Source organism: Lissotriton vulgaris, chromosome 11 (genome assembly GCF_964263255.1).
Source record: "Lissotriton vulgaris chromosome 11, aLisVul1.2, whole genome shotgun sequence".
Taxonomy (NCBI): domain Eukaryota; kingdom Metazoa; phylum Chordata; class Amphibia; order Caudata; family Salamandridae; genus Lissotriton; species Lissotriton vulgaris.
Window position 1 is genome coordinate 1094033238 of NC_141699.1, and position 72089 is coordinate 1094105326.

Here is a 72089-nt window from a genome sequence, read left to right on the forward strand (position 1 = left end):
CTTCAAATGCTGGAAAACGAATTGATTATGCTGGCTATGTCATCTTTCTTAAAAGCTGTAATTAGACATAGGAACACCATCCATTAATTTTTTATAATTACTGAATGAGTCCAATATTTTTATGTAAACAATATAAGCCGCTTTTATCATATTAATGCGTTTGGTGCAAAATGCATAATGATGAACTATATTAATGTATATGCGATTGTGTTTGTCACTTTTTAATCTTTTTTATTGTGCTTTTATGGTTTTTAAACAAAATCGAATAAAGCAGTTTTTGATTTGATTTGATTTGTATCACGTGACCTAATTTTTCTTGGTAGTACTGCTGTGTGATGATTGTCCACAGAGAGCCAGAATCTACCATATGCAAAAACAACAGTTGATGGACAGAATGCAGAACAATGTCATACATTCACCCCAGCATAGAGATCTGGGACTAAATCCATCGTTTTTTTGCTCACCATGCCATTCCAGTTTGAACCCAGCCATATGCAAATCAGTCCATGTTCTCATTCCAACAGTCCAGCCCGAATTGCCAAGCCAAGTCCGCCGCTGGACTGGAAACAAGCATCCTAGGACCGGTTTCGGGGTTTCACCCCTCTTCAGCCAGGATAGCTTGATTTCAGTGGCATGGAGAGCACGGGACTCACGTCTGAGCATACCCGTCTCACTCAGGGTGACAAATGCAAAAACAACAGTTGATGGACAGAATGCAGAACAATGTCATACATTCACCCCAGTACAGAGATCTGAGCCTAAATCCATCGTTTTTTTGCTCACCATGCCATTCCAATTTGAACCCAGCCATATGCAAATCAGTCTTGACCCTGTGCCTCATGGGAACAGTCCGACTGGTTTCGGGGTTTCACCTGTCCTTCTGTGAAACGTCTCCTCAATCCATCCAGGCTTTTCATAGGATGTCAACATTTCGAACAGGCAAGGAGGAAAAGGTACAGTAAATGCCTCAACAGTGGGTCTTCTTCAGGACTGGGTAAGTGAGGAAGGAAAGAGCAACCTGGAAAAACCTATCTTCCATGTGTGGATGAACAATCATTGTTTTGAAATGACCACCAAGCCTTGGCATTGGTAAGTACAGCAGATTGATACTTCAACGCCTGGTGGTCCTGAGGAACACAGTAGCTGTCTGAAACTTCATGGAAGGCAGGACTATAGTTTACACAATGCACTAGACCATCAGGATTTGGCCAATCCTTCAGAGGATTCTACAGATCTGGATCTTTGTTTTACCTACAGTTTGCAGGGTACTAGCAACACTAGTCCAGGGAGGTCTGGGGTACTTCAGGCTCTCACAGGGGTCCCTTCGTCTGGGGGAACCAAGAGTTGGTCAGCCAGTTCCGGGAGCATTGTCACAGGTGCAGTGTATCCCCCTTTTGGTTTGTGTAAGTCCTGTTGTCACAGACACGGTTTCTTCATTGTCCTCTTCGATAAAAGTTGATTTAGAACTGAGGTTCTTGTGTCAGAGGTGTCACTTAGATCCTAAATGTAGGAGTTTTAGGGATGTGGGTGCAAGTGGCCAATGGGCTGCTTGCCCCAGCGGCTAATCCACCTCTGAGGTGACCACATCCAGGGTAGTAGGTCACCTTTTGCACCAAGACCCACTATTCTACCACCTTTAAAAATGGCAGAAGTATTCCTTAGCGGTACAGACAAGGTAGCCCACCCTAGAAGTGTGGCTAGCCTTCTGCGGGTGTACACCTCCTGCATACCTAATTTCCTGCCTATCCGGGTGCAAATGTGCTTGTGGCAGGGGATGGCTATTTCCTTTGTTTGGGAGTCAGCCTTGATGCATGTCAGAGGTGCCATGGCCTTTTAAGCTCTTTGCCTTGGTGTGCTGCTTCACTAGCCTTCCTGGGAGGAGGTGTGACCTTCTTTCTGCCTAGGTCTTTGTTCCTGGCTCCTGGGAGTGATCACACTGCCTGGCAGGAGGTTAGAATCCTGTCTTGGCAGCAGCAAGTATGGGCTGCTAGCCAGAGAACAGGGAAGCTAGGGCAATCAAGTTGGCAACCTCTAAGGTAGCCACCTGGGTGCATACCACCACATCACCCTCGACACAAGATTCATGTCAGTAGTGAGAAGGCAAGTTGTTTGATACCAAACTTTACATATTTAGGTGGTACCATAATGGAGGTAGGGACCCCGATTCTGCCCAGGCGCAAGCCTGCATTATCCTTTTGACTGCCTATCACGTATAGTGTACTTTAATGGTAAAGTCCACTATAGGGACATATAAACCTGCACTTTCATGCCCACATCTTTAATAAGGCACCCTGCCTCCTGGACTCAGGAGGCCTTCCTTAGGGGTGATCGACGTATATTAACAGCAGTACATTGCCTTTGACACGCTTGGTAGGGACAAAGACGTAAGGGAGTAGCTTACACTGCTCCTGCAGTCTGCATTGGCAGGCCTGCTGTCAGTAGTGTACCTGGGACACTCAGGGTGGCACAAACAGTGCTGCCAGTCCGGGGGACCCCTTTACTACAGATGCCCTGGGTACCACTGGTATCGTATACTAGGGACCTAAAGTCCTGGTCAATTGAGGTTGGCAATTTACACATAACAGTTTTAAGGTGTTTTTGAGCTGCAGACTCCAGTGCACTATCAGAGTCATAACCATCAGCATTGGAGCAAAAAGTGTGTGGGGGGTGACCATTTAAACAGGGCACTTTCCTACAATATTTAAATGCTGTGAGGTTTAACAATACCACTCAGATTTTAGGAAGTATGCGACACCAGTCACTCAAAGGTGCAGTTTTAGGTCTAGCCTGGGCAGCGCATGCGCTGCTCTGTCAGCCATGCTGTATTGGAGTATGTTCTTGAAGCCCCGCCCACTCTCCGCCCATATTTGTCATTGGCTTGTGTCATTGTCCTTCATAAATGCTGGCTTCTAATTAGTTATTGGGCCCGTTAGTCCCTCCTTAGTACAGCCTTGTCTTCCTTTGTAACCTCCCATGAGGACTCACCCTTTTACTTCGGTTGTTACACGGTACATCTTCTTTAGTCTGTAACCACTATTTTCTTTAATGAGTTTCTCTTACTGCAGGAGGGTCCATTGTGTGCAATTGTGACCTCGTAGCAAACGGGGAGCTCTTCAGGGGCCAGGGGAGACAGAAGGGGGCAACTCAGTGATGCCTTCAAGCATTTGGAATGCAATAGGTCTTGCATTTGCAAGAGTTAAAGCTATTGGCATTGGAAATGACAATGCCTTTTATTTATGTTTTAAAAACCAAAACATAAATAAAAGGCATGTCATTTACAATGCCAATAGCTCAAACTCGCATAAATGAGAGACCTGTTGCATTGCAGATGCTTGTTTAGGGTATGTGAGTGAACAGTCACTCAAAGGGTGCGGTTTTATGGAGAATAGGGTACCAGCCTTACAAAGAGTCACCAAGTTAGACTGTGCCGCATTGCGTCAATCATCTCATATCGAACCAGAAATAACCCAGCATCACATTACAGAGAACCAGGTGAGGTCAAGGATCTCACAGCATGCCATGTGTGGTCAATTACCGCAAACCCTACCACATGTGGTAACACATCATTCATCATGCTGCATTAAGCAGGAAGGTTTGGCGGCCATCTTTGGTGAGGAAGTTCCAATGCACCAAAGCTTAGTGCCGGTGAGGCACCATTGTCAGTCATAGGCTTTCGATTTCCTTTGTGGATGTAACATATTGACACTCACCGTCGATATACGACATTGTACGAAGAGAAGTGCCAGCAAGCATCTGAAAGCTGTGTATTGGAAAATTGGGGGACCCAGCTCTCTAAGCAGGAAGTAAAGCCTGACTCCCTGAACTATTTGCTCCAATTTTGTGCCAAAGTTATTACCCCAGGCAGCCTGATTTACAGAGGCCATTACCACCAAGTAGGGGCTGTATTATAGAAAGTGCCCTGGGGTGCAACAGGTGTATGTTCCCACTTTATGAGCCCCCTGTGCATTTTGTAATGGCAGAAGGGCAAGCAGACCCCTTCTGTAATGCCAATCGCACTGGCACTAAATGTGTGGTGGTGTGACCCCAAGGGGCGTGTCCTCATTTGCACCTAGAAGGCAGCGTGTGTGTGTCATGGCTCATCTATACTAATATAATAAAGAGAGAGCCCAAACTTTTGAGGCGGGCAATCTCAGAAACCACAGCACCAATCACAACACCCAATACAGCGTTGGAAAGGGCAGTTGCAGCAGAAGGACATAGGCTATGCAGACGCTCACCATATACATTTAAAAGGTAAAAGAACCGTGCCAGCAAAGTAGTCCCTTGTGGGCGTGTCTGCGTTGTGCTGTGGGTGTGTGCTGGGGGCGTGACAAACGCTGGGGGAGTGTGGTACGTTCCGCTCTTCATGCCATGTCTCATATCCTGTGCTGTGGGCGTGTGCTGGGGGCGTGGGCGTGTGCGGGGCGCGGGATTACGGAAAAAAAGCTAGTGTTGTGCCAAATATTTCATTGTTTTTTCTTCCCAGGTTCTGTACATTCCAGCTCCGGGTGTCCACCCTGCTCCCTTTAAATACCCCTGCACCCCATAATCATAACCCACCCGTACTCATTAAAATACCCTAACACCCGTAAACACTAATTAATCTTAACCCTATAAATATAACCTGTACCCCAAAACCCAAACCTATCCCTAAACCCTAAAAATACCCCTGTACCCCAGAACCCAAACCTAGCCCTGAATCCTAAAATACCCCTGTACCCCAAAACCCAAACCTAGCCCTGAACCCTTAAAATATCCCTGTACCCTAAAACCCAAACCTACCCCTGAACCCTAAAAATACCCCTGTACCCCAAAACCCAAACCTAGCCCTGAACCATAAAAATAACCATGTACCCCAAAACCCAAACCTACCCCTGAACCCTTAAATACCCCTGTACCGCAAAACCCAAACCTAGCCCTGAACCATAAAAATAACCCTGTACCCCAAAACCCAAATCTACCCATGAACCCTAAAATACCCCTGTACCGCAAAACCCAAACCTAGCCCTGAACCCTAAAAATACCCCTGTACCCCAAAACCCATACCTATCCCTAAACCCTAAAACTACCCCTGTACCCCATAACCCAAAACTATATCTGAACCCTTAAAATACCCAAACACCCCAAAACATATACCTCAGTACCCCAAAACATATACCCCTATACCCATACTTACCTTATCCAAACATTTAAAAAAAAACATGCTTTTACCATTCATGCATTTACAACGAATTTCGTTGTAAATGAATGCGTGGTAAAAGCATATAAAATGTAATGCCATGCGTTATAATGGCCTTGCGGCGTCATGGTACTTTCGTAATGAAAGTATGCGGAGTGATGGTATGCGGAAAGAAAGTTGCGGAATAATGGGTGTTTACCCTCCCCCGGTAAGTACATTGGTGGCACGGCGGCCCACATCTCCAGCAACATACTCATATTTTTTCACCACCGATTTGAAAAATGCACAGGTCTCTGTCATTGATGGCCAGCACCGACATACACTTTTAGACACACCTCCCGCCACAAGATCTAGAATTGCGAACTTTAGAGCTGGGGAGCTACGTTCGAATCTCTGCATCAGCTCAACATCCTGTGATTCCAGGCAAATCGCTTTGTGAACACTCTCATAGGAATACACATACACAAAAATTCAAAAAATATATCCAATATTCATTTAATATGACATCACAAGGTCAAAGTCAAAGGTCCCAAAGTGAATTTAACTGTAGTTTTATGTGTCGACGAGTTTCGGTGGTGTCACATTAATAAAGCCACCTTCCTCAGGATACTGAGAGGCACCCAGGTACTGTTTTAGTGTACATGTTTAAGCCACACCCTTAATTACAATGGCCATGCCCCCTAGAAATGATTCCTACTTACTCTTTTTGGTGCACACCTCTTTTAGAGACCCCCCCTTCTGACTTTTTTCATCCAACTTAAAGCCCTGGTTTGATATTGCTATCTTCACCCTCCCCCGGGGGCAAAAACACAGTTGCATTTCATTCCAGTGTTGTAATGAACTCCCTCTGCGTGCCTGGAGAGTGTAGGCTGACCTGGACTCATGCCAGATACAGGACACCTACTTGTAAAGTTGCTACTCAACAAGATATCATTGATCCAGTTCCTACTGTGGCAGGGTCGGCTGTGGGTCCTGCTGGGTCTCAGACCCGGCATCAATTGAAAAACAACTATGAAACAGGTCCCTATCAGGCTCTATATTCATCTCCTTAACTTTCCTGGCAAAACACTTTTCAATATCTCAGCAATAATGTAGAAACACTTCAGGTATTCTTTGCCCGGTCAAGTTGCAATTTGATCCACCGTCTCTTCCTGCAGAACCAGTTTATGTGGTTCTCCTTTTAAATGTCCTTTCCTGGCTGCTCTCCAAACACAGTGTTTGTGTAGTTATGCGTCTCAGAACACAGTTGCCTCTAAACAGGAGCGACCACAACGGAGGCACAAACAGGAGCGAGGTTTCTGCACTGAAAGTGTGATTGAGAAAGACCGAAGTCTGTTCCTCAGCAAAACGGTCCGCTTCACCTTCAACAACAGAATCTGCATGCCCACCCCTCACCCACGCCATCTAACAAAGGACAGAGCTTCAGGAAGTCTAATCAGCAGCCTCTCGCTAACAAAGTCTTCAATAAATTCCTATAGATGGTCTTGGCACCCTCATATTCACACCAGTGTCGGCATCTTCACCCTCCAGCTACAGAAACAGAGGCAACACACTTCCACAGTCTGAGGGGACCGTCCTTACGCTTCACCTTGTGTCATATCATAACCAGAGCCGTCACAGCAGATCCCCCTTTCCTTTAGTAATTAATGTTGAAAACCACACATGAGGATTGTTAGACCTGATGGTATTCTCCCCAACTTTCTGTCTCCCTCCACTCTTCTGAGCTTGTTGTTGCTGGTATTTGGACTTTGCACACTCAACCACTGCTAACCAGTGAAAAAACTGCAGGTGCTCTCACCTCTAAACAGTAATATTGGCTCATATCCAATGGCATATTTTATTTATTTATACGTCCCAGTAAAGTGCAATACATGTGCCCAGAGCCTGAAAATTAAATGCTACTAGTGGGTCTGCATTGCAAAAAACACAGTTGATGGACAGAATGTAGAACAATGTCATACATTCACCCCAGTACAAGGATCTGGGCCTAAATCCATCGTTTGTTTGCACTCCACACCACCCTGGGTTAGACACTGGCTATATGCAAATCAGCCCTGACCCTGTGCCTCATGGGAACAGTCCAGTCCAAACTACCAAGCCATGTCTTTCCCAGACCGGAATCAAGCATCCAAGGACCGGTTTCTGGCTATCAGCCTTCATCAGCCTGGATAGCTTGACTCCAGTGGTGTGGAGAGCCTGGCACTCACAACTGAGTATACCCAGCACACTCGGGGTGAAAATTGCAAAAAACACAGTTGATGGACAGAATGTAGAACAATGTCATACATTCACCCCAGTACAAGGATCTGGGCCTAAATCCATCGTTTTTTTGCACTCCACACCACCCTGGGTTAGACACTGGCTATATGCAAATCAGTGGGTCTGCAGCACTGCTTGTGCCACTCACTTAAGTAGCCCTTTAACCATGTCTCTAGCCTGCCATTGCAGAGCCTGTGTGTGCAGTTTACCCTGCCATGTCCATCTGGCAAAATAAACCTTTTGCCATGCCTAAACCTATACTTTTTACACATATAAGTTACCCCTAAGGTAGGCCCTTGACAACCCAGAGGGCATAATACAATCTATTTAAAAGCAGGCCTTGTGCTTTTAGATTTTAAATTTCCTGGTAGTAAAAAAAAAACTCTTACATTCGTGCTTCACTACTGCAAGGCCTACATCTCCCATAGGATAACATTGGGATTACCTTATTACATTTTATAAGTGTAATTTCCAAATGGCAAAATATAAATGTTTGATGTTTGATGTCTCTGGAATCCAAATTCAAACTCCTAACTTATGGTGAAGTTGGATTTTAAATAACAATTCTGAAAATGCCACTTTTAGAAAGTTTCTATTTTCTAGATTTAGTTATCTGATGCCTGCAGCCTGTCTAAGGTCACATGACTGGGTGTAGTGGCAGTTGGGCGTTGTGTATTTCTCTTAGACAGCGACAAACATTGAGAACTTAGGTGGATCTCAATGTAATTAAAAAAAGGGGCAGTTGATTCCATAATAATGGGGCCATATAAGAAAAGGCTGTAATGACAGTCTTTTTTGGCTCTCTCCTCCCCCACAACCTCCTTCTCCATGATTTCCCTCATTACCACTCTCCTAAAGTGCACCTCATTTCTCTGTAACGTATCTTTGATGTGCATTTCATTTTTTTTATACTGCTCATAGTTCACTGACACTCAGTTCTGTGATCTGCATGGTATGCTTTCTTTGCAGCAGGCACATTACCCCTCCGGACTACTTTACAATGAGCTGACACTGCAACTAGACAACATTCCGAACTCTCTCTAGTAGGAACATTAATCACCAGAGTTATCCTGACATTTTTATTATTGCCTGAAAACTGCCTGATGCACAAGGAAGTTCATGTGCTTTTAAACCAAAAATGTTTTTAAACACAGCACCCCCTGCCAAGGCAACACCAGGAGCAGCTGCACCGGTTGCTCCGCCCTAATACCAGTTTTGCTTCCAGCAATGGGGCAGGCCAAATATTTCCAGAAATGAGGTCAGAGCTAACCTCAAAGCCATTATATGAGGATTATGGTCTATGGATACCTCAGCCACAGTCATGGGTACCTCTAAAAATTCTCTAAACTATACAATGGTCACCATTTTGCCATTGACACTCCCTATAAAATGAGTACAGGAAATCTTATGAGAAGAGTTACCTCAAATACCAGTTACAACATTTTGCCGTTGATCCACCCCATAGGCTAAGAATTACGTGCATCATGTCAGGGCCTTCTGCAAGGGGTGGCGGCTTGTGTTCTGGGCGCCTGCCGCTGGGTAGTACTGGGTTAGTGGCTTTCTCAGTTAGACAGTTCAAGTACCCGTAGCCAATGATCGTGTCTTCATAGAAGCATGGCGGTGCTGTGAAAACGCACGTTATTATGAAAAATAAACAGGGAGGATAAATACAAAAAGAATTGCATTCTGGTAGAATGAGAGCATTAAAGAGATTGAGGTTCTTATAGAGTATCACCTGTTGGTCATTGTGGAGGGCGGGAACATATACAAATATAAGGGTGAGAGAGTTTCGAACCAGCTTGCTGGAATAATGAAGATGCGTGCTACGGCACGCTTGGAAAATGCAAAAATGGTTATCGTTTTACATGGAGGTGGTCGAATGGGAATGCACTTTTAAGTAATACGACTCGTCTACATGTCATGGTAAGTTTAAGGATTTGAATATGTGATCGCAATAGAGGTGTGATAAATTGGGATTTCTTTTAAGGTAGTTGGGGGTGAATTTAGGGTGCACCAGAATAGCTATTAAACAAAAGTGAATACAGGACGTTTTTTTAATGCTGCTAATATAAAAGTGCAATAAATGTTAATGATTAGTGGCAAATGGATGATAGATAAATGCAACTTGTGATGTTATAGCATATTGGTAATTAATACTGGCATAAAGCGTTTAAAGCAGAAACAACAGTTGAAGGACAGAATGCGGAACATAGTCATACATTCACCCCAGTACAGATATCTGGGCCTAAATCCATCGTTTTTTGGCACTCCACACCACCCCACTTCAGACATAGCCATATGCAAATGAGCCTTGACCCTGTGCCTCATGGGAACAGTCCAGCCCGAACTGCCAAGCCATGTCTTCCCTGGACCGGAATCAAGCATCCTAGGACCGGTTTCTGAGTATCAGCCGTCATCAGCCAGGATAGCTTGACTCCAGTGGTGTGGCGAGCACGGGACTCACGTCTGAGCATACCCGTCCTACTCGGGGTGACAAAAACAACAGTTGATGGACAGAATGCGGAACAAAGTCATACATTCACCCCAGTATAGAGATCTGGGTCTAAATCCATCGTTTTTTTGCACTCCACACCACCCCACTTCAGACTTGGCCATATGTTTAAAGGCATGTATTTGTTTATACTTTTAGATGTCCCTGACGAAGGGAGGGTTTCTCCCGAAATGCATTGGACTATTGACAATAAATCATGACATGGAATGAACCCCAGGCTTCTGAGTGCTTTTTGGAATATGGAAAGTAATACATTGAATAAAATGAATTGAACAAAAGAAAATAGTATGGTGAAAATGAAAGGAGTAAAACGCAAAAGTAAAGGAAAATGAAATAAATTTGATTAATTGGATTTAATCCATTAAATGGCTGTGCAGCTTTGTGGAACCGAAGCAGGGTCCCTCTTGAAGTAGGGCCAGCAGTTTGCCATAGGTAACACCTCCCATCTATATTCTATTAGTGCCCTTGTCCATAAGGCAAGAATAACCTCCAGTATGCCAGACCAGCAGCGCATGTACACACACACATTCTCACTATGGGGCCCATTAGGATGGCGGCGGATTGCCCCCACCAGGCTGGCAGTAGCCACTGCCGGCCTTGCGGGGGCAATCCGCCCACCATACGCACCTAAATTCCCCCCGCCATATTAGGATGGCGGGGGGATTGCGGCGGACGGAAAGACCGACCGCCACTTTTCCACCCTGGTCACCTTGCGGCAGAGGTGGAACTGGTTTAATATGGTGGTGGTGTCTATTAGACACCGCCAGCCATATTAGTATTGTCCAAAACAGATGCCTTCATGGGCCCCCTGTGGCCCCCCAGAGTGACGGACAGGTGGGGGGTGCAAACGGGGGGTACCTGTGGTACCCAACTGCATTTACATTAACATTTACACTAACAAAGCGGCAGGCACCGCGCGGTGTCTGCCGCTTTGTTAATGTAAATGCAAATGTGCATTCTTAGCATTGTGGCGGGTGGTGCTGAGAGCTCCGCCCGCCGCAATGTTAACAATGCAGGATGCGCCCGCCACTGTGGCGGGTGCATCCTAATACCCCCCAAGGGACCCCCGCCCTTATGGCGGGCGGTCCCGAATTCCGATATGATGGCGGGCGGACTAAGTCCGCCCATCATCCTAATGACCCCCTATGTCTCTTGCACTCTTTCATACCTTTGTCTCTCACACACTCAAACACACTTCCACTCACACTTCCATTAGTCAATCTGCTTTATTGTGTTGGAAAAGCTTGCACTGCTGCCTCTGCTATACCTGCCTTGCCTTTTAGTGAAGCTTAATAAAAATATATTCTGCATACGCTATTCAAAGATAATAATATATATCAATGTTTGAGACAAGTATGATGTGAATGAAAAGTGCATTTTCTTAAAATAGCTGTGCAGGGCTGAAATTTGGTTTGACATGTGCATCAAGCATTTACAGTATTGGCAATGAACTAATCTATCTTCTAACTTGTAATATCACAGCATCCAGATGATCTGATAAAATGCTTGACTTCTTCGGCAGCCATGGATTTCATCCAGTAACACTTTTAATTTTGGGGGGTTTGAGACTCAACCTACAATGTAAAAAAAACAATCCATACCCTGGAATAAAGCGTTGTGGGAATGGAAAACCAGGAATGGCTGAAAGTGTCACACGAGCCTCGATCCATCACCATACCCCACAGCCTCAGCCCTAGACTCTCTTCTTGTGCCATCCCACATTCTCAGTCCACTCTCCCCTCTTTTACCAGTCCTGTTGTCAAGGATGGAGTTAAGTAGACATCTAGTACTACGGAAAGAGCAGGTATTCTGTGGATGCTTTTGTAGAAATGTGTGTAGATTCATGAGAGTTGTGCCATTTTTATATGTGCAGAGTAGGAGAAGTGCTCATGCAAGCTCTGGGTGATGGCGAATAGTGTGAGTGAGTGCAGCAGGAGTGGTGCGAGTGTAGGGTAAAAAAGTGGCTGATGTGAGTGTCAGGTGAGCTGCATGAATGCAATGTGAGAGGAGGGCCCATGTGAGTGTCGGGTGAGAGGAGTGTGTGCAGAATGAGAAGAGAGTGCAGGGTGGTCTGAGCGGTATAAATGCAGTGTGAGTGATGTGTTTTGCAGAATGAGTTTAGGTAAACAAAAGGAAACAAAGACAGAAAAGTCACATTACAAATGAATACATACCATTTTATTTACAGCCCAAATTAGTTTCAAGACAAGGCCTTTGCAAACTCTTTAAACAACAACAAATGGCCAGCATTTTCTTTTGGAAATGTTGCATCCCTACTCGTGAGATGCCTTTTCACTAACTGCATTCTCCCACGGCAGACGTAAAAATAAAATACAAATGTGGGGAGAGGAGTTGGCCTTACGGCTAGGGTGATCTCGAACTTAAATCTGGGGAACCGGGTTCAAGTCTCGGCAAGGACATGCAACATCCTGTGGTTGTAAGCAAATCTCCCCGTGCCTCACAAAAATGAATGTGTCCTCATGTAACACAACTGGTGCTCGTGTAAAGTGCTCTGATACCCGACACCTTTGGGCCAAGTTTGTGCTATATAAAACTCTGTAAAATAATAAAATAGAAATGTAAGGAACAGCGAATAGGCAGAGTGGGGACCCAGGGTGTACTGGAACCACTGGGCAAAACAAACAGAGCCTCCGTAACCAGTTCCAAAGGGATGTAAATGGTCTTTTAAACACCTGTGAAAAACACAGAGGTGGCAGGGATAAGACTCCAGACACTGTCCAACCAAGCCCACCGCAGCTCATGCTGCAGCAGCCCGGGCTGAGACACATGACGAGGGGGTGGGTCTAGAGCCGTTTTAGCCCCATGTGCTCACCTGCTTGCAGCAGAGGCCTAGTGGTATCCCAGTAGACCGTCTGCATGATGTTAGTGCATTTCAAAAGTATCTAAAATAACACTATCTTCACATGTTGATAATACTGTTTCAGACCTGCTAACTCACAAGGTGCCATTTGTGTGATATCAGCTCCTATAGCAGGGTCACCCAGTGAGGAGTTGATATCGCACGGGGGCAGGAAAAGCCAGCTAAAAAACACTGTAGGAAGAGGCATGGGGGCAGGGTGAGGGAAAAAGTGTTTCATAGGTACTTCATTGCACAAGGCCCCACTATCTCCTAGGCCCACCCACTCTGCACCCAGTGAGATTTATGTTCAATTAGGCAGGTATGCTGTTTCTTTATACAGTCTTGCATCCTCAAATGGCATGCTATCCTGAAAATCACCCACTTTGTTCCTAAAATATGGCATTAAAATCTGACCTTCAATTAAAACATCACCTTTCTTCTTCTTTTTTCACTTGCCCTCTACATCCCTTGCATCCTTTGCATGCTTCCTCCCTCTGAACACAACCTTCTCTATGTCACTTGCATGTTTGTCTTACTCTCTATGATTGTGTTTCTAACAATGGCCTACAACTTGTATCAAAGATCACAACCTCTTCTTATTTGAAAGTCTAACTCCAGAAACTTGAACTCACTTCCCCTACTAGCAATTACACCAAACTCCTGCACCACCATATCAAACTTCTGCTCGCTCCTACACTAACCCCACCGGCCACCTGCATGAACTCACATACCCTCACTAGTATTCACACCAAACTCCTGCACCGCCATATCAAACCTCTGCTCGCTTCTACACTAACCCTACCAGCCACCTGCATGAACTCACATACCCCCACTAGTATTCTCAACAAACTCCTGCACCGCCATATCAAACCTCTGCTCACTCCTACACTAACCCTACCGGCCACCTGCATGAACTCACATACCCACACTAGTATTCACACCAAACTCCTGCACCGCCATATCAAACCTCTGCTCGCTCCTGCACTAACCCTACCGGCCACCTGCATGAACTCACATACCCTCACTAGTATTCACATCAAACTCCTGCACCGCCATATCAAACCTCTGCTCGCTCCTACACTAACCCTACCGGCCACCTGCATGAACTCACATACCCTCACTAGTATTCACACCAAACTCCTGCACCGCCATATCAAACCTCTGCTCGCTCCTGCACTAACCCCACCAGCCACCTGCATGAACTCACATACCCCCACTAGTATTCACACCAAACTCCTGCACCGCCATATCAAACCTCTGCTCACTCCTGCACTAACCCCACCGGCCACCTGCATGCACTCACATACCCTCACTAGTATTCACAACAAACTCCTGCACCGCGATATCAAACCTCTGCTCGCTCCCGCACTAACCCCACCGGCCACTTGCATGCACTCACATACCCCCACTAGTATTCACACCAAACTCCTGCACCCCCATATCAAACCTCTGCTCACTCCTACACTAACCCCACAGGCCACCTGCATGAACTCACATACCCTCACTAGTATTCACACCAAACTCCTGCACCGCCATATCAAACCTCTGCTCGCTCCTGCACTAACCCCACCGGCCACTTGCATGCACTCACATACCACCACTAGTATTCACACCAAACTCCTGCACCGCCATGTCAAACCTCTGCTCGCTCCTGCACTAACCCCACCGGCCACTTGCATGCACTCACATACCACCACTAGTATTCACACCAATCTCCTGCACCGCCATATCAAACCTCTGCTCGCTCCTACACTAACCCTACTGGCCACCTGCATGAACTCACATACCCCCACTAGTATTCACACCAAACTCCTGCACCGCCATATCAAACCTCTGCTCGCTCCTACACTAACCCCACCGGCCACCTGCATGAACTCACATACCCTCACTAGTATTCACACCAAACTCCTGCACCGCCATATCAAACCTCTGCTCGCTCCTACACTAACCCCACCGGCCACCTGCATGAACTCACATACCCTCACTAGTATTCACACCAAACTCCTGCACCGCCATATCAAACCTCTGCTCGCTCCTACACTAACCCTACCGGCCACCTGCATGAACTCACATACCCCCACTAGTATTCACAACAAACTCCTGCACCGCCATATCAAACCTCTGCTGGCTCCTGCACTAACCCCACCGGCAACCTGCATGAACTCACATACCCTCACTAGTATTCACGCCAAACTCCTGCACCGCCATGTCAAACCTCTGCTTGCTCCTGCACTAACCCCACCGGCCACTTGCATGCACTCACATACCCCCACTAGTATTCACACCAATCTCCTGCACCGCCATATCAAACCTCTGCTCGCTCCTACACTAACCCTACCGGCCACCTGCATGAACTCACATACCCCCACTAGTATTCACAACAAACTCCTGCACCGCCATATCAAACCTCTGCTCGCTCCTACACTAACCCCACCGGCCACCTGCATGAACTCACATACCCCCACTAGTATTCACACCAAACTCCTGCACCGCCATATCAAACCTCTGCTCACTCCTACACTAACCCTACCGGCCACTTGCATGCACTCACATACCCCCACTAGTATTCACACCAAACTCCTGCACTGCCATATCAAACCTCTGCTCGCTCCTGCACTAACCCTACCGGCCAGCTGCATGAACTCACATACCCTCACTAGTATTCACACCAAACTCCTGCACCGCCATATCAAACCTCTGCTCGCTCCTGCACTAACCCCACCGGCCACTTGCATGCACTCACATACCCCAACTAGTATTCACACCAATCTCCTGCACCGCCATATCAAACCTCTGCTCGCTCCTACACTAACCCTACCGGCCACTTGCATGCACTCACATACCCCCACTAGTATTGACACCAAACTTCTGCACCGCCATATCAAACCTCTGCTCGCTCCTGCACTAACCCCACCGGCCACTTGCATGCACTCACATACCCCCACTAGTATTCACACCAATCTCCTGCACCGCCATATCAAACCTCTGCTCGCTCCTGCACTAACCCCACCGGCCACTTGCATGCACTCACATACCCCCACTAGTATTCACACCAATCTCCTGCACCGCCATATCAAACCTCTGCTCGCTCCTACACTAACCCTACCGGCCACTTGCATGCACTCACATACCCCCACTAGTATTGACACCAAACTTCTGCACCGCCATATCAAACCTCTGCTCGCTCCTACACTAACCCTACCGGCCACTTGCATGCACTCACATACCCTCACTAGTATTCACACCAATCTCCTGCACCGCCATATCAAACCTCTGCTCGCTCCTACACTAACCCTACTGGCCACCTGCATGAACTCACATACCCTCACTAGTATTCACACCAAACTCCTGCACCGCCATATCAAACCTCTGCTCGCTCCTGCACTAACCCCACCGGCCACCTGCATGAACTCACATACCCCCACTAGTATTCACACCAATCTCCTGCACCGCCATATCAAACCTCTGCTCGCTCCTACACTAACCCTACCGGCCACTTGCATGCACTCACATACCCCCACTAGTATTGACACCAAACTTCTGCACCGCCATATCAAACCTCTGCTCGCTCCTACACTAACCCTACCGGCCACTTGCATGCACTCACATACCCCCAATAGTATTCACAACAAACTCCTGACCCGCCATATCAAACCTCTGCTCGCTCCTACACTAACCCTACCGGCCACCTGCATGAACTCACATACCCCCACTAGTATTCACACCAAACTCCTGCACCGCCATATCAAACCTCTGCTCGCTCCTACACTAACCCCACCGGCCACCTGCATGAACTCACATACCCCAACTAGTATTCACACCAAACTCCTGCACCGCCATATCAAACCTCTGCTCGCTCCTACACTAACCCTACCGGCCACCTGCATGAACTCACATACCCCCACTAGTATTCACACCAAACTCCTGCACCGCCATATCAAACCTCTGCTCGCTCCTACACTAACCCCACCGGCCACCTGCATGAACTCACATACCCCAACTAGTATTCACACCAAACTCCTGCACCGCCATATCAAACCTCTGCTCGCTCCTACACTAACCCCACCGGCCACCTGCATGAACTCACATACCCCCACTAGTATTCACACCAAACTCCTGCACCGCCATATCAAACCTCTGCTCGCTCCTACACTAACCCTACCGGCCACCTGCATGAACTCACATACCCTCACTAGTATTCACACCAAACTCTTGCACCGCCATATCAAACCTCTGCTCGCTCCTACACTAACCCTACCGGCCACCTGCATGAACTCACATACCCCAACTAGTATTCACAACAAACTCCTGCACCGCCATATCAAACCTCTGCTCGCTCCTACACTAACCCCACCGGCCACCTGCATGAACTCACATACCCCCACTGGTATTCACACCAAACTCTTGCACCGCCATATCAAACCTCTGCTCGCTCCTGCACTAACCCTACCGGCCTCCTGCTTGAACTCGCATCCCTCTACTAGTGATCACAACTAACTCCTGCAACGTCATATCCAGGGCAGGAGTCAGGGGTACACACAGGTACACTCAGGTACACAGGTACACGCAGGTACACTCTTTTCACAGGGTGGATGCCGTACCCCTTGCCAAAAACTAGGGCCGCACAGAAATATGCTGAACTTGTCCCGGTGCCGCCTGCGCGTTGCCTGCTTACCATTCCCAGCAGCAACGTGCAGGCGGGTGGGGGCTTTTTTTCACCTCCAGCCGGGCCGTAGTTATGGGGCCCTCAGGCCTTCTGTTGTTTGAATATTCTGCCTGGGGGCGGCCTGGAACCCCACACTAAAATGTGAACGCCACAGAGGGGAAACAAAGGCACACAGCTTGTTATCTCTTCACAGGTACTTAAGAGAGGCACACTTTTGCATTTGTTCAGCCCTTGTATATAAGAGATACAGGCACTTAAGAATGTCAGATGTGTTGGTCTGTCCCAGTATTTACACAAATAACAGTTTCAATAGCACTATTTTATTTCTTTTAAGGCACTATGCAACCCAATCCAGGGTGTCAGAGCTCTTACGTAACATACACATTATACATTGACAATCAATCATGTACATGGGTAAATCAATGTAAAAGTTGAGTTACATGAGACAGCGACGCTTTCAAGTTTTAGGAGTCACAAGTCCTTCATAGCTCACTGTGCTATATTACACGGATTGCAATTTATGTAAATGTAAATCCGTATTTGTAAAGCGCAAACTACTCACCCTTACAGGTCTCAAGGACCTTGGGATCAAACCATGATTCCTGTGCTCCGAAGTCAGCTGCCCTGGCCGCTGCACCACACCTCTCCATTTATGAACTGTAGGTAACAAAAGTATCTCTATGTTAAAAGCAGTAACCCACTTTACTACCTGCATAAAATGAAAATCTGTCATCTGCATGTTGGGTGATGTTCTTTGCAGGAGACACATTTACCTTCTCTACTACTTTGATTCAAATCTGGGACTTCACAAAACACAGGTCTCTCCAGCAAGCGCATTAACCACCAGAGTTATCTCACCATTATTACTATTCCCTGAGAGTTACTGGGCACCTTCACAGCAGGTACCTTAACCCATGTGCACATCACATCTGACCTCCACTCGCTCCTGCACTAACCCCACCGGCCACCTGCACTCATGTACCCCCACTAGCAATCACAACTAACTTCTATATATTTCATTCTTATCCACCCAAAAGAAACTGGAGTGAAAGCACGAGTTCACAAGACCCGTCACCAACAACACTGAGCTCTAAATACCACCCTTGGTGTCTGGAGCAGTGCGCTTCAACACGTAATTGCCTCGAATCTGTGTAGAGACAGATCGCCCGAGCCTCCATGCAGGAATCAAGGTCGGTTCTACCCCGAGCTCTTAGTTTCGATTCCTGTTCAGACCCTGCTCGGGGAGAGCCGCCTCCTCGGATACACTCAGCCCCAGCTGACGCCCAGCGCTGTCACCATCACATGCACAGGCTGCCACTGGAGCACAGCAGCCAGTCAGACAGAACTACAACCGCAGAGACACTGTGTGCTCCTGGGCAAGTCTCCAGGGTCAGCGAAAACCGCAGGTATGTGATCAGCAAAGGGTCCATTGTGGGGCGACCGACGGCGGGGGGTGTCTCCAGGTGATGTCTCTAAGGGAAGACAAGGTGCAGGGCGACACATATCACCAGCTAAACGCTCGCCGCTGATTTCATCTATTGCATTCTGCTGAAAACCACATTCGGGAGCCGGCATAATATTCACAGCGCTTAGAGGCAGCAGAAGCGCTGTGCACTAAAGTGTGTTATTGTGTCATTTCACGGGGTGCGGTCGGCTCCAGATGGCCCCAAGGGGGCAAGAGTTGAACATGTCAATCTTTATATGTACAAGACGTCTCTGAGACGTCCTTGAATTGCCCCGACAGGCTTCGAGGCACATGGAACAGTGTTTATGTGCATTGCTCCGCTCTGGGGTTCAGTCTCTTTCCATCACTCCCTCTGATCATATGATTGACCCGAGGCACGGTTACACACCCGAGCAAGCCCAGCCCCCCCCCCCCCCCCCCCCAAATATGGCTGCCCCAGGCCAGTGACCACAGGCGCTGGAAGTAGGGATGCTGGGGGTAATGCAGCACGCCTTTAACTTTAGTTTTTATCTGGTAAGACGTGACATCACAGTCAGGCAGTAGCTTCTGCCCCCCCCCCCCCCCAAAAAAAAATGGCCGTTTATTATTTTAACATGGAGATTGGGGTTTACTTTCTCTAACTGCGAAGTGAGACGAGTTTGTAAAGTGAACTATGTGGCGGTCGCGCAGGGATACAGCACACGCCATTTTTCTGACGCACAATGAAATCTTAATACCTGTATACGGATTATGGACTGTACATATCTTTCAGACTAAACCAGCAGCTCGGAACGTACAAATGAAGCACTATTGCTTGTAATTCTGAAGTGTGATGGGAGCAAAGATTTTAATAGGATCACAATAAATCAAGATACAATTATTTCCTGAAGGCGAAATTCCACGCATTGTCTGCACTCTTTTTAGCAGTAAAAAAATCTGTGTGTCTGACCAAATTTAGTGGCCATTTCAACAGAAGAATGTGCTGTTTGTTAATTATACTGCACTACCATATTTTAGTAATATTGCTGTGACAGTGTTGTGCAAATAAGCACCACCAGGTACATACTATATCCTGCTGAACACCTTTGCTACACGGGTTCTTTGAGCGACACTTGGGATTTTTACACTCCCTAAGACTTCTGTGATGTAACATTGATGTCGGCACCCCCGCTCTGTACCACCCTACCCCCACCTCGCTGCCTCCCAGACCAAAACGTGGGGTAAGGTTGCATTTAGCAGGGCAAAGGTTTTTGGCATCCTGTGCCCGTCACAGTACAGACAGTAACACACCCTGAACAATAACGAAGACACTCACAGTCCTGGGACGTCCTCCCGCAGAAGAAGCCAATCAGGGGTGTATGTTTTGGGCGCTACTGCTACACCACCCCCTCCCAAAATAAATGTATTCTCTAGTCTATTGAATAGTTGGGTACAGGTGCTTCCAGTCGGGTATGGTGAGGTGGATGCAGGATTTCACCAATCATTTTTACCTGCACACAGCGACAGAAACTCACGCACACCCACTCCTCTCTGCTCTTAAAACTGTTGGTTATTTTACAACAATTGCAACATTTTACAACACATTCTTCTTGAAGGCGCTGAAAGGGAACAGCTGAACACAAGTGGGCCTGCGGAATTTCAGCATTTTGATGAATATATTCCTTTACTAAGTGTCTTTCCGCTGGATCAGTTTCATGTGGACTCCTCCGGATCTGTGATTTAACAAGGCATTTTGGTATATTTTATCTGTTTTTGTATTTGCATTGCTCTCTTCATTTTCCATCTTGCATTTTGTTGTATGTATGTCTTGACTGTTATATGCACAGCGCTCTGATACCCTGAAGGGTCGTGTTCACGCTTTACAAAACTCCGCAAATAAATGAATGAAATAAATTACATGGTTTATTCTACACAACTGAAATTCTTCCCCTGACAGCAGAGATTGCACATAATTCACACAGCCTTTTGATTGTCTTGGAGACTCAGAGGAAGAAGTGGGTGGCTGTATCTGAGGCTGAGAACAGACCCTTTCAGAACTAAAGTTGATTTTCAGCTAACAACCAGACAGCTGAGAGTGCACCCCTGAATAGCAGTGACTATCCGAGTCATTCTTTTAGGAAGTGCTCTTCTCAGAATAGGGACCGTGTCTACCAGTGCTTAATTTGAGCCAGTGGTTTCTGGTGCTCGGTACCGGCACTTCATCCTCAACACCGGCACCTGTGACAGTCTGCCACAAGGTGGCGCTTTCTAGCTTATTTTGGAGATAACCACAACAACAGGTAATTATTCTTTCAATATAAATTAAAATGACTACTACCTGCCACCCAAGCCATTCTTATAGGTTTTGGGGCCTGAAATAGTCCGAATTGTTACACTTGTAGGAGTGTGATGGTTAGTAGTTATGTTGCTATTATCGTTGGCAGCTTGACAGGGCTAATGTGTGATACAAGCTGCAGTGGGCACCTGACGAGAGCCCTGGCACTTATTTTTTATAACAAATTAAGCTCTGGTGTCTACATGGCAGAGCTGTTGGTTTGTGTAGAGGGCCTTATACGGCACAGATGGGGAAATGTGTTCCCACTTTCCACAGTGTCCGTCATACTTCAAAAACTTTTTGGAGCATTTGCCTTATGTTTAAAAATATTCAGAGTAAAACTGACCTGAAGTGTCATGTGTCCCAAAAAACTAAAATGGTCTGTTTTGAAAACTTTAACAAAGAACTCCTTGACAACAGCTGAGAGTCAACACAAAGTAAGAAAGGATTGCACCAGCCCTTGTCTTCGCAGTGCTTGAGGGTTGTCGTTGCTACTGGTTTGAATGGTGTGAAGCACGTCACGTGGTATCGATAACAAGAACCATCACCACCCCTCTGTGGGAGGTCAAGTTGTGAGAATGAATGCGTGCATTTCAGGCCCTCTCAGTGAGTGACATGGGAAGAGGGCAAAGCCACTGAAGGTAAAAATGCCATATATTCATATACATACTTAAGTGAGATGAAAGTCTGTGTTATGTGTCGAATGCTGATTATGCATGTACGTTTGAATCAGAAAGATCCCAAAATTGTTTTCTCAGACAAAATATAAGGTTGTGCTACTTGGATATGTGTGTGTGTGTAACACATGCACTGAGGACAGGGGCGGGGTTTCGGGAGTGGTGTTTAGGGTGTTACACCTCCCTAATAAATGTATTCTCCAATAAATAGTTGGGTATTTTACCATGATATGCGAATGTGATTGTTGGGAAATATGAAGCTTACACTCCCCCAATATCACTGACCAAGCTAGACCACTGGAGTCAATCTATGGTCCTATGCCTCAAACCCCCTTCCTCTGGTGAGACGGGCATCCACCCTCGGCAGCCTGCCGACCCCCATGGACCACGCCAAGAACCTGGGCATCATACTCGACTCCTGTCTCTCCATGAACCGACAGGTCAACGCCGTCACCTCCTGCTGCTTCCACACCCTCCGCATCCTCCGTAAGACCTTCAAATGGATCCCCCCGAGACAAGTACGTTTTTTCACCCATGCACTCATTACCAGCAGGCTGGACTACGGTAACACCCTTTATGCCGGCATCAACAATTCACTACTCCGCAAGCTCCAGACAATACAGAACACCACCACCAGACTCATCCTCCGGGTCCTCCGACACGAACACATCAGCCAACACCTACGCAAGCTCCACTGGCTCCCCACCGAGAGGAGAGTCACCTTCAAGATACTCACCTAAGCCTACAAATGTCTACACAACACCGGATCCCAATACCTCAACCACAGAATGCCCCTCCACGTACCCAAACAAAAACTCTGCTCTGCCAACCTCCTCCTCGCTGAAACCCAGCGCATCCATAGAGCCAGAGCAGGGGGAAGATCCTACCCCTACATTGCGACCAGGACCTGGGACTAGCTCCCCACCAATATCAGACGTGCCCCCTCCCTGAACACCTTCAGGAAGGACCTCAAGACCTGGCTCTTCAACTGAATCGAAACTCCTGACAACCCCCCCGACCCTCCTGGGCCTTGAGACCCTCATGGGACAGAGGTGCGCTTATAATACCCCTGATTGATTGATTGACTGGTCACATGGTCATCCCCCTCAAAGCCCCGTTTCACTGGTCACATGGTCATCCCCCTCAAAGCCCTGTTTCACTGGTCACATGGTCATCCACCTCAAAGCCCTGTTTCACTGGTCACATGGTCATCCACCTCAAAGCCCTGTTTCACTGGTCACATGGTCATCCACCTCAAAGCCCCGTTTCACTGGTCACATGGTCATCCTCCTCAAAGCCCCGTTTCACTGGTCACATGGTCATCCCCCCTCAAAGCCCCGTTTCACTGGTCACATGGTCATCCGCCTCAAAGCCCCGTCTTACCAGGGTCAGACTGGGACAGAAAATAGGCCCGGGCACCAAAATAAAAGTGTCTCTCATTAGTGAAAAAAATAGCTAAAAAACAGGCCCACATCTGCAAATAGAGCAGTTTTGAACTTGTAAACACAAGTTGCATAGGCGTTTTGCAAGGAACGGGAGAGTGCATGGATGGCTTGCTGCAGGTTATTTTTATGGTAATATCAGAGAAATCAACAGTAAAAAAGTCACACCAAAGTACGAAACAGGCCCAAAATCCCCCATAAAATACTGTCAACACACGGAGCTATTAGGCCAGCTTTTACGCACTGCCCGATTGCCCTATAGGCCAGCCCCACCCTGCCTGTCTCTGATCACATGCAGAAAGGGGGTGGAGCCAGGAGTGGCAGAGTCATGAAAGGTGGAGTCTGACAGTCAATTTATTCAATTACTTTTACCATCTCTGCCACAAACAAACTGGCAACAAGGAGAAACGTGGCAGTAAAGCTGATGAGCCTTATTTAATTGGTCACAAAGAGGCTGCAATTTGAAATATCACATGGGCTTAAGGCACCTACTGCAGAAATCTTTGTGTGCCCAGCATTTTGAAAGGATAATAATAATGGCAAGAGATATGGAGACATCTGTTTTTTGTCTAGTCAAAGTTTTCACTCATAAAGTAGAATACCTTTTTTTGTTTTGTTTTTTTGGGAGTTTTATATAGCGTGAACTAGACACAAAGGTATCAGAGTACTTTACATGAGCACCAGTTGCGTTACAGACGGGCACATTTCTTTGTTTTAGGCACGGGGAGATTATGTTATTTGCCCAGAATCACAGTATTTTGAGCGTTCCTGCCAAAACACGAACCCGGTTCCCAAGCGCCAAGGTCAACTGCTCTAGCCGTTAGGCCACATCCTCTCCCCTTAATGCGCTTGCTGCAAAGCACATTGCGTAACATGCAGATCACATATTTTAAGTAGACAGGTGTGTGGAATAGTGCTTTGGACATACAAATCTTTTTGCTACTTGCAGTTCACAAGTTACAATCCTTCTACTACAGCACAATGAGCCATGAACCGGCATTACAGAATTAGAACCTTATTGTTTTTTTCCTTGATCTGTCATTGTATCGTTGCTATAAATGGTTCCTTTGGGCAGTAGCAAAGTCTTTTTAATACAGACAACTCCAACCACTGCATTATGTTTTAGATCCTGACTTTGATTTCCTTCTGACCATGCACTTTACCATATGATGCTACAGCGATATGTAACGGCTAATGTAATGTAATGTGTGTGTCTTGTAAAGCGCAGTGCTACCCGGAGGCGTCCTGGTGCTATAGACCGCTGGGGAACCGGTCCTGGCTTTCCCTGTGAGATGTTCCCTCCTGGGTATCTCCAAGGTGAAACCAGGCATCCCCGGCGTATGTGGGGGGCCGTTGTGGAGATGAGGCAAGCTAATGCCCAGAGTTGCCGAGTGTGCTCCCTGGTTAGAGTAGGCACAGAGGCGAGAATTATCGAGTCCGCTGACCCTGGTTCACGACCCTGCCTTGTAACCCTCAAGGCCTTATGTAACATTTCCAGTACATTGATTTACACATTTGTATGATATATTGTCTCTGTATTATGTGTCTGTGTATCATGCAAATCGATGAGTAGCGCTATAAAAAAGGTAATAATAAATGTAAGTACTGTTGACAACGTTACATGGGTAATTACTCGTATAGAACACTGCATCTGACATTTTGACTATATGAATTTCTCTTACATACAAAGGTTAAACAAACTCAAAAAACTACCTCCAATACATAGTTTCTCCTAAGCAGGTGTGAAGTGATAAACCTTGTGCCTTTGTTTCCCTCCATGCCACTGGTATGTATGTAGGTGTCCTGATAGTTCCTAGATAGGCTAATACGCCAATAAAAAGAAGGCTGATGGCCCTTTAAAACTGGTCTTTTATTTTTGGCCCTGCAGAAGTGAAAATAAGAAAGCCTCCTCAATGCCTGCAGGATTCTGCTCTCAATGGGAATTAAACAAGTTGCGGACACTACTGAATGGGCCCAGGTGCCACAAAAACACTATGGGCCCGATTCACAGAATGAATTTAAGACTAAATTGTAAACTTACTACTATTTTAGTATTCACAGAATGCACTTACTACTTTTGGCATTCACAGAATTAACTTACTACTTTTGGTATTCACAGAAGTTAGGATTTTGTCTTACGTTTGTCTTAAAACAGACTTAAGACAGACTTAAGTTAGGATTTTGTATTAAGTCTGTCTTAGTTCTGTCTTAAGTCTGTCTTAAGACAGACTTAAGACAGACCTAAGACAGACTTAAGTTAGGATTTTGTTTTAGGTCTGTCTTAGGTCTGTTTTAAGTCTGTCTTAAAACAAACTTAAGACAAAATCCTAACTTCTGTGAATACCAAAAGTAGTAAGTTCATTCTGTGAATGACAAAAGTAGTAAGTGCATTCTGTGAATACCAAAATAGTAGGAAGTTTAGGATTGAGTCTTAAGTTCATTCTGTGAATCGGGCCCTACATTTACACACACATATATATATATATATATATATATATATATATCCACAAACGACCCGGATTACTGAAGTCTGTGGCCCGTTGACAGGTGATGAGTCACGCCGGGCAGGTCTCCCGGCAATATTTAATCCAGACAAGCTGTCTTGATCACAACTTGTCTGTCGAAACGCGTGACCTTCACAAATAAACTCTGGTTCACCTTCTGAGAATTATATATATATATATATATATATATATATATATATATATATATATATATATATATATATATATATATATATATATATATATATATATATATATATATATATATATATATCTACATAGTTAATCCTTTTATGAATTTGGGATACTTGATATTCTGGCTGTGACATTTTTATAGGACATATTTAAACCCAATATTATGGTAGAGTACCGCATGGGGAAACCTGCAAAACAGACTCTGGGACGGTGGTTGGAGATATGGTGACATTTAATGTAGAAATACAAGGCTGACACTTACCACAACATTTGACATATTGTAGAACGTGCCCCTACGACAACAACCAAAATCTGTAACCAGTAGCTTAGCAACAATGCCACAGGCCCTTGGGCAAGCAAGGATTATAACCCCTTTCACTGTTCTAGGGGTGGAAAAATACAGCAATTATCAAGGTTCACTGGGGACCTTTGGGACCCGGTGCCACTGCACCTGCTGCACCTATGCTAGCGAATATATGATCTTACAACGCTAACAAGTACCACGCATGGCATTACTATGCGAACTTTACTTCGCATGTGTCTTTACCACGCAGCATTTTACAACGCATGTTTTTACACCGCAATAATAACGTTACGAAACATCTCACGTCCCATTGAAATTTATATAATGATACTGATAGGCTACATAATTATTCAAAACTGCAGTACGACGGAAAAGATCGATGTTTTAAACAATAAAATACAACAGATTCCCTAACATTTAAAATTTATTTTTTTCATAATGCGCTTAAATAATACCTTTATTAACAAAGTTTAAATTCTTATCTGACCCCTGTACGTCTTTCACCATCAGTCCTTTCTTCCACCTACCACGGAAACAAGCGTCAAAACACGTCTATCAAAATTGATAAAGGACTTCTATTATGACGTTCTTGGTGAGGCTCCTTCCTTGTTCGTTTTGAGGCATTGTAGAGCATTTTTTTAAAGTTTTCTTCTTTGTGTTTTAATATCCGCTTGTTTTTTTGTGGGGGAGAGACCCCCCAGACCCCCCAAGCCCCCTTTTTTTATTGGACCTTTTACTTACATGACACGCAAGATGAAGGAACGAAATCTGGAAGTAATTAAACTTGCGTGGTAATGACGGTCGTGGAATGCACCCGCGTTGAAAAGATGTTTGCGTGGTGTGCCGTAGTAAACGTTACGAGTGGTAATGCCTTCGTAGTAAATGATGTTTCCCATGCTAGCTACACCCCCGTCTGTTTCAGCCACCTCCCCTCTAAGAACAAATAATCCTATTTTTGTTGGTCACACATTCCTCTCCGGGGGTCGTTTCATTCAATCCCTCAGTTATTTGTAAAGCGCAACAAATCACCCGTGAGTGTCTCAAGGCGTTAGAGTTGCTGGCTGCTGCTTGGGGATTAGTTCATTTGAACAACCAGGTCTTGAGCCCTCTCCTGAATTGCTGGAGCGATGGGGCGGTCCCGAGGTGCAGGGGAAGGTTGTTCGAAGCTTTGGCCGCCAAGTGTGATGAGGAACGTCCACCGCTGTTGGCTTGGTGGATACAGGGGTCATCTGCGAGGAAGAGGGAGGTGAAACGTAGGTGCCTGGCTGGTCACACTCTGACCTACCAGGTCCATTTTCATTCCCGATGTCGCAGTTCCCAGTCAGGCCTTACAGACCTGATTTATCCTCAAATGCACAAAATTACTGTGTTCCCCGAAGGACAGAAATGTCCCCGAAGGACAGAAATGACATCCTTGTCTTCATGCCATCCTTCCACTATAAGCAACACAAAATCCCTATGATTTCCTACACCAAAAACTCTCCCAAGGTGGTGTTTCTCTGCCTGCACCACATAAGCCTTCCCCTTTATGGAAACCTCAAAAAAGTCCTCAACTTTACATTGTAGGTTTCCCTTCCCACAAAAGCACCCGAGCCCCATCTTGCCTCAGTGGCCAGGTTCATTGCAGGTTGAGTTATGCTAACACCTTCTGTCTGGATATCTAGGTGGCTAGGGGTTCATGGCCACTGGGCCTGGAATATCTAAGAATGAGTCTGAGGCCAGTAGAGACAACAGTGACCAGTCTAGATGTCTCTCCATATCACGTAGATGCGTTTATGTCAAAAGTCTTTTCCCTGCTAATGCTGGAGCTTCTTCAAATAAAGGCTCCTTTCGTTCTTCTCTGCTCCGCCTGGCAACCGAATGAGGGTGGACTTTGTACCTCAGGACGAACCAGATATGGAACCAGTAACGCACACATTTCAGAAACCGTCGCTGTTCTTTTCAAAGGAGCTGTAAAATCCCACTCTTTCTATTGCATGTCAATGTTGTCCCAAAATGTGTCCGGCTTTAGGATGACCCACACCGAGGCCTTGTACTAACGTGATTCCCCATTGACACGGAATGGGTAAAAGCCTTAGATATATCAGGCACCTATTGAGACTTTGCGTAAAGCGTACTTAGTGGACACATTTCAATCATTTGCCGCTGGTACCAATCGAACAATAGTGGTACTGTTAGAAATGAAAGACATGCCATGTTATTAGATAACATTTGCCAATATTTGTTTGACTTTTTTTATCCAACACATTATCACAAGCAGGAAGGACCTATTGTAGCATGCAAATAGGCACGTCAATGTGGAAATCCCAATAAAAGTGCACATCCACCTGTAGTCCATCTTGGGCGGGATATCCGTCTGCTTTGGTGATATTGGATGAAAACAGAGCTTAATTTGAGCTGGTGTTTCCAGCGCTTGGCACTTGTAAGAAGTGCTTCCATAAGTGTCTGTTAGGTGGTGAAGTGGTGCCCGTTGGTCCCACGCGTACCTTATAAGCATGCTCCCACTGCAGAGAGCTATTTTTGGCACAAAGAGCTGGCAGGCTGCACACAATCTCAGGGGATGCCACCTCAGGCCTGTATGCGGGTATCATTCGGGTCCCCTTGGCAAGCATGGTGGCAAATACTGGCATTTGGCAGCACTCGCAGCTGTCTCCTAAGTGAAACTTTGAGCCCTGCCCTCAAGTTGTTTTAACAAATAAAGCTCAAGCTTCTGGAGGGTCACTCTCCAGGAGATGGGTGAGGGTGAGGGTGACAAGATAAGTCTTCAGCTAATACTTAAGTGCCAGGGCCTGTGACAGGGACAACTGCACCTTACGCCATCCATTGCCCCTATCAGCGCTGGCAAGGGCAGCGTTGTGATTGGTCTGAGCACCGTGGTTCAGCGCTCCGAGAGGCACTGGGGGCAGGGGCACGTTCTCTACCCAGGCTGTGATACAGCCTCAGGCCGGCCAAACATTCATGTGCACTTAAGACAGCGCCACCACTGTTCCTGTGACGTCCAGCCCCGCCCCATATCAGCTGAGACAGAGACAGAAAAATGAAATGATAACGTTTGTTATTACTTTATTTTTCCGTTTTGAACTTCTCACAGACGCTCCTCCGCCTTAGCGCCCCTGTCACGTGCTGTCTCCAACTTTGCTCATTTTCAGGGTCAGGCCAGCTCTGATGACGCACCTCTCTCCCTCTCTCCACCTCCCCCCACCCCTCTGCTTTCTCCTGTGTCCTCCTTTTATCTTACCCTCTTTTTATCTCCCCTCCACCTCATTGTGGCCTTGATACCATGAGGCAGTTCACCTTTCACTTGTGTCCCATGAACTAGTTTACTGCAGGCTGTGATTTGCTTCTATTATTAATTAATGTGCATCACTCTGAGTCACTTTAACTCTAAAGGAAACCTTTAAATATATATGTAAATAGATAAAAGATGAGGTTTAAGGCTCCACTCCCTCTTTCTTCAGCATTTTTGAACAACCCCGACCACCCAGAGATGCTACCTTTAAACACAGGGTAAGGTTGCAACCTTTATTGCACTTTCAGAAAAGTCATGCCATAATCTTTTCCCTCAAAAGAACACTACACAACTCTGCACGAATGGTAAATCTTCACGAAAGCAGCAGTCCTCACAATAAATATTTTGATTATGGAAACCACAAGTTTCCACTAATTTATTTATTTTTAAAAATTCCATGTCATCTGGATCAAAGGTCGTCTGATTTCCCTTTCTGTGACGTGTGCTGGTTCTAAAAGGCACATGATGTAACTGCCCTTGCCATTAGGGCATTGTGGAATTACACTGATTTCAAATTTAGAGTTTTAAGAGCTGTCTTAGATGCTGACTGCAGGGGGAAATGGATTAGGTACTTTTTTTTGGGGGGGGGGGGGCATGAAGGACATCAGAGTAAATGAAGGGAAGGTTCCCACGTCACATGATGTATCATTCCACTACACTGGACACCCCTAAATTCAAGACCTCTCAAGGCTGGTAGCAACCCTTCCCTGGAGCACCTACCACCTTATGGCTCTCCTTGTCGCTCAGCTGAGAACCTAACAATGCGACCCATTAGGAAAGCACCTTTCTTGTGTCTATGCAAGCTCTTCTCACACTCTTCTCATGAGAAAACTGTGCTCCTGTTATTAATCAATGTGCAAGCTTCTCTCACGTGTACTCTCATTCAAAGAATGTTCGAAAAAAAACCTGTGAATGTTATGCAAAAGTGTTGGAGGCAGTGCTTAATTTGAGCCGGAGGTAGCAGGTGGGGTCCACCGGCACATAATTTCAGGGACCAGCCCTTTTTTTCCTCATCTGATATTTCCCAAAAGCAAACGAGGAAAGATCACACCAAGTGGAAAGAAAGTAAAAGAAAGGCGGAAAAACCATCACCAAGGGAGAAAGCGGGACCGCGATGAGTGGGATAAAGATACAGGGATTGTCTGGTAGTGGAGTAAAGAGGCATGAGGTGGATTTAAGTCTACCCCACCTTGGCATTCCACGCAACAACCTTTAATGACACCGACCGCAGGGTCGGAGCAGGGCTTCCGCACCGGCAATCACTCTTTTACAAATAAAGCACTGGTTACAGGGTCCACATGTTTGCTGTGCATAGCAATAGTGCACCTTCCTTGTGCAGACTTCTGTAGGCTTAACAGTGTTTTCACTTATCTCAGACGCTCCTAAAACACACCTATTCGGTATGCTTCGGCTAATGCAATCTACGATTCACTCGGCTTAGTTTTGAACCTCTCCTATATTGTACGAACTACGCCAATCAATCAATCAATCAACCAATCAGTAGATTTGTAGAGCTCTACTTGTCACCTGTGTCCAAGCGCTGTCAACTACATTTTACCCCCTAAACCAAGGTATCCTGATATTACCAATGCTGCCCTAATCCTTTATAAGAGGGCTGCACATCAGACGATCATTACAGAAATATCGTCTACATTAAAATTGTGTTCTAAATATGGTTTACAAAATTATTGTCCTGTGGAAGTGTGTGCCATGCGTACTTAATTTCGTAAAGGCACATTGCAGCTTTGCAATATATGAGTCGGGTTTATTGTAATTTCCTTAATTACCTAACCTTAACTTTCTGTACTGATACTTTTATTTGAATAAACCTACATTGAGAATCGAAAAGCCTTGTGATGCGGCTTCTTCTACTGACCATCACTAAGAGTTATAGTCCAAGATTATACCTTTCCTGCCGATCGACCCCAATAATTAATAGAATTAAGTTATAGGTGGAGTATCTCAGTCCCATTTGCTGTGGACTTTTTACTATGAACTCGAATGATCTATATGTTTGGAAACAACATTTATGACATAATATTTATGTGAGACTATATTCTGACAATGGTATTGTGGTATCATGCCTGTTTTAGCCCTGCTGTTACACCAGCGAAGGGAATTGTGATACATTGACCATCTTATGTTTAGGGGTGGGCGGTAAACTGCTCAACTGGTGGAGTTCGCAGAGCTTTGTCCACTCCATGCTCCACCTGGAGCGCGGAGTTCCAGAAAAACTCTGCGAACGGACACATGGCGGAGGTTTTCTCACGCGCATCTCCCTTTCATTAAGTTAGCAAGCACGAGCGAGAAAAATTGAGTGCTAGGATGAGTCCTGGAGCAATATTTCAAAGCAGGCGGTTGCGGCAGGTCGCTACCATTCATGTTGAGAATGCTTCCGCTTAAGCAGAAAATCCACACGAGCGGCAAAAAGAAGCAGTGGCATATGCTGCTGTTTGCGCCAGTTTTACAGTGCGAACAAGCCCCCAGCGCATAAAATCTGTGGAGTTTTCATGTGATTCTGCAGAATTTCATGGAGTACAGTTCTGCTAGTTCCGCCGACCCCTACGTATGTAGAGAACAATAATCCCACTGGCACAACAGAAAACTGTTAAACGGAAAAATATAAATGTTTTACAGTAAAAGAGAATTGTAATTATTTTGTGTAGAACTCAATTCATTTTATATTCAGATTACAAAAATAAACCTAGTGATAGATTTCTAATTAGGCCTTCATTACTGCAATTCTAGTGGTGACAGCCTTATTCTCACTGCAAACAATTCAAAGTGAAAATATGGCTGCAATAGAAAAGAATGGAATTTTGTGTATCTTGGTGGTAGTCACATGAAAAGTCAGTGGGCCTGATTCACAGAACTAACTTAAGACAAAATCCTAAACTTACTACTTTTGGTATTCACAGAAGTTAGGATTTTGTCTTAAAACAGACTTAAGACAGACTTAAGTTAGGATTCTGTCTTAAGTCTGTCTTAAGTCTGTTTAAGACAAACTTAAGACAAAATCCTAACTTCTGTGAATACCAAAAGTAGTAAATTTAAGATTTTGTCTTAAGTTAGTTCTGTGAATCGGGCCCAGTAAGCGTATTCGTAGAATTTCTGTCAGAGCCACAAGTTTACTGAATATCATTTTGATTGGTTCCTTTTCTTTGAAGGGCATGTCTCGGCAGGAATCAGGAAACGCCTGGATTGACCTGTTCAATGAAATTCAGGAGGAGGAGCTGGAGGAGGGGTATGGAGACACGTGGCGGCTCCAATTCAACTATAGCATAACTAACGAGCTGACGCAAGAGAAGCGGAAGGAAGGGTGGAAGGTGTTTGAGAAGGCATCTTATGGCAGGTAAATATGTTAAACTACAGCTTAATGTGGTGAGCACCGCCAAACCTGTTGGATACCAGAATGAATCCCAGCGAGGCTGACTCCAACACCCATTCACCTGAGGTTGGAAAAATGGGTATCATTAAGCTGGTAAACATTAACTCTTATTGTGGTGATCAGTGTTTAGTTTGTGAAAAATATAAGTGCCAAGGCCCAAAGACGGTCTTAGGAGGTTGCGGTCCACGCGACTGCTGCGAGTTGCGACAGCTGGTGCGGAAACCGTTGTACTGTCCCTTTCTCTGACATAGTTCCTATATCAGTACTATTGCAATGTATTTCAATCCTCAGATTTCCAACTGGATTTGCAGCATCATAGAAACACTAACATATATATTGCATTTGGTCATTTGTTTCAAATAAGCATTGGTCCATGTTAGTGAACAGAAAAGCTTGTACGAGACCCCAGACAAGTGAAACGACAATAAGGTTCTCATTGCAGAAACTGGCAGTGCCCACCGCGCACCAGTGGATGACTCTTCCTCCAGGTGGCATTCCCCACCAATCACACAATGGCATGATATGCTATTTTATGATATGTAGCGCAGTTTTTATGCACCGCAATGTTCGGTAAGGTTAGTAGCAATGTGGCCTGTTGTCTGCTGGTTGTGGCTTCTTTTCCAAATGGTGGTGGCTCTAACAGACTGTCAGATCTTGCGATCTTCACTCTTTGTGGGAGTTTGGTCATTGGGTTTTGGATTTTAATTATGATGTGTGTAAGTCTCACTAGATACTCAATATGCAGACTATTTAATGCCATATCCAAGATGGCTGACATCCAGATCTGTCTCTGCTAACCTGAGATCACATTTTTTTTAAACAGGTGAAAGAATCGGCGAGCCACACTCATGAACCACACGGAGTGCACAGTACAGCGTACCTCACCGTTCTGTGCGAAGGACCAATGTGTGTCCTCCATCAGAGAGCATTGTGCACAGTATGAGGGCAAATGCAGCCTCCTAGAGATACCCACAGCACAGGCTTTCTCTGCTGTATCACTCTGGCAACACATCATTCCTTCTTATATATTGGATTCAGAGGATCCAACCTATTTGTTAATAAATATCTGTACTATCGGAGACGCCAGCTGTATCAGGTTCTCACACTCAGGTGTGCAAGGAAGCCGTGCTCCCCAAAAATGTGTGTCCCCTCACAATACTGTTGACTGCCACTGCCTGGTACCAGGTACTCCGGCCACAAATTTGAACGAACATAAACCCTGTCATGATGGTGGTAATTACTTGCATATTGCAGTCACTCTTGGCATGATGGTGCCCACTCCTGATGCAATACGTTTTGTCTTTTTTGTTTACATAATGTGCACTTTCTTTTTTGTAATAACATTTTTTATTTGCTTTTCCAATACAATAGACCAGAGCACACATGACCAATAACAACATATAGAAATGCACGTATGTATTAATCGAACACACGATCGGCCCCCAGATATGGAGATGCTAGAAGCTTCCAGCTGATCCCACTATAAACGATACACATGATAATCGAAGGCATTATCACTACGGGTCATTGTACTAGGTCCATTTGGACCAGATTGTTGGTATTTAGTTGGACAACCTCTGGATTTGTAAACGGTTTCTTCTACCCAACCAGTAGACGTGCACTGTGGTCGCTTCCCAACCATCCATGATCCCCAACAAAGGAAAGAGCGCTAAACACTGAGACTCACCGGACTCACGGAGCAATACCTTCGGCGACTTTGGCGATTCGGGGATGCGAGCCTATCCACCCCAAGGCACAGCTACAGCCGACAGCAACAGCAAGGGTGGAGCCGCGGTGACAATCGCGATTCGAGGCATCCTGACGACGTACTCCGGGCTCTGAGCGGCCGCATCAGGAGCAAGCAGGGACTGCAGGAAGGCGATCAGAAGGATCCCCTTCCTGTTCCGGGGCAGGAGCGGCAGCGTGAGCGCAGCAGATACCGCCGCAAGCACTGCGGTCCCAGTCTCAACTAATTTGCAGTTCTGGGTTTGACTGGGGAGCGCTGTCAGAGCGAATTCGGTGGGACGACCAGGACAGGCAAAATCGGCAGAATCAGCAGATACGGGCGAATCCGAAGAATGTACCACAACGGAGGAGAGGAGTGAGAAGCTGACAGAGGAGACGTCCCATATACGCCCCCCCCACCAGAGGCGAGGCATTTCCACTTCAGAAATCGGCAGAATCTACCCAGGCCTGAACAGAGGACGGACTGCATACACGCCCATGAGCAAGGTACAAGGAGGGAGAGGATGGGAGGGTGTTGCCACGCTGGACTTGCTTGCTGGCTGTAGAGGGAACAGGCAAGTGAGTGGTAATAAGGGGACAGGAGCAGAGGGAGTAGAGGGAGGAATAGAGGCAGAACACGCAATCCCACACGCAAGTTTGGAAACCAGGGGAGAAGGGTAGACTCAACCCCCCCTTGTAGGGGAAACCCTTGGTGACCCGCCAGCAGAGCTTGAATGTGGGAACAGGACAAGATCTAGCGATTGCCTCAGAAATAGGCAGTTCACCAAACAGAGCTTCCCCCCCCCAACAAAACATAGCGTCCTCCCCAGAAGCACAAAAGGAAGCCAAGAGGGGTTCCTAACCCAGATCACCAAGCGCAAAAAACAAAAAGCAAAACAGTGAAGGGGAAAGATCCAGGGAAAGACCAGTTAGAACGAAAGATCAGAGTGACCCCCTCTCTAAGATCTTTCTTTAAAGTTCAGCAGCTGGTTCAAACGAGAGGCAATCACCCAGCTCTGGAAGATAAGAACAAACCTGAATCTGTTAACGTAGGCTTCACCCCAAAAAATAAACCTCCTGCTGGAGCAGAACCAAACGCAGTAATACCAGAGGACAAAATCCTGGGCATGAGCAAAGAGAAAGAGACAGCTACTCATATACCCCCACAGGCTGAGGCACCAGGAGACTCCGCCATGGCAAAATCTGCGGAACAATCAGCAGGTGACCTAGGGGAAGACCATCCTGCACTAAGTCAAACGGAGAAGCTCATGGAGAAGTTCATGGACAAAATGCTGGGAGAAATTAGGGAAAATTCGCAGTCTCAGAAGCTAACCAGAGCAAAATCCAGGAAGTATGTGAAACTCTTGACGACAAACTGAACGCGCTAGGAGAAAGAGTGACAGCGGTCGAATCAATGGTAGAAGCCCTGAATAAAAAAGTGGAAACTAATCAAAAGGAAATCCGTTCCTTAAGAGATAGCGACAGAAGCATGAAGGAGAAACTTGAATCACTAGAAAATCAGGCAAGAAGGAACAACTTGAGGGTTTTGAACGTCCCAGAGAATTTGGAAGGGACGGACATCAAAAAGTTGACTGTCTCACTCCTGGAAGAGTTATTCCCCTGGGCCAAAGAAGCTAATCTGGCAGAAGACATACAGAGGGTTCACCGCGGCGACCCCTTCGGCAAAAATAAAGAGAGGAAGACACCAAGGAAGATTTTAACAAATTTTAAAACGTACACCTTGAAAGAGAGAATCTTAAGCGAGGCCTTAAGAAAGGGCACCTTTAATAAGGACAACTGGTCATTCAGAATCCGCTCAGACATGTACAAAGCCACCCAGGACAGGCAGTGGGAATTGGGACAATATATGCAAGAACTAAAGTCCCTTGGAGCCACAGTTCAAATGAAATTCCCTGCAGCTCTGAGGATCATGTGGAGAAACAAAATGTATAATATCAGAGACCCTAGAGAGGTCAAAACTTTTTTAGAACAAATTAAGGATGAACTGCGGACCGCAACATTACTTTTTTAAAAATTTATTTTATTTATCCTCATATTGCGAAAATTTTATGTATTTTGGAAAATTTGGTTTCTGCCTCTGAAGCTTTTTTGTACCGTCACTACCCAATGGTCTCTCTTGTCTTGGGAGTTTTTCCCTTGTCTTGCTCGGTCAGAGGAGTACCTTTTCCATTTACATACAAACATATCTGTAGTCGAGAGGAGGGGAGCTAGCCACCTTGGCTACTCTATGAGTATCATACTCATAAACCAGATTATGCTTTCGCTTTAATCATAGGACAGTGCATTCTGCCCTTTCCTCAGAGGTCAGATGTTTTTCCATGATTTCCCAATATTTGAACCTCTTGTTAGTTTTTCCCCTTCTATCTAGTTTATTTGTCTTGATAGCTGAGTTCATCCACTCTCCATGCGTCGGGGGTGATGGATCAATCCACTTAATGCAGATCTCCCTTCTAGCTATCACCATTAATACAAAAAGTAACTTTGCTTCCATAACTGTTAATTTAGCTAACCCTGTAGGGTGAATAATACCACCTAAAAAGAAGAAGGGAGGCTTCCTCAGGGTGGGCAACGATGAATTTCACAAAAAAGTACAAATACAAAATAAAAAGAGAACACGGGTGGGGAGCAAACTAGGGAAAAAAAAACTGAAAAAATGTCCTCGCTAATAAAACCAAAAGGAGTATACGGTGCCCGTAAACTTGAATTAGACCATGCACTCCCCAACATAACATAAGAAAATGACGACAAACTCTCAAAAAGTTAAAATACTCTCTTGGAACGTTAATGGTCTTAGAACAGCTAATAGAAGGAGGAGAACCCTTGAATACCTTAAAGAAGCCGACAGTGAGATAATCATACTTCAGGAGACACACCTTTTAAGCGTGGAATGGGACCAAATCATGAAAAATCTAAGCTGGGTCGATGCCCATGTCTGCACTAATCAAGACTGTAATATCAAAGGCATAGTAATAATCATCAAAAAATCACTTAAAGCCAAGATTGAAAATAAGGTAGTAGACAATAAAGGAAGATGGGCATTAGCTAAAATAAGAATTTCGGATAGTATATTTACTGTAGCAGGCTACTACGGCCCAAACTTAGATGACCCAACCCCCCTTCAAAGACTCTACATAGAACTTCTATCAACAACCGCACCGATAATACTAGGGGGCGACTAGAACATAATACTAGATCCCAAAATTTATAGATCCCCCCCAGGAAGACAAGCAAATCTACCTAAAATGAGGGAGTGGCTAGGAAACTACAAAAAAGATTTGGATCTGTTGGATATGTGGAAAGAAAAGGACGACAAAAGGCAGCCCTTTACCTTTCACAACAAAAAACTCAGACACAAATCAAGAATTGATTATTTTCTAATAAATAGGAGTTTAATAGGCAATATCAGGAGCATAGAGCATCTGCCAGCTCATTTGTCCGACCATTCAGCAGTCCAACTAACACTGCAAATGACAAATAACAATGTACAACCTAGATGGACTGTCGACCGATCTATATTACTAGACACACAGTTAACAGAAGAACTTAGGATTGCTACAGTCAACTTCTTTGAGGACAACAAAACTGGCACTTCAAAGCAAATCACCTGGGACACGTATAAGGCAGTAATCACGGGGAAGCTGCTGAGTATGGGAGCTCATAGATCCAGAACTATGAAACAGGAAACAGGCGACTTGGAAAAGGGTATAAAAACACTCGACTCACGAATAGCTACTGAAGGCACTTCATCCATCAAAGAAGCACTAGAGAAGGAGAGGCAAGAACTAAAAGAGAAACTAGTTGACCTCCTGGAGAATAAAGTGAGGAGAAAATGGGAAGCCAGCAAACTATCGAACCATGAATATGGAGAAGGAAGCGGCAAAATGCTGGCTTGGAAAATGAAGACGGATCAAACCAGAAATAAAATATCCAGCATTCAACAGCACAACCAAATAGAACCAAGCTCCGAGGATACTGTAATAATGCAGGAGTTCACAGACTTCTTCTCCAACCTATACAAGGAAGACATAAATCCTACTGAGGAACAGATCAGAAAGTATCTAGATCTCCAGCCACTCCCATCCTTATCGGAAGAGGAAAAAGAAGAACTGAACGAAGAAATCACAATTGAAGAAGTAAGAGACGTGATAGAAATATTGAAAAAAGGGAAGGCTGCCGGCCCAGACGCCTTACCCAACGAGCTCTATGTAAACCTAAGGGAGACCCTGGCTCCGCCAATAACAGAGCTGCTAAATATAATCTATAAGGATCAAGACAAAATCCCTGACTCTTGGAATGATGCAACCATTAGCATAATTCTAAAACCGGGGAAAACCCCCATAATCTGTGAGTCATACAGACCGATCTCATTGCTGAACTGCGATTACAAAATCTTTATGCAGATCATGGCTATGAGGTTAGCTACTGTAATGACAAAACTGATCAACCCAGACCAAAGGGTTTCGTGAAGGGAAGGCAAATATAGGAGATAACCCACAAACTCTTTGCTGCAATAGATATAGCCACCTGTGGAAAAAAACCTTTAACAATAATCACCTTTGATGCTGCCAAAGAATTTGATAGAGTCAATTGGACATTCTTGAACAAAGCCATCATCAAATACAACCTAGGGGAGAACTTTATCCGCATGGTGGAGTGAATTTATAAAAAACCAAGAGCTAAGGTACTAATCAACGGGAACCTCACCAATAATATCGAAATCCAAAGAGGAACAAGGCAAGGAGGCCCGTTGTCACCTTTGCTTTTTAATTTTTATAATGAGCCTCTGGCAAGCAATCTTAGAAACCATAGCTCAATAACACCTTTTAAACATCAGGAATGGACCAAAAAGGTGGCTCTATACACGGATGATCTGATGATATTTACAGATAATTTTCAAAATTCCAATGCAGCAATAAAGGACACATTAAGTAACTTTGGGAAAGTATCAGGGTATCTGACAAATCAGGCAAAGACTGAGGCCATGAGTTGGAATACGCACCCTAACAGCGCTTACTCCAAAGACAAAATAAAATTCTTGGGGATCAATTTGGTTAAAGACCTGGAAAAAGTGCCTCAGATAAACCTGAACAGAATTGCTGGAGAGACTAGAAGACTCCTCAAAGTATGGGATGGGCTACCACTAAGCTTCCATCTTACCCAAATTTACCTACCTTTTCAACACTATACCACTGGAATTCAAGAGAGACCCATTGAAAAAAATTCAGGGGGAAATAACGAGTTTCATCTGGTCATTCAAAGGAATGAGAATCACATGGAGTAAACTAAGGAGGAAAAAAGAACAAGGGGGGATAGCCAGTCCTGACCTTTTTGAATACTACAGGGCATTTCAATTAAAAAATGTGAGACATTTCTTGAAGAGGTGCCAATACTACCCCGAATTTTTACAAAATATGACAGGAAGAACAGATCATTTCCTATATAAATTTGGTCACCCCAAATTCTTCAAAAAGATAAAACTAAAGATCCTAATCAACGCAGCAAAATTATACCCTATTACAGCACCTTGGCCCCTATATGGGAATCTCCGGGCACACAGACTGCCTAAAAGACTGCATGGCCTCCCCACTGAAAGTAGCAGGAATTAAAGAATGGGGCCAGCTGATGATAGAAAACTCCATAACTTCTTGGGATCGACTAATCATAATTACTAACTCATCACTATCTAAATTTAAATACTACCAACTTACGAGTTGGGCTAAATCACTCACTGAGAAAAAAAGAGGAAATGAAGATCTAGAGAAAGAGATGATGAAAGTTTCTCCCATAAAAAAAGAAATACCAAAGTGGTATTGGGCCCTCATAACTGCTGGGGAAGAAGACTTTTTGATCCCAGAAACAATATGGAGGAAAGATATACCAGAGCTAGACTTACAAAACAAATGGCAAAGATCCCTGGAAAAGTGCTGGTCTACCATAAAACCGGCCGCCTTAAAACGGAATCACCTATTCACAATACATAGGGCCTACTGGACTCCCAAAAGGCTATCCAAATTAAAGGGAGCCAATATAAAGACCTGCCCTAAATGCGGAATGGAGAAGGCAAATTACCTACACATGTTCCAGGAATGCCCCCTCCTCGACTGCTTGTGGCGGGAAGTTGGTAAGACGATAAGCCTGGTATTGAAGAAAAAACTGGACGTAAGTATAAACCTTATCATATTTGGGATTAACACCACAAATGATCTGGGTAAGCTAACAAAAACACAGGAAAATCTACTGTTTGTTTTAATACTACTAGCAAGGAGGGAAATATGCAAAAACTGGGTTAAACCAGTACCACCACTACATAGTAAAAATAAACAAACTTGATAGGAAAGGAAAATCCAGCAAAAAATATAGTTTTTGGGAAATTTGGGAAGACCACTATCAATCAGGCACTTAATGCACAAGGGCGATTCCGGAAAATCAAAATCAAAATCCAATGATTAAGCTGTGAAAGCAATTCAGACGGGAAACATTCCCGCCGAGTAGCCAGGAGGGCTACCTCCCCCACGAGCAAAGGGAATTATTGATTATGGTAAAGGAACAAGGAGACCCCAAACTAATACAACAGCTAAAGGGAAACTCCCCACCCAGGAAGTCCACCACGGGGCAGTGAAGGTTCAGACATTGTAGCAACGGGCTCCCGGAAACTCCTTACACATAGAATCGCACAATGAGGATTAAAAAAAAAAAAAAAAGATCCCCAACAAAGGAACCCTAGGATCCAGTGAAAAGTTGTGTGCTAATATGCCCTTGGTGTATGTGTGTATTTTGGATCAGTACGTGGTATTGATTGGGCAACCCGATATGCCGTGCAGGAATGTGCCTTCCATGTTCATACAATGTCAGCATTCAGCCGTAATGGCTCTGCCTATTTTCCACAACCTGCGGGATGAAAGTATGCATGGTGCAAGTATCTGAATTGTACAAGTCTGGGTATAACAGAAATAGCCCGCAATCTGAGGGTCATTTTTGCTTCGGTCCGATCGTCATCCTCAACGGTGCCGCAATTTTCTCTGAGATACAAGAATGGGTCAGTAGATTTAACGATCAAGGACCTCTACACCCATGATATCCTCTTCCACCCTACTTGTTATATTGTGATACGTGCCTCTAAGAAGTGGAACCCAGGTGTCATGTCCTCTTGGAAAGGACGTTGTTATATAAGTAGGTCGGCGGTCTAGCTGGCCCCGACAGATATGGGACACCAGGAAATTCCTGGGAGGATAAGGAAAGCATTGGTTTCCCTCTCACTAAATCAGAGAGAAGAGGAAGCTCTGCATCAGTGGGGCATGTATAAGAGTTGAGGAATTAATAAAAATGAGTGAACAGCCTTATTGGCTGATGCTGTCTTTTTATGCAGAGTGTTATGCTTGCCAGCGCTGTGAGGAGAAACCTATCCAGAACAGGACAGGGCACGATGCACCCCACACAGCTCGGCATACACCTGCTAGGGAATACCTGAGTTGCAAGTCCCCGAAGAATTGGCTTTCATGAATTGCAAGATCAACTGTTAATTGTTCTGCGGATTTCATAAAGTCTGTCACCTAGAAGTCTCTGATTTTGGAGATACCAGTGAGATCCAGTGCTTGGAGACCCCGTGTCCGGCCACTTGTTTAAGGAGTATGCAACACCACCAGAAGGTCTCCGTGGTCACCAAGCCTTGCCAGCCTATGTGTTTGATTGCTGCTTGCCAGCAGTTTGTTGGGATTCTAGTGATTGTTGGATAGGGTGTGCAGGTCTTGGGCTCCACACAGAGGGGAGTAAAGGTCATACGGTTTCAGTATGGATAGCTCCTGGTGTACCGCGGTATCCACCCTGTTGCAGAAGAGGCAATCGTTCCACGAAATTGGTTGGGAGGTCCAGTACTTAAATTGGAGGTTAGGGATCCCCAACCCATCGTCAGACATAGTCTGTGCACATGTAGCAAATTATTCATGCGGGTTACCCCGCCCACACAAATTGTGCTAATAAATAGTGTTGTGCCTGGAAGAATTGTAGGAAAAGAGAATAAGGGTAGTTTTGTTTATTGAACAGGATATGGGTCAGGGCTACCATCTTGAAGAAGGCATCTTGTCCCATGATGGTTAACCTTAGCTTGGCCCAGTTGCGGAGTTCCCGCTATCTCCCGCTATGCAACGGGGTATTATTGAGTCTCCAGCTTAGTCCATGGTCAAACGTGATCATCATGTCAAGGAATCTGAGGTGGGGTGGGCCAATTTTAATTTTGAGATACAGGCATTTTGTGGAGGGACCTCTACCAGTGCTATATAAATTGATTGTCCCCAGCTTACTCTGAGGTATGATCAGTGACGGCCTGTACCAGGGAGGGGGTGGTCGGGGCACAAACGCATACAAAACACAGACTCACATCCGTGCATGCACACAGGCATGCACACACTCACACCAATTCACAACTCTCACTCCCAAATACTCACACACGCACCATACATTAAAAATAAAATCACACTTACCTGCATAGCTCTGCCTCAGAGTCCGAGGAGGTTTGGTTCTGCTGCCTTCCCTCATTGGCTGACATAAGATCAGCAAATGAGGGAAGGCAGCTGTGCCAAGTCTCGGAGCCAACAGTATGGTTGGGACAGCTGCCTTCCCTTACTTGCTGACCTTAGATCAGCAAATGAGGGAAGGTGCCAGTCCTTTGTCTATTCACAGAGTGGGATGGGGTCTGTGAGACTGTTTACCCCACCCTACCCTACTCTGTGAATAGGTGGCAGTAATTGACACAGTCCTAGGCACTTTCAGGGCTTAGAGTAAAAGCGCCCAGGTCTGAGGCAATCAGTGATGCTCCCCCTCCTCACAAGGACAAAGGCCTCAAGGTGCTTCACCAGGCTGAAGAGGTCACACCCACAGGAGCTGTAACTTCTTTAGCCCTGCAAAGTTCAGCTCAGGCAGCCTGGAGCTTGTGCATTTAGGCATGTATAGCTCCTGGCTGTCTGAACTGAAAATAGAGTGCCTTTGCTCAGCCTGGCAGACGCTCTTCTTTTGGGGGAAACGGTGAAGGGGTGGGTTGCTGCTGGGTATGATGCATCCCCATAGGCTTGCTGCATATGGAAAATTCTTGGAATGGAGAGTTCGGCTGCTGCACAAAGAGGAGGTGGTCATTTGTGTACAGAGAGATACTTTCTTTATAGAACTTCAACCCCCCGAAACCCCCAAAGACCTGCATCACACCTGGTCCAGTCTGTGAGGGGCTCAACGACTAGGGCAAAGAGGAGCAGGGAGAGTGGGCGTCCCTGGCATGTACCGCAACCTATCTACAATGGGGCAGAGAGAGCAGTGTTTACATAAACTTGGGCCCATGGGGCAGAGTAAAGGGCCCTCACAAACATGTGAAAACACTGACCAAGCCCCTTCCTCCCTAGTACTTCCCACATTAAGGGCCATTTGGCTTCAAAGGCTTCTGGAAGTCGACTCTGAGTAAAGCCACCTTATCCACCAAATCAAATCAAGCTTTATTCGGATCATATAGAATGTCCATGAAAGCATACTATAAAATACAATAAAATCCATATATAAACAAGAAGAGAAAAAGAGACAAAAACGGCATCGTAACATAATTAAATATGCATAGTCATTATACAATTACACATATCATAAGGAAAATACACTTTATAATATTTCATAATTCAAGTTTTCTTAGTAAACGAGTTCATTCCTTAGTTTAATTGCCGACGTTATATAACCAAGTACAGCATTACAAACTGATATTGTATCCAAGTTATCCACCAATCTACAAGTCTTTGTAAAATACTATCTGAAACCTACAAAGCCCGTGCCTGGTATTTCTGCCAGGTATGAAGCCTTTTGGTCAGAACTAATTAGGGTGTGGATATTCTTGACTAGTCACTGTATTCTTGTGCCTGCGCATTCTTGATTTTGTCCCATTCAAGTTAAAATCGTACCCAACCAATCAGAAACTTACAATGTAAGGAACCAATCAGAAAGCAAAGGAAACTACAGCCTGCTTATTCAGACCCTGGTGTAGTCTTTCTTCAGTTACAGTAGGTTTGTCATGAGTGAAACCAATACCAAACCTAACAAGCACTGGCGTTGCCAATAGGTCTCGCAGTAGGAAAGTTGGAGCTATTGGTTTTGTAAATGACATTTTATATTTATGTTTTGTGATTTACAATGCCAATACTTTAAACTTTAAGCTAAAGACAAAGGTCCTTGACAAAGAGAAATATGAACATTACAATAATTATAGGCCACAATAGGCACTATAATGAAGAAAAGTCCACCCGGACTTTGAATTTAATTCAATATTTGTAAATATGCTTGATCAGACGAACCAACAATAAAGCAGTGGGACACAGTCCTGCATCCACGATGCTGCACATACAATCAAAACATACAAGTACTGGGGTATTTCAGGCATTTAAAAGGCATGAGCAAAAAGAGGATTGTCATGTCACTTGCCCTGTCTCTTAAAATAATGGCTGGACCTTTCTTCTGTTTAAATGTAAAAGATCTATTTCTTGTGAATATGGAACTGTGCATTGCGGAACACCATGTTTTCCTGAAGTGCACCAGTTGAGCTTCATCAAAAAGTTGCATCTGCAGTGACCGATCAATGCAACTTTCTCTATATTAGTATTTATATACATACACACACACACACACACACACACACGCACAAGGCTAAACATATTGACATCAAAAAGACTTGGGAAAAATGCATCAGGGCCAAATGTAGGTTTGAGTTCTTCGGTATGCTGGATATACAAAGAGTAAAACGTGCGGTAGCATATATATGTCTGTAGAGCAGTATACTCTAAAGAGAATTGAAAGATTACACAGACCGAAACAACATGCACTGAATGTGGAGAAGACTAGCATAAATAAATACTGCGCGATAAAAGTGGTAGATAAACGAGTCTCTATCGCTACTTTAAAACATTCGTGGCTAACAGCTAGACACTTTAGGACACAGCACAGAAAACTCCCTAGTCCATTCATTAGAGGGTGGTCTGGCACATGAAAAAAAATACTCCCTCTTTAGAATATCCGCTTTTAATGGGGAAGAAGGTCATATTAGAATGCCTTGCATGCAGGCTGACTGGTGCGGAGACACGTTATATGCATTCAAGCATAACAAAAGTGCTTCACAATCCAAGATTACAGTAGAACGGTGGCTCTGCATAAGCACCCCTTGGGAAACTCGAGACCACCACAGAAAAGCACAAAGACCTCAGTAATGTTGAGCACTGGTATCAAGAATCATTAAAGAAGTCAATCTGAAATGGCTATTTTCCTGGGCCGTTCTCAAACTGCGAGTGAGTGCTAAACAGTTGATGACGAGATGTTAAAATACTAATACCTTAGCAAAGAAACAAGCACACAAACACACCTCTGAATAAACACTTCTAAATGGCATCCTGCTGGTGCACGGGCAGACAGCATTACGAAAAGAAGTTACAGTACAAAAATGTCCGCCAAGTCACTGTGATTTAAGAGGCCAGGTCCTGAATGCGTGTGGGTGTCCCTGCGGTGAGCACGGCAAGGGCACAGCGTTAGAAGCTGTGATTAACTAGTGCTGCGGTCAGTATGGACAGAACACTGACACTGAGTGGTGGATTGCAACTCCTACGGTTTCACACCGCGAAACACGTTCAAACATGCAGGGTAGTTATTAGAAGCGGCTGCCGCCAATGCATTCCATAAAGGAGGCGTAATCAGACAAACTAGACAAGTTACCTGGAGTAACGGGAACTATTGTCTAAGGGCTAAAGACAAGAAGAACTAAGGACTGAAATGAGTGTGAATGGTAGGGGTGCGATTTTTAGTAGCAGTGGGTGTTTACATTAGAAGCTAGTGTGTCCTCAGTGAGGACAGAGCGGGGTTACCGGGAGGATTTAGACTAGAGATTACTAACTGCCGGATCATGCAGGGTAGTTGAGGATTATAAGGGGCTGCAACCAGTGTGTGATAAAGTTAAGGCTCTGGGGTTTAAAATTACTAGTCACACATAGGGTAATAGGCATCACAGTTGAGAGATTAATATCAGAGGAGCGGGTGAGGTGATGCAAGGCCCTACATTTAGCACGGCGTGGGCATCGCGACTAATGCGGTTTCTAACCCCTAGATGTTTCATCCAGGTACAGGGTAACTTATTATAAGTAGCTGCACCAAATGTACGGACAAACCTATATGGATGCGGCAAGGCTGGAAAATCTGACATGCAAAAAGGAGTGAAGCTGAAAGACATTAGTTTGCCGGGCAAGAAAGTTCAAGTGAGGTTGGGCTGAAAGTACGCCAGAAGTTCCTGAATTCTCCCACCGACTGACACGTACCCAATGTTCTGACCGCTGAAACAAACAAGACGGAGGGAAGGAAGAGAAGGGGAGGGGGGAGGAGAAATGCGACACGGTGTGAAGCAGCAGGGGCCTTTGAAGTGAAGCTAAGCTTCCCTTCAAAGGTGTGGGAGGAGTGCTGCTACGGCCTGGGGGAAGCTGGCTGGGGAGGGGGAGGAGAAATGCAAGTAAGGCTGTGTTTGCGGGGAGAGAGAGGGGAGGTGCTGGAGCTGGGGAACAGAGTTTATGGCCCAAAAGCGCGTGCCTGTGGCCACGTGAACTCGAAGAAAACCGCACGAACGAAACCCTTGGTTTCACGAGTATTTTGAGCACTTGAATTCTCGCTCCGCTCAATGCGCTTGCGCGCATTGATAGGTCGCGAGACCTAAAAACAGATTCAGTGACTGACCTTTAATAATCATTTTACTCTGTGAACAGCCATCATTAAGGTAACCGAATTCATTAGCTATTGCAGATATGACTATTCTTCGCATAGGGAGCAGGCGTTATAAATAAACCGAACACTGCTTCCTGGTGAGTTTTATTATGTTTATTCAAGATCAACACAACATGCAAATCAACAACTTTCCAGGTGCTATAAAAGCGAGTTAATGTTAAACCTGAATAAATGGCATTTCTTCCTTGTTCTTGTTTTTGTTGCCATTGAATAAATGTACACACAGCCGCACCCTTTTTGTGTCTGCTCTTTATTTATTCACACAAAGTTCATTATTGCACAGGCCACGCCCCTGGAGCTGGAAGTTCACTGTGGAACCGAAGAATAATGCACATCCCTTCGACAACACGTTTACGTGCGCGTTACAGGCCTCTGGAACCAGCTGATGTGTTTATTACGTGGGCATATGTCAGAGACGTGCTAATACATGGGCAAGGAAGGTGGTCTCCTGCCCAGGGCCCCCGCCTTTCAGGGGGCCCCCTGCTAGACCCGGCTCTATTCTACACACAGTCCTGCCCTGATCACCTTGAATGATTTTTTAAAAATAGATTATTTTAAATACCATTTTCCTTTATTTTTAATAGCGATAATGTGCGGGAGTCTATTACAGACATTTTGCATCAAACGCGTTGTTTATGTTTCTCGACACCACGCAACATCCATAAAAAAAGTTCCTTTCAGATCAAAACAGGGCCTCACACATGAGAAATGGCAGTGGGTCTGCGGCTATATTACAATTTTGAAAACAACCATCAGAATCCTCAAATATAAAATGGAAATTAATTTAGAATGTCTTTAAGACTCTTTGGGGCATATTTACAAGGAGATAGCGCCACCAGAACGTCACTTTTAGTCACGCTCTGGTGTTGATATCCCCTTCTCCTTATTTACAAAGCAGCGTTAAGCCACTTAACATGGTTTAAGGCCACCTTGTAAATAAGGCCCCGTTTCACGCTTGAAAGGGGTGTTAATGGGTGTAGCAGAGGGCATTCTGCGGCAACACCCAGTGCTTCTCTGTCCCAGATTTACAAGGCTAGAACAGCACCAAAAACTATGACCAGGGAATACTTGGTCTTAGCCTGGCGATACAAGGAGAAATTATGAATTTCTCCTCATTGTTTTCTCTTTCCATGTGTGCCGCATTCTGCAGCACACATAGAAAAAGCAAATTGCCTTTCAAGATTGTTTATGTGCAGGAAGGTGTCCCTTCCTGCACATAAACAATCACCATTGCAGCGCAGTCACCCTTGCAACATGGCACCAGGGTGCCTGCGGTGGCGCTAGGCAGCTTTATTTGCGCTAGTGCTAGGGAAAACACAGGGGTGTGTCATATTTTTGTTAATACAGTGCATTCCTGCATTTTAAAAATGTTGGGGAGCTGCGTTACCAATTTTGGCGTGACTCCACGCTCCGACATTCTGTTGTAAATTTCCCCCTTTGATTCTTGGGATTTCCTGGTTATGGACGGGCATTGCCTGCAGCACCTTGGTCCTGGCACATGCTCCCTAGTCTGAGAGGAGAGTAGAAGACGTCCTCCCAGCAGGCTGGGACTTGTGGTTTCTAAGCTTAGCAGAGGTCAGTTCTCAGTGCTTGTAGCAGTCTTCCTCTTTCAACCTCAGGTCGCAGCAAGAGCGGGCCTTTTCCTACAGTTCTAGACCTATCACAGACAACCAAGGGGGACAGAAAAATGGTGTCCTGCCCCTGGTTCATTCTTCACTCGGTCCTGTTACACTGGGATCCCAAGAAGTCAAAAGTGAACAGGCCTCAAGTACCAGAACATGTCCTACGGTGGTGGCCCGCTGTGTAACCAGGTACTATGGTACACCGGAACATGTGGAAGAAACCAACCACGTTGAAATGCATCTTTATGCAAGTGATGAAGGTTAACAGAGATCCCCCAATCCCTGAAGGGCCTTGGAATCCATGGGGATGTTAGGCATCCCATAATACTCTCATTGGTACTGGATTTACCTCTGATGGGCTCCATCGAATCGAAGGCTTCAGCTGTAGCTTCCGATCTTCATCCCGAGCTGGAGAGAGGAGCTTGGGCTGTATCTTCCTTTACGACAGGTGTGACCTGGTGCACACCCTTGGCCTTCCTTAGAATAGAGTTAGATTTTTGCCGGGCTCGGGCTGGCTTGCCACAGGTAGCTCAGGATGATGCTTTCAGCACAAAGGGCTCCCTACAGATTCATCCTAGCTTCTGTGGATCCAATCCTTGGACACAGCACCCCATTCCTTTACTGATCAGAGGCGCAACTCTCACCCTGCTGCTGCATCGCTCTTGCACCTGTCTTCTCTTTGTCCCCCACCCCAATTTTTATGTGCCTTCTCAGTTTTTCGCCGTTTTGTCAAAGCCTTCGTCTTGCTTTTCTCTCGTTTTCACTGCCTCTCTTTGCCTTTTTCCTTTTTCTTAAATCCCTTCTCCTTGCGTTTCCCTCATTTTCATTGCTTTCTCCTCTCTTCATCCCCTGTTTTTTAAGCGCAAATGGAAAAAGCTAAACTGAGGAGAAATAATGCATTTCTCCTTATTTCGTCAACTTTGGACCAGGTTTTACCTGGTCTTAATTTTGGCGCTGCCTTCTATGTATGCTGCTCTTGTACATATGAGGCAGTGGTAAAAACAATGGGTGTTGCGGTAGAACACCCACCCCAACACCCACTGCGCACCCCTTTCACACTAACCATAGCTTGAAAGGGGGCCTGATGTACAAGGCAGCGTTAAGCCATGTCAAGGGGCTTAACGCTGCCTTGTAAATAAGGCTAAGCCCCTATCACTCAATCAATCATTTTTAAAGCGCACTACATACCTGCAAGGGTCTCAAGGCATGGGGGCGGGGCGGCCGCTACTGATCGAACAACCAGGTCTTGAGCATCCTCCTGAAGGTCAGCAGGTCTTGGGTCTGTCGTAGGCTCAGTGGGAGGGTGTTCTATGTCTTGGCGGCGAGATGGGAGAAGAATCTCCTGCCGGAGGTTGTTCTTTGGATGCGCGGGATGGTGGCGAGTGAGAGGTCGGCGGAGCTTAGCTGGCGATTGGGGATGTAGAAGGAGAGCCGTCTGTTGAGGTAGGCTTGGCCGGTCTTGTGGAGTGCCTTGTGTGCGTGGGTGAGGAGCTTGAAGGATATCTTCTTGGTGACGTTGAGCCAGTGCACGTCTCTCAGGTGGGGGGGTGATGTAGCCGTGGCGTGGTACGTCGAGGATCAGTCATGCCGAGGCGTTTTGAATGCGTTGTAGTCATTTGATGAGCTTGGTCGAGGCTCCCGCATAGAGGGCGTTTCGGTAGATGAGTCTGCTGCTGACGAGGGCCTGGGCGACTGTCTGTCTTGTATCTGTCGGGATCCAGCTGTAGATCTTGCGGAGCATGCGGAGGGTGTTGAAGCAGGAGGAGGAGACAGCGTTGACTTCCTTGGTCATTGAGAGCGTTGAGTCGAGGATGATTCCCAGGTTGTGTGTGTGGTTGGTGGGTGTCGCGGCTGCTCCCAGTGCCGTCGGCCTCCAGGAGTCATCCCAGGCTGAGGGGTTGGAGCCAAGGATGAGAACCTCCGTCTTGTCTGAGTTCAGCTTGAGGTGACTGGTCTTCATCCAGTCCGCATCGGCCTTCATTCCTTCATGGAGGTTGGTTTTGGTGGTGATGGGGTCCTTGGTGAAGGAGAGGATCAGTTGCGTCGTCGGCATAGGAGATTATGTAGAGGTCGTGCTGTCGGGCGACGTGTGCGAGCAGGGCCATGTAGATGTTGAACAGTGTCGGGCTGAGGGAGGATCCCTGGGGTACATCGTCGATAAAAGTGACACTGTGGTGGCAATAGGGGCTTGTACATATGCCCCCTTGTTCCTTGCAAGGCACAATCAATTGGGAAAAATGGGTGGTGCCTGCCTCTAACCCAAACCCAATCATCTACAGAGTTTAGAAGGTTCAAAGTTGTCCCTGCGTTGTTGGAATTCTGTGGGGAGCAGCAGAGAATTCCGATGGAGAAAGATGTTCAGCAAACACCCAGGGAACTACCTCCCTCTAAGATGCTCTCACTCTACAGGTCTGCCTGCAAAAAATAGAACACCGGATGCCACAGGAATAATCCTGGACTGAACCCTGAAAAAAACGAGGGGGGGGGGGGAATATTTACAAAAGAAGTGACGGAGCGTGGCGTTAGCCTTGTAGGCTTAACGCTCTGTTCCACCACTTCAGAAATGCAGGGCTGCAACATATTTACAAGAATATGGTACAACCCTGCGTTTCCCCCTTGGATGGTGCTAAACTTAGCAGCCTAGTGCCAATGCAGGCATCCTTGCACAATAGTGCAAGGGTGCCTGCATTGAGAGGAAGGATTGTTTATGTGCAGGAAGGTCCCCCTTTCTGCACATAAATAATCTGAAATAGCGTTTTGTAACTTCTGTGTGTGCAGCATTGTGCAGCATACATAGAAGTTGCAAATCGTCATTTTTTTAAATGATTGTTTATGTGCAGAAGGGACACAATCCTGCACATAAACAATCTTTACAGGTGATTTGCTGTTTCTATGTGTGCTGCACAATGCTGCACACATGGAAACAGCAAAAACGAGGAGAAATAATGCATTTATTCTTGTTTCGCCATGTTAAGACCAGATTTTCCACTCGGCCTAATTCTGGTGTTGGGGTGACCCTACTATAATGCACTTTATGAGCATGCAGACACGCTCACTGTGAGAACATTGTTGAACTATGCATGTTGGGATGGCGGACACACAAGGAAAGAAAATCAGATGGGATTCATAGTCTCTCTTCCCTCGCCGCATTCTGATTGCCCCATGGAGAGAGGGCAGGAATGTTAAAAATGTGGGCAATGTTAAATTCATTCAAAATGGCATTGAAAAAGGCATAACTGCTGAAACGCATCTGCCTCAACAAATTGAAGTTTGCAAGCTGCAGAGTGCTCCGTATTTATCTATCTATCTATCTATCTATCTATCTATCTATCTATCTATCTATCTATCTATCTATCTATCTATCTATCTATCTATCTATCTATCTATCTATCTATCTATCTATCTATCTATCTATCTATCTATCTATCTATCTATCTATCTATCTATCTATCTATCTATCTATCTATCTATCTATCTAGCTATCCATCCAGAGAAAGAGAGAGAGAGAGAGGGAGAGAGGAGTCATACTTGGTTTCCAGCCCCCCTTTTGGTGACCCTTATTTTGTGGCCATTTTTTTGGTATTTATCCATATTTATTTTGCTTTTTGAGGATAAATGGAGCAGTGAATTGCTATATTTCCAAATTTTTTACTGATAAATATGCAGTCATACTTTTGTGCCTGTCGCGCTTCAGCAAATTAAACAGCCAAATATAGTGAAACACTACACTCACAGGTGAATACCTACTTTATAATACAAATATGAGTTAATGTATGCCTGTATTTAAGGAAATCTCAACCAGATATTTTAGCGTCCCACACTGTCTATATGCTCTTCTGTAGTCCTGGACATCACAAGCACATCATGGAGAGTCGCCCATGCGAACTACAACTTTCCACATTTTTCTGCTTTCAGAAATAAATACAAACAGGAAACATATTGTTTTCTGTCTGTATTTATCAGTAAAAATCAGTAAAAACGGAAAACTGGAAGCCTTACTTATTATCAGTATGGTCCACACTGTAGTGCCTTCTTTTAACTTGCCTCCAAGTAACAGCAGCCAATGAGATCAGCTTCTGAAAATAGGTGTGGACAAGAGGAGAGACACCAAAACAGAGACAAGGCAGCGCTTTTAAAGAGCTTATATGAAGCCCAGCACTCTGCCAGCAGACCCCAATCTGACGCCAAATACCATCTTTAATTATATTGAAAATGTTGAATGTTTTTCTACAGATTGCAATACCTTTGACTTGTAACTCTTACATTGTACATGTTACATTTGTAAGTCTAATATGTTTGGTTCTATATATTTTTAATAAAAACTTGCACAAAAAATGGAATGGTTCAAAAGTGCAAATGTAATGAAGCCAAATCACCATAAGGCCATCGCCGCCAACCCAGTTGGCATTACCAGTAGATGATTGAATAAACACGGGCTAGCTGGCCCATGAGGATATTTCTGCAAGTCTGTTTTTTGTGATCATGATTCCCAATCCTGGCTTCTTGGCTCATGAGGATATTCATGTAGTCTGTTTTTGTGTTCATGAATTCCAATTCATGCTTGCTGGTCAATGGGGATAGTCCTGTAGTCTATCTTTTGTGATCATGATTCCCAATCCATGTTTGCTGGCCCATGGGAATATTCCTGCAGTCTGTTTTTTTGTGTTCATGATTCCCAATCCAGGCTTGCTGGCCAATGGTGAAATTCCTGCAGTCTGTTTTTTGTGTTCTGACTTGCTGGCCCATAGGGATTTACCTGCACTCTGTTTTATTCTGTCTATGCCTGCCAATCCACGCTTGCTGGTCAATGGGGATAGTCCTGCAGTCTATTTTTTGTGTTCATGATTCCCAATCCAGGCTTACTGATTAATGGGGATATTCCTGAAGTCTGTTTCTTGTGTTCATGATTCCCAATCCATTCTTTCTGGTCAAGGGGGACAGTCCTGCAGTCTGTTTTTTGTGTTCATGATTCCCAATCCATGCTTTCTGGTCAATGGGGATAGTCCTTCGGTCTGTTTCTTTGTGTTCATGATTCCCAATCCATGCTTTCTGGTCAATAGGGATATTCCTGCAGTCTGTTTTTTGTGTTCATGATTCCCAAACCAGGCTTACTGATCGATGGGGCTATTCCTGCAGTCTGTTTTTTGTGTTCATGATTCCCTGTTGTCTGTCCTTTTTTGAGGAATACAGTAGCACTACAGCAGCAATGTTTAAGATTACTCCGATTTGTTGCATTAGTTATATATATATATATATATGGTAATGGTGGTGTGGTGGAGAGCTAAATAAAGAAACTAGCACAAGATTTGGGTTTGTCTCGTCTGTGTAGCCTGTGTTACTGCTGTGTTACTGCTGGAGACGTTTGTATACCGAAAATATTTCCGGGATTGCTTCACCGGATTTGGCGAACCCCTCCACATCTGGGCTCTTCGGTAGAAGCAGTGATTCCTGTTGGGATCCTCTTTTCCACTCCGTGAGGAGAAACCGGATTGCCCCGGGAGCGTGGAAGCTCCGGACGAGTAGCAGGGAAGGTGTTAGAGCAGTTCCGGGTCGGAGGTCAGCGTCTGTCGGCGTTCGTCGGCATGTGTTGATCCAGGACTCGAGCGGCACTGCTAGTACCTGAAAACCAACGGAGCCCCGCAGTAAGTCCCGAGTGGAGTGTGCCTGTTTTCTGTTTTAAGACATTGGTTTCAGTAACGAAATAAACGCTCACAACCAAATGCCATGTCTCCCGACACGTTGCAGGGACGGGTTGAGGCAGCAAAGAGTATATTTACGGATTCCCCGGCTGGGGAAAGTACAGTTGGTTTATTGGCAGCCCCCCCACAAGAATTGCAAGGCAACATAAAAGATCTCTTTAAAGCTTTGGAGAAGGCAAGCTAATCTGAGCAGTCTAAATGGTGGGAACATTGCTTATTAACGGGCTATCTGGAGGTCGGAAGGGTTCCCCGGGGTTAAGAATTATGCTTGCCCAGTCATATGAGAACCCCGGCCCCTGTATGTTGGCTGATTGGGCTGAATGCAACTTGGAGTCCTCTAAGAAACTAATGGTAATACTCATCAAGTATTCTGAGACAGACAGAGCTAAACTATTGGTGGAAATAGACAGACTTAATAAGGAGATTGAGCAACTGCCAGACTCACCCTTAAGACAAAATATCGAGACAATATAGTGGCCCGGTTAAGAAGGGAAGAAGATGTGACGGCGCAAGGCATATAGGTTCAACGAGACCGCCTTGACTACGAGCATGGCCAGATTTTCACATTTTCCCAAAAATATGATTGCCTTAAAACAGCACAGGCAAAACCAAAAACTAAATCGCCACCTGCAAGACAGACTTTACAAACAGCACATATGACAGGTGCCGATGGGGCTGAAATCTCCTCCGTCTCAGAAGACAGTTCTAATATAGACAGTGAGTCTGACAATGAGTTGGCTAGAGCACAGAGGGTGGGGTTTAGCAAATTTACTCCAGCACTGGAGCTGGAGGAAGTCCAGCAGGATCGCAAGCAGACCCTCCGCTCAGGTGCCAAAGGTGCAAACACAAACAAAATACCAAAACAAAGCGGGCAGCAAGGAGGCGCTGCAACAAACAATGGAGGGGCAACGAACAAACCAAGAAATATGTGGAAAAAATGGAACCGCAGATAAGCCAGGGATCTGACCTATCACAAACAGTTGTCAACCTCACAGATATGCAGCTAACCCCCAAAGAAATCTCTATACTTTCGCTAGGTCTGTCTTACAGTGCTAAGTCCAACTTTGACTATGCAGGAACCAAAATTGAGTTATATAAATATGTGCACAAGCTCAAACTGTGCAAATATCACTGTCTTCACAAACGCCGACCACCTTCCACAGACGTTTTGCATGTAACACAGCCGTCAACTTCCCAGACAGATGACTCCATGTTGGTACATGAGCTACTTGAGATGGCTAACGGCTCTGATTTGCCTTTATCTTGCCCGGGAATATCTCCACAATAACTACAAACTTCAAACCAAAGTCAAAATTTTGTCCAGTGATGATAAAAGACAACAATGATGTATTTCATGACAAAGTTTCCCAAGAACTGACAGCACTTTTTCTTAAACAAGGCACTTTTTCTAAAAAACATAATTATCGTGATTTTGAATATCATTAGCTGATCAAAAAATTGCAAAAAAATACTAATATAATCACACGACAATCCGACAAAGGAGGAAATGTTGTTTTATGGCCCCGAAAAATGTATATGGAGGTGGCGTTGGGGAAGCTAAATGATCGGACATGCTACCGACGGACAGATGCCAACCAAGTACAACATGCGCAGTGTGATATCTATTCTAAATTGATGGCTTGGCGGAGCACTGGCATCATTACCATGGACGAATTTAAATTCATGAAGAAGGAAAATCCAGTAATGCCAGTAGCTTACTTCATTCCTAAAATACATAAGGATAGTTCTACACCGCCGGGCCGTCCAATTATTTCTGCTTGCAACAGTATACTCGAAAATGTGAGCAAGTATGTTGACGTTTTCTTGCAAGACTTTGTCAGATCTTTACCGTCATTTGTGCTAGATACAGGCGATTTCTTGAGCAAAATTAACAATGTGCAGTTGAAACAAAGTTATCTGTTAATTTCACTTGACGTGACCTCATTGTATACCGGCATTGTTCACAAAGATGGGCTGAGAGCAGCGCAACATTTCCTTGACTCTAGACCAGATTGTTTGAATGACCATACACGTATGATTATTGCCATGATCACATTGTGCCTGGAAAACAACTTTTTCTTATTTGGCAAACAACTTTTCCAACAGATAAGGGGCGTGGCGATGGGGACCTGTTTCTCTCCCAGTTATGCCTGTTTACACATGGGTTACTGGGAGGAACAGGTACTCACACCCAAGTTCAGGGTCATCATGAATACTAAAATTATAAGATGGCTAAGATACATCGATGACCTCTTTTTAATTTGGGATGGGTCACAGGATGAGGCTGTTGAGTTCATTGATAATTCGCAATGTAAATGACCTCAACTTACAGTTCACAGCCCAAATCAGTAACACATCTGCCTGTTTCCTCGATGTAGAGGTTTTCCCTCGTGGGGGGAAACTAGAGACTAAACTATACCGCAAGCCAACTGCAGGGAACAGTGTTTTGCATGCTGGTAGTCATCATCCTGGTCATCTCATAAGGAGCATCCCTTACGGGGAAATGCTCCGAATTAGGAGGATTTGTAGTGCAGATATTGATTGCACAGAGGCTCAAACAGCTTGAATGCTTAGATTCCTACACAGAGGTTACTCCAATGAGATTATTGATAATGCCATCGTAAGAGCCAATTCGTGTGACAGATTATCTTTGTTGCCTACGGGAACGCAAAGCAGAAACAATATATCTACAGTTGCAGACAATGAAACTCGACTCATTCTAACATTCAATAACCACCACTTGATTATTAGAAACATTGTCAAACGCAACTGGACACTTATCTCTAGTGACCCAGTACTAAGTGGGCAGATCAAGGGCACTCCAAGCATAGCCTACAAAAGAGCTAGAATTATGGGGAACTGTTTAGTATCTAGCAGTCCCGAGATACAGACCACGGGCTCGTGGTTGGATTCTAGCAAAGGTTTCCTTAAGTGCTCTTCATGCAAAGCGTGTAGAAATGGAGTTAGCAAGAAGGAATATATAACTCCGTTCAGCAATAAACCCACAGTAATCAAGTGCCAACCAACATGCCGCACTGAGTACGCAGTGTATGTGCTGGAATGCCCCTGTGGTCTTCGCTACGTTGGTAGCACAAGACCACAGGTATACAAACGCATTCTTCAGCACCTTAGGGCCATTACCAACGGTGACACTGCGTACCCAGTTGCGAGGCACATGGGAAAATCCGGCAGGATTGAGATATTTTGTCATCAACATGGTACCACCACAAAGGAGAGGTGGAGACCGTGAGTTGCTTCTGCGTAGGTTAGAGACCAGGCATATCATTTTATTAGATACTAAGACCCCGAATGGCCTCAACTCTGAGGAAGACTGTCACACTTATCTTTAAATACTGTTTTAATAATGACCAACTGTATGATCCTAACCATAACTGCTGTCTCAATCACTTTTTATTACATGAGCACTGTTTTTTTTATCATTTTCATAATTTTATGTTTCACTAGGTAGCACTATTTTGTAGCATTTATCTTGCCAATTTTTATTGCTATTTTTGCACACAATTCAAACATGGCTCATCCTTTTGCATACCTGTTTGCTTAACCCATTAAGGGGTGATTTCTTAAATGTCAGCGTTTGATGTGCGCTCAGGCTTCTAAGTTTGAGACGCTAGCCTATAGAACTTGTATTTCATGGTATTATGGACTCGTTCTGTGGTTATGTTCATGCATACAACAGAAATTATTTATTCAGGTGTATGGTTTTCATATTTGTGAGGGTGGAATAATATCAATTTTAATCTAACTATACATTAAGTTATTTTATTGTTGATATTTAGTATTTTGCTGCTATATTTATATCTGTATATATAATATCTTTTTAAATATATATATTTTTGTATTCATGTATTTATCATGTCAGATATATGTCCATCCTATTGCAAAACTGTATGAGCATTTATAACACACTTAGTGTATAACACTATGTTGTGTATATATATATATATATAGACCTACCTCTATCTTGGAGAACATGTCCTCTTACTTCACACCTCAGTCTGTACAAAACGTGATTGCACTTTGGAGAATATCATGCATTTAATCAATGTTCGATAGTTGGTTATAAGGCACCAATCTGTTCGCATTTTTCTGTAACTGTTGTTTGTTTTTCCTATCTGCAGCTTCACCTGCTCTAAGTGCTCCCATTTCTGGAATTCTGCCAAGATCTGCATCGTTTTTCACTACCGGCTGCGCAAGAGGGCTGAACGCGGGCAGGTACTCACGCGCCCCTTCCGCCAGCAGTGCCGTGAGTGCGGCAGCAAAACTTGGTGTACTCCACGATTCAATGAAAGCGAAATCGAAGACATTTTGTTGATCTTGATCGCCAAAATTAAGAAGAACTGCTACCACGAGGTGGATCCCGATGAGCCGACTCCCACCGGTCCGAATACAATCCCGACGACGCCCCATCATAAGGAGCTCTGTGAAGCCTGCCAGCTGGGCATCTGTACGAAGGCATGAGCTGTGTGTCCGAGCTCAGCTAACAACTCATGTACTCCATGGGCACCAGGAGGTAGCTCCAATGGGCTTCCATCACAGGGTGCCTGTGTCTATGTCTCCCATGTCGCTTCCACCGTTCTTATGATTTGGGACATTATTACGATTGCCCCTCGTTAGGGAGGTATGAAATTGCTGGACTTCTCTTTAGTAATTTAAAATATATATACACACACACACACACATATATACACATGTTCTAAAATCTAATAAAATATCTTATATTCAATTTTAATTATGCAGGAAAATATGGATAAAAATAGGGTTAGCAGTACAAAAAAGCCTTTCAGCAGAATACTTTCCACGAAAAAACCCACAAATTGAATTTTTGCAGATTTTTTCAGCAAAATGATTTGCTGAAATTAAAATCTGTAAACTTTACAGGAGAAAAGATCTTGAAAAATATAACTTTTTTCAATTGCATGAAATTGTAAATTGATGAATTTGGCTCATTCTAGCAATTGCTGTGCACACCTACAGACTGTACACAAGTATACACCTAAAACGGAATGTTCTTAATTATCTACATATGATATTTTCCGTAGAAATAAGAGTCGCATTCTTTACACTCTCAATTCAGAAACAACTTTGAATTTATGGTAAAAATATGATTTTTGTGTCATTGGCGCGCCTCGTTTGCAGTCTTGGGTTTTCATTTGTAAATAATAGAACTGATAATTATGTTTCCTTACTTTTGAAGATGGTCATTAAATCGCATTTGTAGTTATGCTTTGGACCAGTAATGTGCATTCTTTTCCCTTCTCCTTCTGTTGAATCCCAAAATGACACTTTAAAAAAATATCTGAGAGTCCATCTACCCCTAGTTAAAGTAAGACTTCAGGCCAGATCCATCGCATGTTATTGAGGTTTCAGCTCTGGATTGCTTCTACTAGTCCTGCCTGCCTTATGCAAATAAGTACTGCCCCTGCTTCCCCTGGAACCAGTCCATCTCGTACTCCCAAGTGAGGCTTTACATTGAGATACAGTTTGGATCCAGTGATGCAGCAAACAAGAGACCTATGCCGGGGCTTACCCTTGGCTACTTGAGGTGTTAACACAAACACATGCCAGGGTTCCACGTCTCTGTATACCCAGGGCCACTTGGGACGTTAACACAAATACACACCAGGGTCCCACGCCTGAGAATACCATTGGCCACTTTGGGCGTTAACACAGACACACGCCAGGGTCCCATGTCAGGGTATACCCTTGGCCATTTGGGACGTTAGCACAGACACACGCCAGGGTTCCACGTCTGGGTATACCCTTGGCCACTTGGGATGTTAACAAGAATACATGCCAGGGTTCCACGTCTGGACATACCCTTGGCCCCTTGGAACGTTATCACAAACGCGCCATGAGAGATCACTGACAGTTTATCACAATTGTCCGAAAGACCCACATGGTCAACGGCATGTTTGCTAGCACTATCCCCCCTACCACGGAACGCAAAAGTGTTACGCCGGTTCACAGACCTCTCTCTAATACTGGTCAAAAGACTGCTCACGCAGCGATGGAAGTCTCGCACGGCTCTGAGAAAAGGGTATTATGGGGGAGGAGGTGGCGCAATGGGCCCAAATAGAAGGAGAAGCTCTCAGAAGGGAGGAATATTGAGGGGTCCGCAAGAAACCAATATCACTAGACTGGTTTCAACTGTTGGAACAATTCAAAAGTATTGTCTCTGATAATGTCGCCTTATGTGATTGGCTAATACGCTTGAATGTAAAGTGCCACGAATAGGGATGATGGCACTGTGGTTGTCTTTTGTTTCCTTGTCTACTTTCCTTTACCCCCACCCCTATCCCTCTGTCACTCCCTCTCCTCTGTTCATCCCCTCTACCCTCCCCCCTCTTGTACATATGGGAGAGGAGTTGGCCTAATGGCTAGGGCGCTTGACCTCAGACCTGGGGAACTGGGTTCGAGTCTCGGTAACGACGCTGAACATCCTGTGATTCTGGGCAAATCACTGAATCTCCCTGTGCCTAACAAAAATGAATGTGTGTCCTCATGTAACGTAACTGCTGCTATGTAAAGCGCTCTGATACCTGATTCGTGTCAAGTTTGCGCTATGTAAAACTCTGAAAATAAATATGCATAGTGCCCATTGCAGCCCATCCACACAAACAGCGGCACGGACCGCACAAGTTTAATGGGAAGGTGTTTCTTATGGGTGGGAGGGGGGTCAAGTTGACCGTACGGCTCCAAACTTTTCTATGTTTTAGTAAAAACAATATCAATCACAGATTCCCGCATTCCCAGATATGGGTTTTGGATCATAGAATGTTTGGTACAATCTATGCAATAAGTAGAAATGTTATGCCTTGAAAAATATACGCTGTTTGACTACTAATAAATTTGCATGATATTATACTCCTCAAAACTATGTAATGCAATGAAAAACCAATAAAATTACGTATAAAAAAAAAATCACAAACTCGCCAGGATTCCATGTGTGCACCTACCCTTGGCTACTTGGGGTGTTAACACAACACACCCCAGGGTTCCATATCTGGGTATAGTTTTGCCACTTGGGATGTTAACACAAACACACGCAAGGGTTCCATGTCTGGGCATACCCTTGGCCACTTCGGGCATTAACCCAAACTCATGCCAGGGTACCTCGTCTGGGCATATCCTTGGCCCTTAGGGCGTCACATCAAATGCACAGAAGATGGGCAAAAAACAAAGGGTTGGAATGCAACTCTGGGAAATTCCCAGTGGTTTAAGCTCTTTGCAAGCTGCCTCTCATCACCCTTTCTGTGTTTTATATTTATCATTAGGACCATTACTTGCGCCTGTGTAGCCCAGATTTTTATTCCAAATCCCATGGCAGTCACAGGTGTGCGCAGGATTTATATGTTTTTGAAGCATTTTTTAAAATTTGTGATTGACAACTTAACATCTTGTCTCATTGCCTCAGTTTAACTTTTATGATTTTAAGTGCTTTGTTAGCTCACATTATTGTGACTTTTATCAAACTTGATATTATATTAAAATAATGAAATAAAGTAGAAAATTGTTCCAAATGTAACTATGGAGCAGCTGGGAGGAAGAAATACCACAAAATAAAACAAATCAGTACAAAATAGTGTATTTTACTAACCAAATATTGTAGAATTGGTGCAATGAACAGGCTAATTTTTAGAGGTTGGTGCAAAAACAACGGGTGGAAGGAAGGGATTGTTGTCGCTACTTTGTTCCCTCATGTGAGGTGAGTGAAATATGCACTCATTCGCATGGCAGTCACACCTTGTTTCTCGCTCGCTGTCAGCGGGTGGTACAAAGGGGTAACCTATGGACGCCACGAGAGGTGTAATAAGTGAATGCATGTATTATTGTTCTTTAGAAAGAGGAAAAAGCCTCTCTGTAATGTTATTGTGCAGGAAGGTGTCCCATCCTACAAAAAAAATCAATCCTGCCTACACTGCAGGCACCCTTGCACCTGCAAGGGTGCATTATAGGTGCACGTGTATCACTATGGTTACTCACACAGGTGAATCAATCAATCAAGACATTTGTAAAGCGTGCTGCTCACCTGTGAGGGTCTCAAGGCGCTGAGGGGGCTGCTGCTCGAACAGCCAGGTCTTGAGTAGCCTCCTGAAGGTAAGTAGGTCTTCGGTCTGCCGTAGGAGGATGGGGAAGGTGTTCCAGGACTTGGCGGCGAGGTAGGAGAATGAACTGTCGCTGGTGAAGACTTGAATCAAGCAAGAGAACAGGAGCATTGTATAGCAGGATAAGTGGGAGGCACACACTCTCCTAAGCTCAAACTGTATATTGTGCTAAATCAACATGTATCGAACCAACGCATTATGAAACAAACACCCACAAACCGCTTGACAATGAAAACGGACCTGGAGACATAAAAATCTGTATTAATAAATATGAGTAAGAGCATTAAATGAACAGTAGCACTGCATCGCTCTGCAACTACCTGCGATACATGCAACCACAGGATAACGATGCCCCGGCCGGTGCCCCCCGGATGCCCACCCCAGCAAGAAAGGTACACATTTGCTATTCCAGACTGTGTAATACCACTTGCACACAATTAGTAGAAGTTACACATTCTGGACATGCAACTCCAGCTGCACACACACTTTACTTCTGCAGGACAACCGCAGAGAAAGTTATTGCTGGTAAAGAAGCCAAAACAGAGTCCCACATTCATTTGAAGGGAATAGAAAAGTTCATTTGTTAGAACAGGAATACTCCCCGACAGACAACATTCTAAAAACACACATGACATTCTGTGCACACAATATTTAACATATTACAACATAATGTTACCAGCCACAACAGAAAACAAACCACACACACAGCAGAATACAGCACCACGTAAGAGATCTCCGCTTCAACGCTTGCACTTCTCTCCATTTGATAAACTACTGTAGATAATATATATGTCATCAACTTAATTTTCTCGGCTAACTTAATGTTTAAAACCAAAAACCAGGAAGACCACAGATATAAAAAATATAGGTAAGTGCTGGATGTACAAATACACTGGTTGCAAAAATTATGGTTTCCAATTGCGATCAGTGTGAACTTTTGCAAACCAATCAATGTAATAATTGGTCGGTTTGTAAAGTTCCAAATCAGAGTGGGTCGCCATCCAACACACTGCATTATTAGAAATTTACATTCTCAAGTTCTGCACAAAGAGTTCAAGCTGGTCAGCGTTGCAGATGGTCGTTATTGTAGTGCAAGGAGCTGGACTTGCTGGCATTGCATGTTAGTGGTCGTTGCCGGAGGCACAGTTTTGCCGCGAACAAACCTGTTCGGGTTGCTGAGCAGTCCCAAACTTCAGGATTTCACCTTTTTCTTTGGGAGGAGCTCTCACTGATGCCAGCCAAGGGTCCAGGGCCAGGGGACACGTCTTGGGGCCCAGGACTCACTTCAGAAGAGGCCAAGAGCTCCCAGTAAACCCTGAAGTTCCAGCCTGCATTCCCACTTCCTAGGCTGGTGATTGCTCATTGTATCTTTTTATACAGCAGTGGGTACCACAGTCAGAAGGATGTTACCAGAAAAAAAGGTCTGTCACAGCACGACCAGGGTCGGACTGAGACAGAAAATAGGCCCGGGCACCAAAATAAAAGGGGCCACCATTAGTGAAACAGATAGCTCGAATAAAAGTGGTCCATATTTGAACAGGTGGCAGTTTTGAACTTGTAAAGACACACAGTGTAGGTATTTTGCAAGGTTTGGAAGACTGCGTGGATTTCAGCTTGCTCCAGGCAATGTCTGTTTCAATATCAGGGAGATCTACAGTTAAACCCAAATGGGTAGAGCAGAAAACAAGTCCAGAAGCAGCCAAACTCAGACCCACACACTGACCTCTCAGACCGCTGCCTGGTCGCCCTACAGGCCAGTCCAACCGCATGACCAGTCTTGGCAAACACTTACGGTGGCTCCAATGGTACAAACTCTGCAGCACACCTCAGCCATGTTCAAAAAAGGCCTTTTCACATCACCCCAGCACTGAAGTCCCATCACTGACTGCTGGTCAAGCAGTCGTTCCCTCTCTCTCCGGACCACAAGACCAGCATGTTCGAACTGTCGGCCATTTTGGAGTGGGCTAGCCTTTGAAGGCACCCGATTGGCCACTATATAAGGGGCTTCGCCGCATTGGTTCTCTAATCCTGTAACTGTCATCTCTCCTGAGGCGTGAGCCGGGAGGTTGCTGTTTCTTGTGTTCGGCTATTTTAAATTGCACGTTCTTACTAGCTGTCCTTGCAGCGTTTTAATTGCACATTACTTAGCTTGAATACGAAGCTACGCTGTACTCATTTTGCCTCCCCCCTGGCTGTACTAAGTTCCCTCCACCTCCGCTTGACTAAAAAGCGCTATTGTTTATCTGTCCCTTTTCCCTGCTATATGCGGGTTAGAAACCTGAATCCTCATTATTAAAACTCACCCCAGCCGAACTGAACGCTGTTTTGGGTGATTGATCGGACTAACTATGTCGGCCATTTTGGAGTGGGCTAGCCTTTGAAGGCACCCGATTGGACACTATATAAACGGAAGTCCATGCCTCCGCGCAGCGGACGCGCCGGACCTGCGCCGGAGTCGCGTCAGAGTCCTGCCCGTCTGCGCCCGTCTGCGACCAGTATGCGGCCGCAGACGCACGTACGGCTACCTTTGGTACCCCTCCACTTTTAACTTTTGACAGCGTTAGGCTTAAATCCCTGCGACCTCTACACTGTATTATTCCCTCATTTACTAGCGCAGCTGCCAACCCCATCTTTCCTCTTATGAAATGTTCCCCAGACCTTCCTGGCTATGAAAACATAACTGCCTTCTCCTGCAGACTACCCCTTTGCAGGCACAATTAAAAGCTGGCCTGCTAAATTGCCGATCCTTAGTAAAACACTCCCTTGATGTATTCCATACTTTGGAAGAGGATAAATGGGACTTACTGTTTCTTACTGAGACGTGGTTAGGAGATGATACTAATCCCGCGTTACATCTAGCAATTCCATCGGGCTATAGTATATTATGTGCCAACAGACAGAGCACACATCCTGGGGGCGGAGTGGCCATAATATATAGAACCCACTGGTCCATTTCGTCCTTCGCCTATAACCAAGTGGAACGCATTGAAGCGCTCCCTTTTTGTATTAATATTTCGCCCAATTTCACATTCTCCGGCCTCCTGGCTTACCGACCTCCCAACTCTAAACCATCTCACCTACTAGTCTTCCTGGACTACGTCCTACAAGCCTCACTGCGATACGCCAATTTCACTCTTCTTGGGGATTTCAATCTTCATGTTGATAATACAGAGGATACTGCCTCCCTCAATTTTCTGTCCACTTTGGCTGTCGGCGGACTGATTCAAGTTGTTAGTGGTCCTACGCACAAAGCGGGCCACACTCTTGATTTAATCTGCACTAACTTGGAAGGCCTAGATACACTCGATCCTGCTCCTGTAGTGTGGTCGGATCACCTGCTTGTCCCCTTCTTATTTCCCTGCCATTGCATAAACCGTCATGTCTGTCCGGCCAAAAAACAGGGCAGAAACTGGAGTAAGATTTCCCCTGATAGCCTAGCTCCTCATCTCTTATCTGTTGACCACTTTGATGTGAGCCTTGATCTCGACACACGATTAACAAATTTTAATGACCACATTACTTTGGCAATCGATCAGATTGCCCCAATCAGGCCAATTAAAACCTATCGCTCTGCTCCCTCTACCCCCATGGTATTCGAATGATCTTCGCAAGCTTAAATCGGAATGTAAACATCTTGAGAGACGTTGGAGAATCACCTTCTCACCAGATCGTAAAATTCTTTATAAAGCCGCCTTGAAAATCTATAGGAAGAAGATCATCGAACATAAAAGAATATTTTTAGAAGAAAAAATTAATCACTCCCAAGGCTCATCAAGGGAAATATTTGAGACAGTGAGATCCTTCACGGATCCCCTGGCATTGAAACGACCCCCAGTGGTATCACAGACTCTCTGTGATAATCTCTCTGTCTTTTTCGAGAATAAAATAGCCACCATCTATGATTCTTTCCCTACCAACACTTCTGCATATAAAAGTCCTACCCCCGTCTCTCTCCCTGGTCCTGAGTCCCTGTTTGTTGACTTTGCAGAGATTTCCCTGGAACAATCTCTTGCAGAACTTCTTAAAATTAAATCTGGCTCTCCGCTGGACCCATGGCCGGCGAAACATTACAATTCTTTAGCTCCCGTCCGTAATCCCTTCCTGAATAGAATATGGAATGACTCATTACAGCTGGGACTTTTTCCTGACACTTGGAAACAAGCACATCTGGTTCTGATAATTAAGAAGGCCAGTGCCGATCCTTGTGATCCTGCTAACTACAGGCCCATTTCTCTATTGCCTGCCCCTGCTAAAGTACTAGAAAGACTTGCTCAACAACAACTAGCTAGCTTTCTCGAAACATCAGGTGCTTTTCACGATTCTCAGCACGGCTTTAGACCAGGATACAGCACTGAGTCGGCTCTTATCGAGATGTCAGATGCAGTAAGATGTAGGCTGGACGAGGGATCAAGAGCGGTGTTGGTGCTGCTGGATTTGTCGGCAGCATTCAACACCGTCTCCCACCCCCTCCTCCTTGACCGCCTGCATTCAAAAGGTCTTCAGGGCACGGCCTTAGGATGGATTTCATCCTTTTTGTCCAGCCGGACCCAGGCAGTGTTTACTCCTCCATTTATTTCAGAAAGTCGCCCGCTTCGGTGGGGAGTCCCTCAAGGCTCCTCGCTGTGCCCATTCTTATTTAATGTTTATTTTTCCCCACTTTTCGATATCATCGCCCAAACTGGTATAAAGGTCACCTCCTATGCTGATGATATCCAGCTTATGTTTTCATTCAATAACATTTCCCCCTCAACATTTGATCCATTAAAAAATTGCCTCCGTACAATTGCCCACTGGATGGACAATAATTTCCTAAGATTGAATGCTGGGAAAACGGAGGTTCTCTTTTTCCACCAGCCTTCTCCACTGGACCCTAATATTTGGTGGCCTACCGACTTAAGTTCCCCCCCCTCCCAAAAGACTCTGTGAAGAATCTTGGAGTGAGATGGGATTCCAACCTTACTTTTCATCATCAAGTGCATACAGTCTCCGCTGCATGTCTAGCCAAGATCAGAATGATAAAAAATTTCATTCATTTTCTGCCTAGTGATACCAGGAAGATTGTAGTCCAGGCGTTAATTACTTCGCACCTGGACTACGCCAATGGCCTTTATTCTGGCCTGTCTTCAGGGCTCAGTCATCGCCTTCAGACAGTACAGAATGCGGCGGTGCGATTGGTTACCGGTCTCCCCCTACGTGAGCACATTGCCCCCCACCGCCGAGAACTTCACTGGTTACCACTGCATAAGAGGGCCGAATTAAAAGCTTTGGTACTAGCTCATCGGGCCATGCAAGGTAAAGGCTCCGCATATCTGTCTTCTTGTTTGATCCCTTATAATAACTTCAGGACTCTACGTTCCTCATCAAAAAACCTTCTCTCTGTTCCCAGATTCAGGAAAACCCGCTCATGTGGGAAAACTTTCCCAGTGTTGACAGCGGCCCTCTGGAATAAACTCCCTAATGCCATTCGGCAGGGCCGGCCCTAGGCATGTGCAAACTGTGCACCTGCACAGGGCCGCCAAATCCCAGGGGCCGCCACGTCTCCAGTAGTTGAAGGGGGCCCCTCAGCTGAGCTCTCGGTAGAGATCTGTGTCTCTCTCTCTCTAAAGCAACTGCTGCTGCCTGCAGCCTGCTCCTCGCTCCGCGCTGCTGACCTTTGACTGAAGAGAAACAAAGTATCAACTTCTATTGTTTCTCTTCAGTCAAAGCCACGAGCCAGGCCCGGAAAGAGGAGGGGGTGGGGGCCCTAGGATGGTGCATTCTCCTCAGGGCACTATTCCTTTGAGAAGGGAGGAGGCCAGGGTTGTGAGGGGTGAGGGGTGGGGGAGGGGGGTTGTCAGGGTTTGGGGGCCTACATGGGCTGGGGACCTCTTAATGTGATTGTGGCACCCTTAAAAAAACCGCTTCCCTGCCTCCCCTACAAGTTATCTAAAGACACAATTACAATGTTGAAGCTGGCTCTGTTTCCACATCAGCATTTTAAAAGCATGCTCACCTTTTCTGGATGATTTTAGCCGGCTCGACTCGCATGTCTAACTTGCGAAAGTGAAAGCGATTTGCACACCCCTCTTGAGTGGGCCTCGGTAAATGTGGAGAGCTGGCATGCCGGCATGTGGCGAAGACGCAGTGTTCTGCTATGTGATTGTGCACAGGTTGGCCCATGGTGAATTATAATTATTAGAAAGAACGCTCCAGATGCAGAAGCACTTCCTCAGCCACCAAGTTTGGGACAAGGAACGAGACAGTAAGTAAGTTTATTTTTATTGTTGAAAGGTGAAACAGAGGTCTCGGTGGAATGGGATAACGGGCCTGCAAGTAAGGGAAGATTATCTCTGTTCAGACAGCCTGTAGGTCCTTTCTCCAACATACGTGCCTGAGTAATATAGTTTGTAATCACTGTGACCTTTTTAGGAACTTTTATACATAATAGAAATTGTGTTTTCTGACAAGTCATGGTTCTTTTAAACAAAATACAATTTTAATTTCTTGCTTTATCGTAGTCCGTTTCACGCTCACCCTGACATCTGTTTAAGTCCTCCAAGTCATTTGTTATTCTTTCGGTGTACCAAGTCAACCTTCCCTCCGAGTTCGGTAAGCTGAGTTACAGTGACAATCGTTATGCACAGCACATAGAGGTGTCAAAATGGCATTTGTACAAACATTAATTTTATTGTGAGAGAAAAGCATCCTCATTAAAACATGAATGCATGTGAGGGTGATGTGCTCTCTGCCCACCCTTGTTTGGCCGATATATTGTTGGTAGTTCTTAGAATTTAGTGTGTATCCTTGGCTTGGGATGGTGGCACTTTCCTTGTATAGCCAGAGTACATATGGATACTGGATGAAAACTGCAAACTGATAGTAGAGCACCTGCCATGCATTTACTAAAAATAAAAAGCTTGTCTATTAGGTCAAACTTATTTTGTTTGAAGAAAGTGATCAGCTTACGTTTTGGAGTCCAGGCAGGGGGGGAGAAGGGTGCAAGGCGGAGGGGAGAAGGGCGCAAGGCAGAGAGGAGAAGGGCGCAAGGCAGAGAGGAGAAGGGCGCAAAGTAGAGAAGGGAGCAAGGCAGAGAGGAGAAGGGCGGAAGGCAGAGGGGAGAAGGGCAGAAGGCAGAGGGGAGAAGGGTGGAAGGCAGAGGGGAGAAGGGCGGAAGGCAGAGGGGAGAAGGGCGCAAGGCAGAGAGGAGAAGGGCGCAAGGCAGAGAGGAGAAGGGCGCAAGGCAGAGGGGAGAAGGGCGCACGGCAGAGAGGAGAAGGGTGCAAGGTAGAGAAGGGTGCAAAGTAGAGAAGGGAGCAAGGCGGAGGGGAGAAGGGTGCAAGGCAGAGGGTAGAAAGGGTGCACGGTAGAGATGGGTGCAAGGCAGAGGGGAGAAGGTTGCAAGGCAGAGGGTAGAAGGGTGCAAGGCAGAGGGGAGAAGGGTGCAAGGCAGAGAGGAGAAGGGTGCAAGGCGGAGGGGAGAAGGGTGCAAGGTGGAGGGGAGAAGGGTGCAAGGCGGAGGGGAGAAGGGTGCAAGGTGGAGGGGAGAAGGGTGCAAGGCAGAGGGGAGAAGGGTGCAAGGCAGAGAGTAGAAGGGTGCAAGGCAGAGGGGAGAAGGGTGCAAGGCAGAGAGGAGAAGGGTGCAAGGCAGAGGGGAGAAGGGCGCAAGGCAGAGAGGAGAAGGGCGCAAGGCAGAGATGAGAAGGGTGCAAGGCGGAGGGGAGAAGGGTGCAAGGCAGAGGGGAGAAGGGTGCAAGGCAGAGGGGAGAAGGGTGCAAGGCAGAGAGGAGAAGGGTGCAATGTGGAGAGAAGGGTGCAAGGAAGAGGGGAGAATGGTGCAACGGGGAGGGGGAGAAGGGTGCAAGGCGGAGGGGAGAAGGGTGAAAGGTGGAGAGGAGAAGGGTGCCACGGGGAGGGGAGAAGGGTGCAAGGCAGAGAGGAGAAGGGTGCAAGGCAGAGAGGAGAAGGGTGCACAGTAGAGAAGGCTGCAAGGCAGAGAGGAGAAGGGTGCAAGGCAGAGGGGAGAAGGGTGCAAGGCAGAGGGCAGAAGGGTGCAAGGCAGAGGGGAGAAGGGGGCAAGGCAGAGGGGAGAAGGGTGCAAGGCAGAGGGGAGAAGGGTGCAAGGCAGAGAGGAGAAGGGTGCAAGGCAGAGAGGAGAAGGGTGCAAGGCAGAGAGGAGAAGGGTGCAAGGCAGAGGGGAGATTGGTGCAAGGTAGAAAAGGGTGCAAGGCGGAGGTGGAGAAGGGTGCAAGGGGGAGGGGGAGAAGGGTGCAAGGGGGAGGGGGAGAAGGGTGCAAGGGGGAGGGCGAGAAGGGTGCTGCAAGGTAGAGGGGAGAAGGGTGCAAGGGGGATGGAGATGAAGTTAAAAATGTGCCCCCCCGGAAACATTTCTGCGGATGCCCATGGAACGCACACTACTTTGTGAGAGAGAGAGGAGAGAGAGAGAGTGGAGAGCGAGAGTAGAGAGAGAGAGTGGAGAGAGAGTGAGGGTGGAGAGACAGGGTGGAGAGAGAGAGTGGAGAGAGAGTGGAGAAAGAGTGGAGTGAGGCAGTGGAGAGAGAGTATAGAGAGAGTGGAGAGAGAGAGTAGCGAGAGAGTAGAGAGAGAGAGTCAGTGGAGAGAGAGTGGAGAGAGAGTGGAGAGAAAGAGTGGAGAGAGAGTAGAGAGAGAGTGGAGAGAGTGGAGAGAGAGAGAGAGTGGAGAGAGAGTAGAGAGAGAGAGTGGAGGGAGAGAGGGTGGAGAGAGGGAGTGGAGAGAGAGTAAAGAGAGAGAGAGTGGAGAGAGAGTAGAGAGAGAGAGAGTGGAGAGAGAGTGGAGCTAGACAGTGGAGAGAGAGAGAGTGGAGAGAGCATGGAGACAGTGGAGAGAGTGAGCAAGAGAGTGGAGAGAGAGAGAGTGGAGGGAGACAGTGGAGAGAGAGTGGAGAGAGAGTGGAGAGAAAGACAGTGGAGAGAAAGACAGTGGAGAGAAAGACAGTGGAGAGAGAGTAGAGAGAGACTGGAGAGAGAGTAGAGAGAGAGAGAGTGGAGGGAGAGAGAGTGGAGGGATGGAGAGTGGAGGGAGAGAGAGTGGAAAGAGAGAGAGTGGAGAGAGAGTGGATAGAGAGTAGAGAG

The 72089-nt window shown here is 45.5% G+C and overlaps 1 protein-coding gene across 1 annotated transcript; it reads left to right on the top strand.

Moving 5' to 3' along the window:
- Window positions 1-18756: 18756 nt before the first annotated feature.
- Window positions 18757-60117, top strand: LOC147684218 (receptor-transporting protein 3-like). The gene is made up of 3 exons (XM_086944617.1): window positions 18757-18882; window positions 32813-32997; window positions 59014-60117. The coding sequence occupies exons 2-3, from the start codon at window positions 32816-32818 to the stop codon at window positions 59351-59353; spliced, it is 522 nt and encodes a 173-aa protein (XP_086800743.1). The 5' UTR covers window positions 18757-18882; window positions 32813-32815; the 3' UTR covers window positions 59354-60117.
- Window positions 60118-72089: the final 11972 nt, after the last annotated feature.

What these genes read in the sequence shown, in the direction of transcription:
- LOC147684218 (XM_086944617.1), top strand. Translation starts at nt 32,816, where the DNA reads ATGTCTCGGCAGGAATCAGGAAACGCCTGGATTGACCTGTTCAATGAA. An exon ending in GAGAAGGCATCTTATGGCAG is followed by an intron (nt 32,998 to 59,013) that starts GTAAATATGTTA and finishes TCCTATCTGCAG; the next exon opens with CTTCACCTGCTCTAAGTGCT.